General features: G+C 47.1%; 3 protein-coding genes across 4 annotated transcripts; 1 reads left to right on the top strand and 2 right to left on the bottom strand.

Annotated features, from left to right (window-relative positions):
* Positions 1-17,581: 17,581 nt before the first annotated feature.
* Positions 17,582-19,752, bottom strand: LOC123402652 (L-lactate dehydrogenase A). Its single transcript, XM_045096582.1, has 2 exons — positions 19,023-19,752; positions 17,582-18,095 (listed from the first exon to the last, which is right to left on the bottom strand). The coding sequence occupies exons 1-2, from the start codon at positions 19,647-19,649 to the stop codon at positions 17,649-17,651; spliced, it is 1,074 nt and encodes a 357-aa protein (XP_044952517.1). The 5' UTR covers positions 19,650-19,752; the 3' UTR covers positions 17,582-17,648.
* Positions 19,753-30,444: 10,692 nt separating this feature from the next.
* Positions 30,445-35,277, bottom strand: LOC123403276 (reticulon-like protein B23). Of its 2 annotated transcripts, XM_045097226.1 has the most exons (5): positions 34,984-35,277; positions 31,551-31,692; positions 31,172-31,241; positions 30,956-31,077; positions 30,445-30,725 (listed from the first exon to the last, which is right to left on the bottom strand). In XM_045097226.1, the coding sequence occupies exons 1-4, from the start codon at positions 35,154-35,156 to the stop codon at positions 30,965-30,967; spliced, it is 498 nt and encodes a 165-aa protein (XP_044953161.1). In that variant the 5' UTR covers positions 35,157-35,277; the 3' UTR covers positions 30,445-30,725; positions 30,956-30,964. The 2 variants fall into 2 exon arrangements, with proteins under 2 accessions (XP_044953161.1, XP_044953159.1); XM_045097224.1 differs by having other exon boundaries at positions 30,445-31,077.
* Positions 35,278-47,726: 12,449 nt separating this feature from the next.
* LOC123404759 (coleoptile phototropism protein 1) lies at positions 47,727-51,515 on the top strand. Its single transcript, XM_045098703.1, has 5 exons — positions 47,727-48,233; positions 48,318-48,482; positions 48,602-48,671; positions 49,005-49,635; positions 49,733-51,515. Exons 2-5 carry the CDS (start codon positions 48,364-48,366, stop codon positions 51,106-51,108), a joined length of 2,196 nt encoding a protein of 731 aa, XP_044954638.1. The 5' UTR covers positions 47,727-48,233; positions 48,318-48,363; the 3' UTR covers positions 51,109-51,515.
* The last annotated feature ends 20,073 nt before the right edge of the window (positions 51,516-71,588 follow it).

Raw genomic sequence — 71,588 nt, 5'->3', positions numbered from 1 at the left:
TCAATGGCCATACTTCCCCTGTCCTCGTAATCTTCATGACCAGTCGGAGCCAGTGGCGGCGGCGGCCATGGGGTGGGGCGGCTGGGTGAGTGAGGAGAGGGAAATAGGGCTAGGTTAGTGGGTGGGTGATGTGGCAGGCTGAATGAGCTGCTGACTTAGCAGTCAATGGTCATAACTGTTAGGTTGATCTCTCGTTCAATGGGCCCAACGGTCCATTGGAACCTTGACCCACGCCCTGATCGGGGGCGTCCAGCCCAAGCAAGGCTGGTGGGCCCCTGTCGCGCAGTGCTATAAAGAGGAGGTGGGGACCATGGCACAAGAGACGAGGTTCGCCGCCGCCACTGGTTCCCCACTCTCTAACCCTAATCCGATCTAGAGGGATGCACTGAAGCGATGGGAAGTCCACCGCCGCCGCTACCGCATCTCTCCCTCCTTCCCCACCGTCGCCACCACCTCACGACGGTAGCCGGAGGGAGCTCATCGAGCACGCTACAAGGTAATAATCTACTACCGCCATCGAACATATCTAGCCTTGACGATCCACAGGATCTATCAACGGTATCATGAGCAACAAGGCTTTAGATGTGTTACAGTTGCAAGAAGATAACGAAAGCGAAAAATGTTTCCCCTCCCCGATATGAACCCTAGATGGGCAAGTACCACCCTAGATGGGCAAGTACCGAAGATGGCCCAGGGCCTCGTCGGAAAAGAAGCGTCGCCGCAAGGCCGCGCCTGTTCCTCTCGATCCCCACACGCATCGGCATGCCGAGGTGTGGGGAAGAAGAACCTACCTCCTCGGAGGCAAAGTACGGATCAAGATCCAACACAAAAACGAAAAGAAGAAAATCGGATCGAATCCGGAAAAAAAGGGGAGAGGAACATGCAAAGAAAAACAAAGTTTCCCACGGGGGCATAGGATTTCATCACCAAATCCCTCGACGGCGGCGCGCCCACCGCAAGGCGGACGCGCCACCGGCGAGGGGAATGGCAACAAAGATGTTTTTCGCCCCGGTCATGCCGTCACGCTCTCTCTTGAGACAACAAAAGAAAAAAGGAAGGGGCGAAGGCAACCGCCAGAAGCCTCGACAACCACGGAAACAAGGCCCCTCCCTCGCTACAAGCACTGGAGAGAGGCCTGGCCGCCGTGGCCACCGAAGGCCCTGGCCTTGTGCGCGTGAGGTGCGCCGGCGGGGCATGGAAGCCACCTAGGAGGGGCTCGGCCGCCGCGCTAGGAGGGGCTTGACCGCCACGGGAAAGGAGCCCAGAGCCGGCGCACTGCGTGGGAACCCACGGCCACCACGGCCGCCGGCCAACCCCAGGGTTCTTCCCCGGCTCAGATCTAGCGAGGGAGAGGGTGCAGAGAACCCCCTCGCCTCAGATCTGGCGAGGGAAAAGGGAGAACAGGGCGACCACGGCCGCGAGGGCCTCTCGGCGGGGCATGAGTGTTGGAAATATGCCCTAGAGGCAATAATAAATTAGTTATTATTATATTTCTTAGTTCATGATAATCGTTTATTATCCATGCTATAATTGTATTGATTGGAAACACAATACTTGTGTGGATACATAGACAAAACACTGTCCCTAGTAAGCCTCTAGTTGACTAGCTCGTTGATCAAAGATGGTCAAGGTTTCCTGGCCATAGGCAAGTGTTGTCACTTGATAACGGGATCACATCATTAGGAGAATCATGTGATGGACTAGACCCAAACTAATATATGTAGCATGTTGATCGTGTCATTTTGTTGCTACTGTTCTCTGCGTGTCAAGTATTTGTTCCTATGACCATGAGATCATATAACTCACGGACACCGGAGGAATGCTTTGTGTGTATCAAACGTCGCAACGTAACTGGGTGACTATAAAGATGCTCTACAGGTATCTCCGAAGGTGTTCGTTGAGTTAGTATGGATCGAGACTGGGATTTGTCACTCCGTGTGACGGAGAGGTATCTCGGGGCCCACTCGGTAATACAACATCACACACAAGCCTTGCAAGCAATGTGACTTAGTGTAAGTTACGGGATCTTGTATTACGGAACGAGTAAAGAGACTTGCCGGTAAACGAGATTGAAATAGGTATGCGGATACTGACGATCGAATCTCGGGCAAGTAACATACCGAAGGACAAAGGGAATGACATACGGGATTATATGAATCCTTGGCACTGAGGTTCAAACAATAAGATCTTCGTAGAATATGTAGGATCCAATATGGGCATCCAGGTCCCGCTATTGGATATTGACCGAGGAGTCTCTCGGGTCATGTCTACATAGTTCTCGAACCCGCAGGGTCTGCACACTTAAGGTTCGATGTTGTTTAATGCGTATTTGAGTTATATGGTTGGTTACCGAATGTTGTTCGGAGTCCCGGATGAGATCACGGACGTCACGAGGGTTTCCGGAATGGTCCGGAAACGAAGATTGATATATAGGATGACCTCATTTGATTATCGGAAGGTTTTCGGAGTTACCGGGAATGTACCGGGAATGACGAATGGGTTCCGGGAGTTCACCGGGGGGGCCACCCACCCCGGGGAAGCCCATGGGTGTTTGGGGTGCCGCACCAGCCCTTAGTGGGCTGGTGAGACAGCCCAAGAGAGGCCTATGCGCATAGGAAAGAAAATCAAAGAGGAAAGGAAAAAAAAAAGAAGGAGGTGGGAAAGGGAAGAAGGACTCCACCTTCCAAACCAAGTGAATTTCGGTTTGGGAGGGGGAGACCTTCCCCCTTGGCTCGGCCGACTCCCTTGGGAGTCCTTGGACCCCAAGGCAAGTCTCCCCCCTCCTCCTCCTATATATAGTGGGGTTTTAGGGCTGATTTGAGACAACTTTGCCACGGCAGCCCGACCACATATCTACACGGTTTTACCTCTAGATCGCGTTTCTGCGGAGCTCGGGCTGAGCCCTGCTGAGACAAGATCATCACCAACCTCCGGAGCGCCGTCACGCTGCCGGAGAACTCTTCTACCTCTCCGTCTCTCTTGCTGGATCAAGAAGGCCGAGATCATCGTCGAGCTGTACGTGTGCTGAACGCGGAGGTGCCATCCGTTCGGCACTAGATCGTGGGACTGATCGCGGGATAGTTCGCGGGGCGGATCGAGGGACGTGAGGACGTTCCACTACATCAACCACGTTCACTAACGCTTCTGATGTACGGTCTACAAGGGTACATAGATCACACATCCCCTCTCGTAGATGGACATCACCATGATAGGTCTTTGTGCGCGTAGGAAAATTTTTGTTTCCCATGCGACGTTTCCCAACAGTGGCATCATGAGCTAGGTTCATGCGTAGATGTCTTCTCGAGTAGAACACAAAAGTTTTTGTGGGCGGTGATGTGCGTTTTGCTGCCCTCCTTAGTCTTTTCTTGATTCCGCGGTATTGTTGGATCGAAGCGGCTCGGACCGACATTACTCGTACGCTTACGAGAGACTGGTTTCATCGCTACGAGTAACTCCGTTGCTCAAAGATGACTGGCGGGTGTCAGTTTCTCCAACTTTAGTTGATTCGGATTTGACCGAGGAGGTCCTTGGATGAGGTTAAATGGCAACTCATATATCTCCGTTGTGGTGTTTGCGTAATTAAGATGCGATCCTACTAGATACCCATGGTCACCACGTAAAACATGCAGCAACAAAATTAGAGGACGTCTAACTTGTTTTTGCAGGGTATGCTTGTGATGTGATATGGCCAACGATGTGATGTGATATATTGGATGTATGAGATGATCATGTTGTAATAGAAAATATCGACTTGCACGTCGATGGTACGGCAACCGGCAGGAGCCATAGGGTTGTCTTTATACTAATGTTTGTGCTTGCAGATGCGTTTACTATTTTGCTAGGATGTAGCTTTAGTAGTAATACCATGAGTAGCACGACAACCCCGATGGCGACACGTTGATGGAGATCATGATGATGGAGATCATGGTGTGACGCCGGTGACAAGAAGATCGTGCCGGTGCTTTGGTGATGGAGATCAAGAAGCACGTGATGATGGCCATATCATGTCACTTATGAATTGCATGTGATGTTAATCCTTTTATGCACCTTATTTTGCTTAGAACGACGGTAGCATTATGAGGTGATCTCTCACTAAAATTTCAAGACGAAATTGTGTTCTCCCCTACTGTGCAGCGTTGCTACAGTTCGTCGTTTCGAGACACCACGTGATGATCGGGTGTGATAGACTCAACGTTCATATACAACGGGTGCAAAACAGTTGCGCACGCGGAACACTCGGGTTAAGCTTGACGAGCCTAGCATGTGCAGACATGGCCTCGGAACACATGAGACCGAAAGGTCGAGCATGAATCGTATAGTTGATATGATTAGCATAGAGATGCTTACCACTGAAACTATTCTCGACTCACGTGATGATCGGACTTGAGATAGTGGTTTTGGATCATGTACCACTCAAATGACTAGAGAGATGTACTTTTTGAGTGGGAGTTCTTAAGTAATATGATTAATTGAACTAATTGTCATGAACATAGTCTAATGGTCTTTGCGAATTACGATGTAGCTTGCGCTATAGCACTACTGTTTTTATATGTTCCTAGAGAAAAATTAGTTGAAAATTGATAGTAGCAAACTTTGCAGACTGAGTCTGTAAAGCCGAGGATTGTCCTCGTTGCTACGCAGAAGGCTTATGTCCTTAATGCACCACTCGGTGTGCTGCACCTCGAGCGTCGTCTGTGGATGCTGTGAACATCCGACATACACGTTTCTGATGACTACACGATAGTTCAGTGCAAAATACTTAATGGCTTAGAAGCAAGGCGCCGAAAACGTTGTAAAACGTCACGGAACATAAGTGATGTTCTAAAGAGATGAAATTGTGATTTCATGCTTGTGCCCTTGTTAAGAAGTACGAGACCTCCAACAAGATTCTTTGTCCACAAAGTAAAGGAGAAAAGCTCAATCGTTGAGCGTGTGCTCAGATTGTCTGAGTACGACAATCACTTGAATCAAGTGGGAGTTAATCTTCCAGATGAGATAGTGATGGTTCTCCAAAGTCACTGCCACCAAGCTGTGAGAGCTTCGTGATGAACTATAACATATCAAGGATAGATACAATGATCCTTGAGCAATTCGCGATGTTTGACACTGCGAAAGTAGAAATCAAGAAGGAGCGTCAATAGTTGATGGTTTGTAAAACCACTAAGTTTCAAGAAAGTCAAGGGCTAGAAGGGATACTTCGTGAAACGGCAAAACAGTTGCTGCACTAATGAAGAGACCCAAGATTAAACCCAAACCCGAGACTAAGTGCTTCTGTAATGAGGGGAACAGTCACTGAGGCGGAGCAACTCTAGATACTTGGTAGATAAGAAGGCTGGCAAAAGTCGAAAGAAGTGTATTTGATATACATGATGTTGATGTGTACTTTACTAGTACTCCTAGTAGCATGAGGGTATTGGATACCGGTTCGGTTGCTAAGTGATTAGTAACACGAAATGAAAGCTACGGCATAAACGGAGACTAGCTAAAGGCGAGGTGACGATACGTGTTGGAAGTGTTTCAAAGGTTGATATGATCAAACGTCGCACGCTCCCTCTACCATCGGGATTGGTATTAAACCTAAATAATTGTTATTTGGTGCTTGCGTTAAGCATGAACATGATTGGATCGTGTTTATTGCAATACGATTATTCATTTAAGGAGAATAATGGTTACTCTATTTTCTTGAATATTCACCTTCAATGGTTTATTGAATCTCGATCGTAGTGTTACACATGTTCATGATATTGGTGCCAAAAGATACGAGTTAATGATGATAGTACCACTTACTTGTGGCACTACCGCTTGAGTCATGTTAGTATAAATTGCATGAAGAGGCTCCATGCTGATGGATCTTTGTACTCACCTGATTTCGAATCACTAGTGACATGCAAATCATACCACATGAGCAAGGCCTTGTTTTCATTGAGATGAAATAAGATAGTAACTTGTTGGAAGTGATACATTTTGATGTATGCAGTCCAATGGGTGCTGAGGCACGCAGTGGATATCATTATGTTCTTATTTCACTGACGATTTGAGTAGATACAGGAGTATTTAGTTAATGAATCACAAGTCTGAAGTGTTGAAAAGTTCAATTCCGTTTCAGAGTGAAGTTCGTCGTAACAAGAGGATAAACTGTCTATGATATGATCATGGAAATGAATATCTGAGTTACGAGTTTTGGTACGCAGTTAAGACAATGTGGAAATTGTTTCGCAGTTCATGCCACCTGGAACATCATAGTGTGATGATGTGTCTGAACGTCATAGCCACGCACTATTTGGTATGGTGCATACTATGATGTCTCTTATCGAATTACCACTATCGTTTATGGGTTATGCATTAGAGACAACCGCACTCACTTTAAATAGGGCACCGCGTATTTCCGTTGAGATGACACTGTATAGATTGAGGTTTAGAGAAATCTAAACTGTCGTTTCTTGAAAGTTTGGGGCTTCGACACTTATGTGAAAAAGTTTCAGTCTGATAAGCTCGAACCCAAAGCGGATAAATGCATCTTCATAGGATATCCAAAACAGTTGGGTACATCTCCTATCTCAGATCCGAAAGCAAAGTGTTTGTTTCTAGAAACGGATCCTTTCTCGAGGAAAGGTTTCTCTCGAAAGAATTGAGTGGGAGGGTAGTAGAACTTGATGAGGTTATTGAACCATCACTTCAACCAGTGTGTAGCAGGGCGCAGGAAGTTGTTCGTGTGGCGCCTACACCAATTGAAGTGGAAGCTGATGATGGTGATCATCAAGCATCGGATCAAGTTACTACAAGCCTCGTAGGTTGACAATGTCGCATACTACTACAAAGTGGTACGGTAACCCTGTCTTGGAGGTCATGTTGTTGAGCAACAGTGAACCTACAAGTTATGGAGAAAGCGATGGTGGGCCCAGATTCCGACAAATGGCTGGAAGCCATGAAATCCGAGAGAGGATCCATGTATGAAAACAAAGTGTAGACTTTGAAAGAACTACTTGATGGTCATAAGACTATTGAGTAAAGATGGATCTTTAAAAGAAGACAGATGATGATGGTGATAAGTCACTATTAAGAAAAGCTCGACTTGTCGCAAAGATGTTTTCAACAAGATCAAACAGTTGACTATGATGAGACTTTCTCACTCGTAGCGATGCTAAAGGTCTGTTAGAATTATGTTAGTTGTTGATGCATTATTTATGAAATATTGCACGTAGGATGTCAAAACATTGTTTTCTCGACGGTTTCCTTGAGCAAACATTGTATGTGATACAACCAGAAGGTTTTGTCGATCCTAAAGATACTAGCAAGTATGCAAGCTCCAGTGATCCTTCAATGGACTGGTGCAAGAATCTCGGAGTTGGAATATACACTTTGATGAGATGATCAAAGATTTTGGGTTTGTACAAGGTTTATGAGAAACTTGTATTTCCAAAGAAGTGAGTGGGAGCACTATAGAATATCTGATAAGTATATGTGGTTGACATATTGTGGATCAGAAGTAATGTAGAATTTCTGTAAAGCATACAAGGTTGTTTGAAAGGAGTTTTCAAAGGAATACTTGGATTGAGCTACTTGAACGTTGAGCATCAAAGGTCTATGGAGATAGATCGAAAGCGCTTAATGGAAGTTTCAACAAGATGCATGCCTTGACAAGTTTTTGAAGGAGTTCAAAATAGATCAGCAAAGAAGGAGTTCTTGGTTGCGTTGTGAGGTGTGAATTTGAGTAAGACTCAAAACCCGACCCCGACAGAATAAAGAGAATAGACGAAGGTTGTCTTCTATGCCTTAGCCGTAGAATCTAAAGTATGCCATGCTGTGTACCGCACCTGATGTGTGCCTTGACTCAAAGTATGTTGAGAGGTACAGAGAGTGATCCATGATTGAATCACTAGCAGCGGTCAAAACTTATCCTTAGTAACTAATGGACTAAGGAATTTTTCTCGATTATGGAGGTGGTTAAAGAGTTCGTCGTAAAGGGTTACATCGATGCAAGCTTTGACACTAATCCGAATAACTATGAGTAGTGAAACGGATTCGTATAGTAGAGTAGATATTTGGAGCATTTCCGAATAGCACGTAGTAGCAGCATCTATAAGATGACATAAATATTTGTAAAGAACGCACGGATCTGAAAGTTTCAGAACCGTTGACTAAAACCTCTCTCACGAGCAAGACGTGATCAGACCCCATAACTATATGGGTGTTGGATTCGTTGGAATCACATGGTGATGTGAACTAGATTATTGACTCTAGTGCAAGTGGGAGACTGTTGGAAATATGCCCTAGAGGCAATAATAAATTAGTTATTATTATATTTCTTAGTTCATGATAATCGTTTATTATCCATGCTATAATTGTATTGATTGGAAACACAATACTTGTGTGGATACATAGACAAAACACTGTCCCTAGTAAGCCTCTAGTTGACTAGCTCGTTGATCAAAGATGGTCAAGGTTTCCTGGCCATAGGCAAGTGTTGTCACTTGATAGCGGGATCACATCATTAGGAGAATCATGTGATGGACTAGACCCAAACTAATATACGTAGCATGTTGATCGTGTCATTTTGTTGCTACTGTTCTCTGCGTGTCAAGTATTTGTTCCTATGACCATGAGATCATATAACTCACGGACACCGGAGGAATGCTTTGTGTGTATCAAACGTCGCAACGTAACTGGGTGACTATAAAGATGCTCTACAGGTATCTCCGAAGGTGTTCGTTGAGTTAGTATGGATCGAGACTGGGATTTGTCACTCCGTGTGACGGAGAGGTATCTCGGGGCCCACTCGGTAATACAACATCACACACAAGCCTTGCAAGCAATGTGACTTAGTGTAAGTTACGGGATCTTGTATTACGGAACGAGTAAAGAGACTTGCCGGTAAACGAGATTGAAATAGGTATGCGGATACTGACGATCGAATCTCGGGCAAGTAACATACCGAAGGACAAAGGGAATGACATACGGGATTATATGAATCCTTGGCACTGAGGTTCAAACGATAAGATCTTCGTAGAATATGTAGGATCCAATATGGGCATCCAGGTCCCGCTATTGGATATTGACCGAGGAGTCTCTCAGGTCATGTCTACATAGTTCTCGAACCCGCAGGGTCTGCACACTTAAGGTTCGACGTTGTTTTATGCGTATTTGAGTTATATGGTTGGTTACCGAATGTTGTTCGGAGTCCCAGATGAGATCACAGACGTAACGAGGGTTTCCGGAATGGTCTGGAAACGAAGATTGATATATAGGATGACCTCATTTGATTATCGGAAGGTTTTCGGAGTTATCGGGAATATACCGGGAATGACGAATGGGTTCCGGGAGTTCACCGGGGGGGCACCCACCCCGGGGAAGCCCATGGGTGTTTGGGGTGCCGCACCAGCCCTTAGTGGGCTGGTGAGACAGCCCAAGAGAGGCCTATGCGCATAGGAAAGAAAATCAAAGAGGAAAGGAAAAAAAAGAAGGAGGTGGGAAAGGGAAGAAGGACTCCACCTTCCAAACCAAGTGAATTTCGGTTTGGGAGGGGGAGACCTTCCCCCTTGGCTCGGCCGACTCCCTTGGGAGTCCTTGGACCCCAAGGCAAGTCTCCCCCCCTCCTCCTCCTATATATAGTGGGGTTTTAGGGCTGATTTGAGACAACTTTGCCACGGCAGCCCGACCACATATCTCCACGGTTTTACCTCTAGATCGCGTTTCTGCGGAGCTCGGGCGGAGCCTTGCTGAGACAAGATCATCACCAACCTCCGGAGCGCCGTCACGCTGCCGGAGAACTCTTCTACCTCTCCGTCTCTCTTGCTGGATCAAGAAGGCCGAGATCATCGTCGAGCTGTACGTGTGCTGAACGCGGAGGTGCCGTCCGTTCGGCACTAGATCGTGGGACTAATCGCGGGATAGTTCGCGGGGCGGATCGAGGGACGTGAGGACGTTCCACTACATCAACCACGTTCACTAACGCTTCTGCTGTACGATCTACAAGGATACGTAGATCACACATCCCCTCTCGTAGATGGACATCACCATGATAGGTCTTCGTGCGCGTAGGAAATTTTTTGTTTCCCATGCGACGTTCCCCAACAATGAGAGCCACCGCGCGAGGGAGCCAGGGCCTCTCCACGACGGGGCAAGAAAGCCGTCCTGTGAGGGAGAGCAGCCTGTAGCCCGAGCCGGCTTCCCAGGAACCTCCCCGGCGGGGCCTGGTAGCCGCCGGCGCGAGGAACAGGAGGGGCGCGCGAGAATAGAAAGGAGGAAGAGAGAACGACGGCGCGCTGGGGGAAAATGGCCATAGGGTTTCCCAACCGGTGGCTGCCTCCCCCTTTTTGTTCTGCCTATGAGCGCGGGGGGCGTCGGATCAAAAAGGGCAGCTAGGATTGAAACCCTAGCCGCCAGCAGGCCAAACTAGGCCGAAAGAAGGCATCGGGCCGCAGGGGCGCCGCTAGCCGCGCCAGGCCGGTGCGGGCCTCAAGGCCCCCCAGGCCGCCAGCCGCGCCAGGCCGGCGGGAGGCAGGCCGGCCCAGTCCAGCATGAAGGGGCGCCAGTGCCTGGCCGCAAAGGGCGCTGGCCCAGGCCGAAGCCGGCCCAAGTCGGCCATTTTCCCTTATTTAAAGGATTTTTCAATTATTGACTATTAAGGCAGATTCAAAGGTTTTTTCTAGGCATTTTTTTCTATAAAAATATGTTTAGAAAATAGCAAATAAAAATGTTCAAAGTTTCTGTCAATTTAGACAAAATTGTAATATTATTTTTATGAAAAGAAATAAAAGGCCCTTCTAGACATTTTTCTTACGAAATTATGTCTAGATAGCAGGAAATAAAAATGTTGCAATTTTTCTGTTTAAATCAACAGAAATATGATAATATTTTTCTGAAAAGAAAAATAAAAGGTTCTGAAAATAAAAGAAATATTTTCAGAAAAAGAAAAGTTCATGAATTTTTTTAAAAGGATTATAAAGTTCATGAATTTTTAATTATGACAGAATATTTTTCTGTAATAGTAACATGTCTTTTCCTGCAAAGAAAAATAAAAGGTTCTGAAAATAAAAGAAATATTTTCAGAAAAAGAAAAGTTCATGGATTTTATAGAAGGGATTATAACGTTCATGATTTTTTTAATTTTAACAGAATATTTTTCTGTAAAGGTGCATGAATTTTGTATTCACGTTTTTCCGCTGCAAAAATCCTCCAATTAAATTGGAACCAATGGGAAAATTTAATTGGAAGAACCGTTATTAGCAACGTTTTTCCCTTGTGGGTGAAATAAGATTCCAATAATTTCCGCTATGACAAAAGAAAAATGTTTGTTTTTAAAGTTAAATATGGTATTGTTATTTTCTGACCAACGTTGATGATAACAATACTATAATTGTATGAGTCATCTTATGTTCAAAGCTTAAATCTGTGATAAATTTTGTATCAAAGTGATCAATTTTCAGAGCACGGATAAAGAAATGCATATGGTTAATGATGATGATGATTATTTCTTAGCAAAGTTGTTCAATAGAAATACTATCATCACATTGTTTATGAGTTATATGCATTATTTCCATTTCTGCCCAACGGTGATATGGAATTAATGCAGAAGAATGATATTTTATTCTAATTCTGCCACAACGGTGATTTAGAATATTCCAGAAAGTTTTAAAAGGTTTAATGTGCATGATTTAATCAGACCAACGTAGGGTTATTTTTATGCTCATTACTGTTGTTTATTGGCTAAGTTTTCTCAGACTAAAAGTTATTCAAGCTTTCACTCATGAAAGCGAATGTTTTGGGTACTAGTGACCCGAAAGATGGAAAAGAAAGGTCATAACTTGAGGGAATAAATTCTCTCTAATGAATGGCTTCACAAGAAAAGAACTCTTGGATATTAATTCAAGAAAAGAAAAGAGATAGATCATTGAGAGTCTTGGTTGACGAATGTCTTTCATGTACTCTCTATGATGAAGTCTCCTTTTTTTCAGTCAACATGATTGAAATGAAACAAGCAACATGCATGTTTAATTTGACCAACGTCGGATCAAACATGTGTGTCAAAGATAATTCAGATTTATTTCTGAATTTGATGCAGTCAAAAGAGCCAATTATGGCATTTATGTCCCTTACAGGGAATTACCCGCATGACGGGAAAAGTCTGGGAAGAATGCCTGCGTAACCGGGTAAAGTTGACATTGTATTATGTTAACAATCCGTGTATGGCGGGAGAAATTTTGGCAAAGGCCTTATCCTGTATGACAGGAGAAAGTTATGATGACTCATGTGCGGTTAATGTCCCACTATGGGAGAAAAGTATGGAGTAGCTATTAAGCTTTCCTAGTATCGACCGTACACCTTATGTGTAACGGTCATTATGCAATCACTAAATCCAGAAAGGATAAAAGTAACAGACGAACCTAAAGACAAGAATGATATGCAAGTGTGACTTGCAAAAGTGACAACTACAAAGAACTCTGTTGAGTTTCTGAAATGAAATGAGGAAAATGTACTCCCATACTAGTTAACTTATAACTTTATTTTAAATGAAGTGATAAGATGAATGAGCTAGATAATCGAAGTTACCTCATTTCACAAGAACTATGAATGGGTTTCGAAATTGTGGCAAAAAAGTTCTTGCCACATTTCGAGGGGAGATAGAGACATGAAATACATTGTAGTGTATTTCATGACTCCTCTGTACTTTAGATGATGTGATGCACATTACTCCTCTGTACTTTAGATGATGTGATGCACAGTATGCATCTAAAGTGATCCATTAATGAAGAATGTGATTGTCAAGGGGAGTACGACAGTCATCTGAATACCGTCATTATGATACCCCTAAAGAAAAGAAACAGTTGTATTTTCGGATCTTTTATAGTTCCGAAAGCAGACTAAGGAATACAACAATGGTGCTTAAAGTGCCATAAAGAAGAAAGTTTAAAGATACGCCATTTCTTTAGTGAAGACGGAGTAATCTGGGGGAGCATGTTGTATGACCTATACAACACCTGTTGTTAGCTCTACAAGGGATCTTGAGATACAGGTCCCTGTAAAACCTATTGCCTTTTGGAAATGGGTGACTATAGAATTAATTTGCCTCTTGGCAATGACAGAGCAACGACAACCCCATATGAAAGGAGTGCCAGTACCTGAGATTTTGATGGTCTCTAGGAATGTGAAAATCAGACACTTGTGATTACTATAAAGTCTATGTTAGTGAAATTTCACCATTTGAATTTCACTAACATAGACTTTATGAAGGGTCTACAAGGCAAATGTGACTCCAAAGGAAATATGTAAAGGTGTAAAACATGACTTAAATCGAAAGATTTTGTGTAAAGAAAATGAGAGGACAATTGTATTCATGCAAAGTTATAGAATGGGAAATTCGTTTCCCAATTCCTGTGCATGTGGATGACGTCCTACTTGCAAGTGGTGATGTCAGTCTACTGCAGGAGGAGAGAAGAAGTTCTTGTCCTCAAAGTTCAAAAGAATAAAAAAAAGGGGTATTAGGAATGTCGCATGGACATACTAAAAAAGATCTCTAAAGTATGCATACGAGAAAACCTACGCCTGTTCTTATAGTCAAGGGTAATGGAACTGGAAACTATGGTGTTTCAAAAGTTAATAAGAAAAGATTGTAAACGAATATGGTACCATATGCTTCAGTTGTTGGAAACTCAAGATATTACCCTGACACAGTTCACGTATATATCCGGGTTGTTTTGGCAATGTCCATTCCATAGATAAATCAATGGAATGGAGTCAAAGATATCGGCCTCATGCTGAAAGAAATAAGTGCTCCCAAAAGATTGTGAGTACAAAGGCAGGACTTGTGAAATGTATAGCGAAATCCACAATTGTCGCTAACTTTCATACTCGGAGTTTGTGTGGAAAATCTCCAAATGAGTGAAACGATTGTCATCAATGTGATGCAATGATATGTTATAGCTTGATATGAGGCTGAGGGACATGAAAATTGGTTAAGGCTACCTGTACCCGGAGTTGATAATGGTTGACAACAACGATAACCGTTTTAAGATATCTCGCTCCTATCACAACGAGCCAGGTGTTGATGCCAAACACACTGACAAAGAGTTACGTGTTGTGAAGGAGAAAGTCCGGAATTATGGAAAAATGCTTGAAGCATAAAAGCAACAAACAAGTGTTTGCAGATCTGCTTATCAAAGGCTTACCGTCCAGTGTGTTCGGAGAACACACAGTCGACATGGGTTTTATGGTATAGTCTAAAATTTTCGGACAATAAAAGGCCCAAGGTTAAAGAATCTGTCTCAAAATAGAGAGTTACATTGTGGCTGTCTGATTCCATCGGCAATTGAGCTGTGACGATGAAACATGCCCTATGTATTGATTTGTTCCGAAACGAGTAAAGTTAAAAGCATATGATGAGATCAAGGGGGAGAATGTTAGGTTGATCTCTCGTTCAATGGGCCCAACGGCCCATTGGAACCTTGACCCACGCCCTGATCGGGGGCGTCCATCCCAAGCAAGGCTGGTGGGCCCCTGTCGCGCAGTGCTATAAAGAGGAGGTGGGGACCATGGCACAAGAGACGAGGTTCGCCGCCGCCACTGGTTCCCCACTCTTTAACCCTAATCCGATCTAGAGGGATGCACTGAAGCGATGGGAAGTCCATCGCCGCCGCTACCGCATCTCCCCCTCCTTCCCCACCGTCGCCACCACCTCACGACGATAGCCGGAGGGAGCTCATCGAGCACGCTACAAGGTAATAATCTACTACCGCCACCGAACACATCTAGCCTTGACGATCCACAGGATCTATCAATAACCAGTAAAAACAAAGTCATAAGTATTATTGAAGGTTGTAATATGGACTTCTCTCCATCCGCTAAAGAGAAAATTCTGGCATCTTATATGCAACTCTGACAAAAAATACGTAGCAGGCTACATGCAAAGAGTAATTGCACCATAAGGTAGCTATAACCCCCATAGATCATCAACTGGTTATTAATGACCATCAGGAGTTCCAGAACTATTGTTAGGAATGGAGATCATTATCAAAGCTGTAAAATCATTGGAGGCGCCATCATGAGCTGATTTTACTCTCTCTTTTTTTATTTGTAAGAGCTGATTTTACTTAGAAAATATCTGTGTGTACCTGAGTTTGTGTATTGAAGTATTTGTGCGTATTTCGGTATGCTGGTAACTTATATTAGTTGCTACTTTTCCATTGATCTAGATGAACGTCACGACCAGTTTGATGTATTATACATACATATGTCGGTGATATATAGTTTTTTTATGAACTATGCAGCGTCTTCGTCCGAGAGTATTTGAACTGTTGCCTCTCAAACTATCTTGTGATGTTTCCTATTGACTCTGGTTTTGCTGTTGACATATGAGGTGCTTCTCTTTTGGTTGCCTTCTTTATGCAAGTTGAAGCCATCATGGTCTGTGACCACTATTTAATTATGTTATTCTTTACAGGAAATACATGAACCTACATGTGCAGTGGAACTTGGATAGTGCTACCAGAAATCGAGCCTAGCAAAACTGGAGCAGAACCTTTACCTTCAGGTTAGATGTTTTCAGCTTCAAATGTTGGAGGATCTGATGTTTTGTGCCAAGACTGGATTTTCTTTGCTCTGAGAGCTGATTGGGGTGGCGACTGGCAAATCCATATATGTTAGCCTCCCTCATGGGCTTCTTTCAGTCAAAGAATTGCATGTCATGCTTCTCTGACAGATGGTGTTTGTGCACGAAGAACTGCAGATTACAACCAAACGGGCCTTTTGATTCCTCCAATGAGATTAGCAGCGTATTAGTCGAAATAAATTGGAGTAGCTTGTTCCAATGTTTGTGACACTGAACTCTCTAATTTATTTAGCTCTATTAGCTTGTGTTCCAGTATTTTTGACACTGAACTGTATTATTAACTTGCTTCCATGCTGGATGCACACTTGGGGTTGTTCTTCCGTCTCAGCTGCTAATCTTTGTTTGCAGGAACGCCGCGGGGGCATAAGTGAACTTCATGTTGGCCCAGACCGAGTCGTCAAGTACTTTCCGACGACACGTCAAGATCGATGACGAACGACGACGATGAAACGAAGCTGGCTGGAACTTGGTTCCTGCCCCCAAGCGGCCGAAGCAGTACGAAGCCAGCACTATATGGCGAGACGCGCACGGACAGCACCTTATAGCTAGCCAATGCCCTTGATGGATTCTCCAAGCACGTAAACCTTTTGCTTTGGCTGGAACTCACGTACGCGCTGGACCTTGGATCGGTTGATAACCAAAAGGCTCGTGTCAAGCCTTGTCTTTCTTTATTGATTCTCAACTTACAATTACAGGTTACAGGGGTACACCAGTATATATACTAGCTATCTTACGGACAACCAGCAATCCTACTCGGCAATGATTATCAAGCCAACACGGACTCGGGTACACGTGCATGATTAGGACACGGACGTATACGTATTCGTGTTTAACTCCAACACTACATAGAGTAGGAATTTTTATAGGCAAACCCCATTTTTTCATAAATGATAGCAACTTTTCTGACATCTGTAACATATGTTGCAATCACAGTGTGCACATGGCAACTATTCTGAGATCTGTAACATATGCTGCAATGGCAATATTCACACATAGCCGGGATGAAATCCATACAAAAATCAATCAGGAAAAAACACAGAAAAACCTAAGATGGTGTTGGATACATTTTAGTCCCATGACTAAAAGTAATGAGACTAAAACTTGCTAGTCTCATCCATGCTTGGATCCAAATACTAAAGGGACTAAAATCAAGTTAATGAGCATTTATTATCTTTCAAACCCTTCAATCCAGAACTTGCCTGAGGAGTTAAATGAGGAGAGAGAGGACTAATTCACATTTTAGTAAGGGTATCCCTGACTAAAAGACTTGTTTTAGCCTCTCTTTAGTCAGGGGTGCTTGGAACTTTAGCCTCTTAAAAAGACTAATTTTAGTCAGACTAGTTTTAGTCCTTTGGATCCAAGCACCCTCTAAGCTAGGGAGGGGAGGGAATGAGAGAAGAGGAAGGGAAAAGGGAGGGAAGCAGAGGGGCCAAGACTATTATATAATCTCAGATCAAAAAAATTCAAGATACATAACGTGTTCAAATATTCTAAAAAGAAGTGTTGACACGCATCAACCTTTCATATACAACCTTAAAAAATTTGAGCTCCTAATTCGACCGATAGTAATAGCAACAACAACAAAAGGACAAAATCAGATGTTAATAGTGTCAAAATACTATTTACCCAAAGCTGCCACTATTCGTATTCAAATTTTTCTTTTTCAAATCTCTAAATGTTTTGTAGATATACCCCGCAGGTATGTCAGAAACTTTCAGAATGTCTAATATGAAATTTTGTGGTTGATCTCATTGAGCATCTTCATACTTTTTTGGCTAAACTACAATGACCCCAATAGATGGTTTATTGGCTTCTGTAGAAGCCCAGATGCTCTACACCATCGAAGAACTATCATTTCGCAATGCTGGCACAAATCGCATTTTATTTCATGAAATTAAGAGGCGTTAGGCGTTACATTACTACATCATCCCTAAGAAAACACTCCCAAATTCGTGTGGGAGCAGGAACAGAACAACATATAGTACTAGAGTTCTTGCAAATGCTTCATGATTTTACAGCAAGTAGATCAACTGGCGTTCCTCGCTCAGAGGTCGAGAAGCTGGCAGTTCTCCCAGAGCGTCTTGGCGGAGCGCCGGAGCTGGGCGGCCTCAGCCTCGGTGAGGTCCATCTCGGCAACACCGAGGATGCCGCCACGGCCTAGGCGGGCAGGCAGGCTGAGGAACACCTCGTGGCCGTCTGAGATGCCATGGAAGCCCGAGGCAAGGACAGAGACAGGGTGCACGCGGCGCTGGTCGCGGAGGAGGGAAGCGGCGAGGCTAGCGACAGAGTAGCCAATGGCCCAAGAGGTGTACCCCTTGAGGCCGATCACCTCGTAGGCGCCGCCCACCACGGCGCGCCGGATGCCCTCCAGCGCCGCCTCGTCGAAGCTCCGGTGGCTGTCGCGCAGCGACTTGAACGCCGGCATCCCGCCCACGCTGATGCTCGACCAGATCGCCACCGAGCTGTCACCGTGCTCACCCACCATGTATGCCTGCAAAGGGACCCATTTACTTTGCTTTGTTAGTTAGTGATGGTTCCCAGTTCTTTACCAATGCATGCATCTCCATTCTCTAATTAGTGAAAAAATCCAGTCTTCTAAGTACAAGACTACAACCATTCGATCTCTTGTTGATTAATGTTCATTAGGTTCAGAATTCTGAGATTACACTGGTCATTCATTCCCATTACTAGGGAGATGGGTACCATACAAAAAAAAACTCAAATTCTTTGTGTAACGAGATGAATTATAGATTGATACTGATGCATTTTAAGATTGTCCCAGTTCGACACCTCGGCTTCTCCGTGATGAAATTCAGGAAGCAGTAAACAGTTAATGTTACCTGTATACATTCAGCATATAAGTTTAATCAACATAGCACTAAACTGGGCTACGCGGTGCTTCTTTGTTCACTTGTGTAGATGCAACGATTACCAATGCTGAGCAGAAGTTCTATTTAAGTAAATTCGTTATCTACTGTGTTTTCAAACGTTATTGTAATTTACAGATATTGCATCTCGTATGAAAAGATATGTATCGATCACCAAAAGTATGATCTAGGAGTAATTATGCAGCCACCAAACAAATTAAGAAAGTCTAGATTTTTGCGGGTAAAAAACAACACTGAAGGTTGCATGTTTGTTCAGTAAATCGAACATGAACCGATGATGTTTCTTAGTATCTACTAGTAGTATAAATTTCTTAGTATCTACTCCAAAAATAATCAACAAGCTTGGCCGTTCGAAAGAACAAACAATATGCTAGTAGTAATACTGAATGTCGACACTGTCGAATGGGGATACCAGTCAACGACAGGCACATGCTTCCACGGCGCCACCGCCGCGTGGCATCACCCTACTGACTCCACTGCCCACTCCGGCGACGGATTCATGGATGGATTCAGGAGTGAGTTTTATTTACCTGCACGTCCTGCGCGTTGACGTCGAGGTGCTCGGCGATGAGGAACCTGAAGCGGGAGGAGTCGAGGTTGGTGCCGGAGCCGATGACGCGGCTGGCCGGGAAGCCGGAGAGCTTCCAGGCGACGTAGGTGAGGACGTCGACGGGGTTGGAGACGACGAGCAGCAGCGCGTCCGGGGAGTGCTCGGCGACGGGCGGCACGATCTTGCGGTAGAGGGCGACGTTCCTCTGCAGCAGGTTGAGCCTGGTCTCGCCCGGGATCTGCCTGGCCCCGGCCGTGACGATGACGAGGTCGGAGTTCTTGGTGACGGCGGCGTCGGTGCCGGAGGCGATGCGGACGCGCGGGAGGAAGGCGGCGGCGTGCTGCAGGTCGAGCGCCTCGCCGCGGAGCTTGTCGGGGAGCGCATCGACGAGCGCGATCTCGTCGGCCAGGTTCTGGGTGAGGATGGTCTGCGCGATGGCCATGCCCACGTTGCCGGCCCCGACGACGGAGATCTTGGTGAGGCGGCGGTGCGGGACGGCGGACGAGGTCGGGGTGGCCGGGCAGCCGTCGGCCACCGGCCGGAAGAAGCCCGACGAGGCGCCCCCGGCGTCGAAGCCCAGCTCCGACAGCGACGACGCCTTGTGCATCCTCGACGGGGTGGGGAGGGGACGCTGGTCCGATCAAATGCGGGGCTTGGATTGGGGTTGGGATTGGATGATGAACTTGTTCTTCGTGGGGAATGGGAGCCAATGGGTTTATAAACGTATCCTGGGAAAGTGAAACCGCTTACCGGTTACCAGTTTTGACTACACATGGTTTGGGAGTTCGCTTTTGAAGGACGAGAAGAAAGGTTACAACCGGGAGTATTTTACTCGGGCAGTTGTGTCGGACAAAGCCGACCGAGAAGAAAATCCCCTAAACTAAGAGCATCTCCAGTAGATCCCCTCCCATAAAATAACCGTTAAAATACGGGTAAATACTGTCCGACCAGACCCCGCAAACGCCTTCGATCCGTAAAAGTTTTTTACAGGGTGCGATAGAATGTTCACCCTAACCCATGAAAACGCAGGTTCTCCCCTTTACCCCGTCGATACCATGTATATATCGAAAACGGTTGATGGATGGGACATCTCAGCCCACGCTTTTTCCCCACCCACCGTGGGCGGGCTGACCCCTATAATTCCGACCATACCAGCCGTCGGGATCATGCCGGCAGGCCACCACATGCCCGAGATTGACGTCCATCACTCCCTCGTGCCTCGGCTGGCCAGAAGCTACAGATCGGCGGTTGTTTGTCGCGGACACCGGATTTGGCATTTCCGGCCATCGACGGCTGCGCCAAGCCATGGATTGATTGGGGAGCACCCCGCATAGCTCCCGCAAAACGCCAGTGCCGCATGCAGGTACTGATTCGTCCTCTAGTTGTCGTCGTCGGTTTGCCGGCAAGGACTCTTCCGGCCGTCGCCCCGGCTCGGTGCTTGCGCAGCGGCTCGCCAGCTTGTCGATGCCGCTCATACAGTGCCACGTCTGCATAGAGACAGTGCTGCGGCTCATCATCTAGCACGCGGAAACACCTCGGATTGGTATTTTTCAAATGCAATAACGATGGTGTATGTTCTTCTTTCTGTTCGGCTTTGTCAACTTATTTGGTTAAATTTCGGTAGCTTATTGAGGTGTTTATGTGTGTAGGAAGATGGATGCTTATTTTGGTATTGAAAAGAAAAATACATCGATTTATTGATAGGAAAAAACTTAATAGATGTTCATGCATTTATTAGTATAACCAGTGGTGGATCTAGGATTTAAAGTTACGCGGGGCGAATTTTTAATAATAGATATAAAAAAATGGAGGCCATGATACAATTAAATAACACAATCAATATGATTAGTTCGCCAAGTGGTATCCATTTAGGCAAGACAATCAACAAGATCAAAGTAGTTTCATTCTAAATAACTAACCAGAAAATATATAACGTGAAGATTCATATAAAGTCTAATTTAGACTCCCGCTTCTAGAATGGTTCTATTTTCTTCGGATTCACAAACTCAATGTCCGGGCTGATTTACTGGAAATAAATCTACTTCATCTTTTTTGGTTCATGATAATGTCGATTTTGTAGCTGAAATTTTGGTACTCCTATTTAACTTTCAAGAATTAGTGTCACAACAAATTAAAGAATGACATAATTAAAGAGAGGAAGATTAGGGGAGAGCATACGAACCTGCTCCTTGCTGATTTTTTTTGAATGTCAGCGGTATCACTGCTAAATTTATTGAACAGAAGAAGGATTGGTCCAGTTTATAAAGAAAAACTTGACCCAAAAACCATACAAGAGTTGCCAACCGGCTTACAACGCACAACCACACGCACAACAACGAGGATAGGCCTTGCCTAAACCCTGCCAAAATGGCGAGAGGTCAGGACACAGAGCCACAAGACCGCTTCACAACCGAAGCAAACAACTCAAAGCGCAAACCAAACCCCAGGCAAGCACGTGTCAACGTACAACCTACCCATGTCACCGAAAGAGAGTGGCGGGTGGACAGCAGGACCCGACTGTGCCTGAGGAAAGGGTCGTCGAAGAGATGTCGCATCAGTGTACATTGCGACCTAGGGGCCCACGCTCTAAGTGGAGGCCAGATGTAGCATCAAGCACTTTAGTGGGACTCCGCGAGCAACCCGAACAGTGCCTCCAAGAAGGTAACGACGCCATAGCGCCGCCACTGCCTGAACCAGCTTGCTGGATCTGGGGTTTCCCCCGTTGCACGGGAGGAGGATGATAAGGGCCTAGACGACGCCTTCAACAAGGTCACGGCGTCCGCAGACGTCGCCGTCGTCCGCAACAACATCGGATTTCTCCAACCCAACATCATCCCCACAATCCACACACAGGCCACTGAGAGCCAGACCACACCACCGACGAGAGGCAAAACCATACCGCTGGCAGTGGTGACGACGGCCACCTCAAGCAACTCCCACAACAGACCGACGTGCCGCAAATCTAACATTCGCTTCCCCGCCTCGGACGGGTGGATGCAACGCCCATCAACGGCGCCATTCGTTACCCGCCGGCCACTATACCCTCACGTCACCCCCTGCCGCAGCACGCCGACCCTGCAGCAAATCCGAAGGATGCAACGCCACAAGACGGTGGCGCCATTCCTCTCCGGCACTCTCCACCACCACCTCGCAACCTCTGCTCCCTCAAGGCAGCATCACCACCACCTTCGCCGGGACCGGCAAAGCACTGTCAGCCCAGGACTAGCGGGCCCGTTGAGCCTAGATCTGGCCCAAACGGACCTAGATCCAGGGCGCCGTCGGCCTGGGGCTGCCGCCCCTCACCTGCTCGTGCCGCTGCCGTTCCGCCTGCTCGCGCCACCCCGCCAGCCGCGCGACGTGCGTCGCCCAGCCTGCTCGCGCCACCCCGCCAGCCACGCGACGTGCGCCGCCCAGCCACCCACACACGCATCGGCCGCGCGCCCCGCCTTTAGCTCGCGCCGGTCGCGCCCCCTTCGCGTGCATGCTCGCGCCGGCCACGCACCTCGGTGCCACCCCAAGCCGGCGCCGGCCCGACGCGTCACGCCGAGCCGCGCGCCTCCATAAGTACGAGCGTCCCGCGCTGCCGGACGCCTCGTGGGGAGGGATGAGCCCCGCCGCCGCCGACGCACGCACAGGCTTTGCCCGGCGGCGTCCCCTGACGGCGGCAAGGGAGGGGAGAGGCGAGGTGTGGGGTGGCGGTGGTGGGGGCTAGGGTTGCGCCCTGGCCACTCGCGGGAGTGGCACGGGGCCCTCCTGTGCTAGTGGAGTCGCACCTAATCCTTGCTCCTTGCTGATTTACTTTGCAGTTTTGAGCAGGTAGTTCTGCTCCCATGCGGATGACACCAAGAAAAGGTGGACTCCCTTCTCCTTCTCCACAGAGCACTATCGGTCGGTCCTGAACAGCGCCGCCGCGTGAATAACAGTGGAGGGCGTCAAATCAAGAGGGCGAGGCGGCCGTATGCAACGTGGTCGTGTGAAAGTGAAACCGGTCAGCTTTGAGTAGGAATTGGGAGCATCAAGGTGAGGCTGGGGTAATTTAAAAAAAAAAGGTCAGGCTGGGGTACAAAAAATAATGGGCGCATCTATCTTTCACGGGGCCTTACTTGACTGGCCCGTTTACTGGCCTATCTCCCAGCGAACCGTTTCTTTCCTTCTCTCCTCGTGGTCGATCTCAACTCACACCTCTGACTGAATCTTTCTCGCCTCCCATGGTGGCCGTTGGCCAAAGGCAGTAGGGGTACCTAGGTTTCCAAAATTTACCCGGGGCGGCCGCCCCTACATGACCGCACGGTGGCGCCGCCCCTGTACTGAGGGTAATGATGGGGCTGCATGTGCAATTAGAAAAGAAATAAGAGGAGAAGCAACGTCTAATTATTTAGAATCAAAGCCGAAGAATGAAGAATGTAAGATCAAGAATCCGCAGATCAATCATGAAGGCATGAAAAAGATGTTGGTCCAACTAGTAGAAGGAGTTATGAAAGTTGGATATCTTCTAAAATGCCTAAATGTGATTCTTATTTTCTTTGATCTTGCTATTTTAGCAAAGATTTGATGATGTATTATGTATTCAATGTCTTTAAAGAAAATAAAGAAGCAAATAAATGTGTTTTCATACTCGAAATTAAAATGCAAATAATTGATTTACGTGTTGATGGCGGACGACGGCCAAGCAAACCCCGTAAAATGGACCATTACGAGTCCGTTTTGCGGGGTTTGCTCGGCCGCCGTCCACGCCGGCACACAAAACCGTCGGGAGGATGACAAGAGGAAGCAGTAGGATGCGGGTTACGGCCTGCGTGGGGAAGGGAGTTACGGTAGGGGTTCCTGGGTGGGATTTGTTTTTCTACGGGATTCATGCGTGGTATTAGCAGAGATGAAGCAATACTTTCATTAGCATTTTGTTAGTGTTACCATTAGATTATGTAATCGGACGGCTATTTTGCTTAGTTAGATCTGGTCTTTCGTGTTTTTATAGGGGTAGTAGATGCTTTAAGCAATCATTTTTTCTTTCTTAACCTAGCTAACGAGAGAGAGAGAGAGCTTAATATCATGTTTATTTTTATTTTTTTTTGAGCTACAAAACTTTCTGAACCTAAGATGTTACTTTGAACTTTTTTAAATAATATGGCTGCATGCATCGATTGATGCAGAGGCCGGGGCTCGATTCCTCTTTCTCTAAAAAAAAAAAAGTTAACGAGAGAGAGAACATAACCGTACTCTTGCCACGCAAACCGTTTGCCGGTTACCAGTTTTTCGTTTTTGAGAAAGCTTACAACTTTGACCACTGGTGGTTTGTGACTTAGTTTCTCTTGAGGAGAAAAAAAATATAGCTCACACCTTTTCTTGGAGGAGATGCACATCTGAATTCAGTTATCCGTCAGCCAGTAGGAAAGAAAGCGATGGAAACTTTTTGTGAAGTCGTCAGACAAAAGAGACGTATGACGATCTTTACTATACTCCCTTCCACAATTTAGTTGAAGATATATATCTCCCACCATCATCTTTGGATTCTGAGTACAGTAGTACGTTTGCAGGCTGGACCGACAAGAAAGGCTTGATCTTGGGTTAACTCTGCAGCCACCAAAACCACGGCTGCAGCAGATGGAATTGGTGCATGGTTTAGCTCTTCTTCGCGGTTGGGCCATTCTGTATTTCTGTATACTCAAACTTTTTCTTGGAGAAGAGGCTCAGATCAAACCGGCTGGCCGGCCAGCTAGCCACCAAGTAGGAATCAAAGATGGCTGACTAGACAGTTGTGTTCAGAGGTCAACACATAAAAAGGCATGTATCGTCTGTTGGTGGATCTGTTCCAAATCGCCATGCAAGTTACATCATCCATGGGTGAAGTTCGTTACGTGAGATATATTTGCAAGGCATGCAGCGTAAGGACATGTACAATGCATAGCCTCAAGGTGATGGCTCGTATGTCGTGTAGGATCGGATATCAAAAAAAGTAGGTTCGGATAAGGAAACGGGATCCTTTGCATGAGGCGGGTGTTTGAAGAGAAAAAGTATGATCCGATGTAAAAAGCTGGAAATGTTATAGTGGAAAGTACAGATGCATGCGTATTAGAGTTTTTATTTTTTATTTTTTATAAGACATCCTGCCCCAAGCTACTTTTTTATCATGAGGCAACTGTATCCATATGCCATCATTGTACATGTCATAAGGATAACGACGGTTCACTTTAACAGGACAACGACTGTACCCTTTTGTTGTGTGTGTGTGGGGGTGGGGTGGGGGGGGGGGAGAGACCTTCAAGAAGGAGGTAAAAGCACTACAAGCCCAATATTTGATCCAATTATGAGGGCATCTGGCACCATGCATTTTATACAAAACACCTTGCATTCCTTACACTTGATGCGCATATCCAGATTTCAGCTGAAAGAGAGAAAGAAAAATAATGGCCCGCGGGCGATCGAACAATGGACGTTTCATAGTGTCTTAGCATCCCGCGCCCAAGCTGATGGAAAAAATATGGACTATGCATTTTATTGATTTAGGAGAAGAGAGCGGAAAACAGTGTTGATCAAGTGACCAAGTGGATGAGAGAGGGGAGGATACAATGTCCAAGGGCAGCTGCTATGGCTATTCTCTCTTAGGCCCTGCTTGGTTTAGCGTTTTCATCAACATTCCGCCGGTTTGAAATACAGACCTCCACGCATCGTTTTGTTTTTAGGCGAAAATCTGTATGTGACCGGTAATATACACTTGTAAAATAAATACATGCGTATATATTTACATCCATCCCAAGCGGGCTCTTAACGTTTTCCTCAAAGGAGAGCTCAAAACATTTTTGTCCTGCTGCCTGCCGTAGCTCGATATTTGTTTTGATTCTCCTGAGCACGTCGTCCGTGCTGGCCTCTTTCCCTCTGAAAGTGCAGCCATTTCTTTCTTGCCGAATTTTCCAACAAACGAAGATGAGCATAGATCTGATCGCCCTTTTTTTTCTCTCGCTGGCATAGCGAGCGATGCGATCTTGCGGAACATCTCTGAACTTGATGCTTGGCTAGTCCAGTTTTTCGATGTCAGGGTCTCACAGCCACGCTAGCGCGCCACTTCTGACCAGACCCCGATGGAGAAGGGGCATGCCCAGAAGAGGTGTGCCGACAACTCCAGGTTCCGAAGGCAGCACGGGCAGGGCTCCCGGAAAAGAAGGAATTCCTTATTGATATGAGTAGTCTATCATCTCTAATAAGCGAGTCCAGTACATGTACCATGCTGTGTGCCACGACGGGTCACAAACGTCATGAACAACATGATTGCGCACCTGTCCGCAAACATTCGTGTAACCGCGAGGGTCGGCTCTGATACCAAACTTGTAACGCCCCGGACACACCCGCCGGCGGTCGTTACTCTTAGCGGGATCTAGACTGGCCCCACATATCAATACTAGTCTTTTCTACGCACTTTGTGCTCACTCATGCACACCCGGGATGAACTTCTCGGTCGATCACCCATCCTAAAACTACTCCAAGCCGAGCACGCTTAACTTGGGAGTTCTGTTTGAATGGGCTTCCGAAAAAGAAGGAATTCCTTATTGATATGAGTAGTCTATCATCCCTAATAAGCCAGGCTATCACAACCATAGTCGATCATGATGTAGGAGCCAACAAAAGAGTTTCATCTTTTCCAGCGCCCAAGGCTTCCAAATAAGTGATATGTAGCCTACGTTGCATGCAGACGGGAATTGCTGCAGGTACGATGCACTGTTGGAGTACTCCCCATTTGTTATCCCAAACCACCGAATCGTGTCAGGTACCCCGGCGTTGATGATCTGCCCTTGTTCCTGAATCTTGCGCCATAGGTCGAGGAAGTCACGAGCGATGTCGCCGTGGCTCAGGTCCTTTATCTATGTGTCTTCGGACAGTGCGGACGCTACCGTTCTGCCCTTTCTCCTAGAACGAGAGTACAACGCAGGATAGGCATATCGCAACGCCTTGTCTCCCAGCCAGGAGCACTACCAAAAGCTTGTCATTGTCCCATCGCCGATCACCATCTTCATGAAGCTTACAAAGAGCGCGTGGTCACCCTCGTCACAGGGCGGGGATGCCAACCAGGGGCGGTTGGGCTGGCTTCATGCCAGCCATAGCCAACAAAGCCGGAGGGCGCGGCTGAACTTGAGCAGATTCAAGATGTCGAGGCCACCGTGCTGGAGCGGCGAGCATACCTGGTTCCATTTGATTTTATAGTGCCCGCCCGCCAACTCGTGATCTCCTCCCCATAGAAATCGTCGTCTCGCTTTGTCGATCTCCTTCAAAAGCGTGTTGATGGCGTAGAGACTCGCCCGCAACGTTAAGGTACTCTTCGGGAGCGGCGCGAGGAATGCCCTTGGCCGTGGTCGTCTCTAGGAGGCGGTGTAGCGGGTCGATGGCGAGAATGAACAGGAGCTGTGAGAGGGGGTCGCCCTGGTGAAGACCCCTTTGGTGTACGATCGTCCTGCCACACACTCCGTTTAAAATGCAGTGTGTGACGATGACAACGAAAGTAGTGCAGCAATCTAGTTTCGCCATCGGTGACTAAAACCAAGCCGTTGCACAAGCTCAAGGAGGTATTTCCAGGAAACCGAGTCCAAGGCCCTAGCAATGTCTAGTTTGATGAGCATCGCTTTTCTCCTATTTCTATGAAGGTTCTTACTCCGTTTTGCACGTACAAAAAGCTATCATGGATGCATTTCTTCTCTTGGAACGCACTCTGCGCCGCAGAGATAATCGTTTGCACCACCGCTGCAAGCCTGCAAGTCTAGTGGCCAAGACCTTGAAGGTTATATCAACACTTCCCTCATATATGGTTTTTTCTGATCTAAACATGGACCGAAAGTAGATTTTTCCTGTTTCCATCAGATCGGTGACACGGGTCATTGCGAGCCAGACATGTCATAGTTTCTGGACCGTGTACGTAATTCATTATCTATTTTTTTAGGTAATTAGCTAGCTAGGTTGATGCATGATAACCAGTGACGTGGATGGTTAATAACCAAGTAATTGAAGAAAATGAATGAATCCTAAAAAGACAAATGGGTTAACTTAGCATGGAGTACACGTATGTACATGCTCTTTTTTCATTTACTAGCAAAAAAGACCATATGCTGCAATGGAAGAAAAAAATAGCATACGTCCCTAACACGATAACCATGACTCAAAACCTCAATAAGTTCACGTCCTTTATTTCAATATAGCATCTTATCAGTCTTCCTGTTTACCCTTCTTCCCACTCGGTGGGCCTGCATGGTTATAGATAGTTTTTTTTTGTCTCCAATTTGTTTTTCTTTACGTGTTCATCTTCAATTTGGATAGGCACCGGTACGCAAAAAAGACGGATCATGCACTACTAATTACATTGCATCCTAAATAATATTTTAAAAATTATTAACATGTGAAATAACATTATATTCAAATTCTACACATTTTTCTAATAGATTTTCATATATAACATGTTAAAATTGAAGTTAGAGTTTAAAATAATATATTTTTAAAGCAATTGAATCTATTCCTAAATAAATTTTAAAATGATTAACGCATAAAGTAACATCATATTCATATTCAACACATTTTTCTAATCAGTTCTCTTATATAAAAAGTTAAAATCAAAGTTACGATTTAAAATATATGAATATTTTTAAAAACATTTGACTCTATAAAAACGTTATTTTCTTGACGTACGGTGGCTTTACTAACAGAAATCTCAAGGGGGTTTCTGCAAAAAGTAGTTTTCTGTTCTTACTTAAAACGGGTTGATTAATGGGTTTTTCAAAAATGCGAAACATTTTTCTCTTCTCACTTAATTTGAGAGTGTGGTTGATGTCAAAAAAGTACGACGACTTTTCTATGAAATTGCTGACGACGTATGGCCATAAGCGGTCCATACTTTATTATTAGGTAAATAATTGGTGAGAAAGGGTCTGCCATTTTTTTTAGTTGAAAATGTTCATACATTTGAAGTACTTAGATCTGTGCTGTGACACACATACGTGGTAAATCAATTTGTTGATCGTCCAGACTCCGCACCAAAAATGAGTCGCGCTCTGTGCTAGGGACCAATTAAGGCCCTGTTTGGAACCACTCAGATTATATAATCCAGTTTTTATAATCTATTATGTCTCCAAACAGGACATATTATGGCATAGATTATAAAAACTAGATGGATAGATTATTAAAAACTAACAATCTACACTATCCCAGCTAAAATCAGATTATGGATTGCTAATGGCTCATTACCCTTGTAAAGTTGGAGATAATTACATTTCTGTCACCGCCACCCTCCTCTTTTAAAAAATCACAGAGGACAGACAGGTCATTATGCAATGTAAAACCTGGACTACAGTTTATATAATCTCGCATCCAAACATGTCCACCTAGATTATTTTTATAAATCAGATTATATAATCTATCTTCATAATCCAGATTATCATAATCTATTATGGTTCCAAACAGGGCCTAATTCTCGTTGCCGGATCTTGTCTTCGGCTGGATATAAACAAGAAAGGCAGTACGCACTTTGTCGTGCTGCTTATGATCTTGGGATTGTACATGTTTTTATGATCTTGGGATATAAACATGTTTTTTAGAAGTTGTAGAATTATTTACGTGTTAGTTGGTTAGACGTGTGGGGATACAATGAAGTGTGTTTTTATCAGATATGATAGTCCTATGAATAGACCTTACGAAATCATAATCACGAATGGATGAGTCAATTTGTGGATTAGAAGAAGAGACGGCCAACGGTGATAGTGATTGGTGGGAAAATATTTGGTATGACCAATCCATAGTTAATCGTTCGTGAGTGTATCGTTTTTCTTTTTTATTGTGGTGTTTGCGTGAATCTTTTTGACCGTGTGATTGGAGGACGTGTTTTAGTTAATAGAAATATATGAAAAAATCATTTATGTTATTCGACGCATGTGTTATCAGATATGCACGTTTTTTTTCTGCAGAAGCACGTTTTCTGCTGGAACTTGCTAGATTCCAGTACTAAACCGTAATTGTGCACAGCAGCCTTCTTTTTTCTTTTTTTTGCATCAGCTGCACGTGGATTGCAGTTGTGTTAGCAACTTTGATTATGCCATCGGTCTAATTACAGGTTCAAAAAACCCGCATATACTCCTTCATCTTTTGTCTATTTCGTATGGCACGCGGAAAACCATATGAAATGGGGCTGAACAGAAAGGTTACATGCTGAACCTCACTAGTTCACATGTTTTTCTTGCTAATCTTAGAAGCAAACATTCCAGTCATATTGTTCTTGCCGGTGGGCATTGGCTCCTCTCCTCACCCATGCGTTTTTCTTTCCTGGTTTCTGGTTTATTCATGTCTTGCTTCCTATTGATTTGAGTATACATGCGGAAGTAGAAAGAAAGATAATACTCCCTCCGTAAACTAATATAAGAGATTTAGGACACTACTTTAATAATCTAAACGTTTTTATATTAATTTACAGAGGGAGTGCTCGTTGGTCCCGGGAGGATTGGGTAAACAAAACCTCTGAATACATTGGTTGTTACAGGTGATGAAGATGACGACACGGAAAAAGTAAGCAAGCATGGATACTCTTCTTCGTGACTAGATAAAGCAAATGGTGACAAACTAACAAAGGTTTAAGTCTCAAAGCAACTCGGCTTTTCGCCTCGCTCCTTCCTATGACTTCTCGGATCATTGTCTCGTAGATGACAACCATCTCCATTATCTGAAGCCATAGAAGTATTAGATTTAGATACTGCAGTGACAGAATAGATTAAAGCCCCAGGTGAAGTCATGAACGTCCTTCCTTGTTTGTTCTTTCCATACGGCTGCACAGGTGGCACACCAGTGTTCATCTTAAAACAACACTGGCTACGGTTCAAGCTTATTGTCCTCCATGACCATATACAGAATACGAAGAATGAAGGGGGGAAAAAGGATCAGCAAGATATGTACATGCAGGAATCATGCGGTATCCTGGGCGCCGCCCAGCGAGTCTCTTCCTGTAGGAACCCAAGGGAGCTGATCAAACTGGTCGGTGCTTTGCACGAACATGTAGAGGGAGAAGATACATAGAGCTGGTAAAGATAACACATGGAAATACAGAAGGTGTTACGCCAGCAGATCTGAAACATATACAAGTAATAGTATCAAGCAGTGTGGTCGAATTACCAGCATAAGCAACAGCAGCGCCTGAGACGACCCTTCCCAAAGCTGCTAGGAAATACAGAGTAAAAACCACCTGCAATGCAAGGATGCACATCTTACCGCAAGCTAAACAACATGTATGAAAGCGCTATAGCACATAGCTGATGGGCCGAACATCAGAAGCTGCATTAAAATGAGAGGAGAAATTTGATCTCTTTTCTCCGTGCGCTTTGTATCGCAATAACACATTTTGGAAACGTGCAAAACTGTAATTTTGATAGAGAGTCTCGACAAGATATTAACAAGCAAGAGCTGTTAACATTAAAACCTGACAGAAGATGATCATATCTCTGCCTCAATAGTTCCTCCAGAGAGAACATATGAAGCCGAGTTCTGATAATACCTTGAACAAGAGTTTCTTGTCATGTCCAGTTGCAGCCACCCTCAATACAGACTCCGCAGCTCCAATTGTGTTAGCCAAGGACGCAACTATACTATTTGCCATCTCCTGAGAAATCTGCCACTCAAGAGGATCCACAGGCACCCTACATGCAGAACCATTTGCAGCAAAATGAGTTACTTTGAAACAACTGGAATAACAATAACGATATGCACATCAGCAGTCATCACTAACTGAAGAATATGGTTGCCATCACCGGTGTCATATCCGTTATTTAAAAAACAGATAATGAAGGTGTACAAGAAAAGAGCAAAACAGAAACATGATCTTTACCATCCAAAATAGACATGTATTTTCCCCTAATAAAACCATTTCCTTATCTGTATTGTTAGTGTGAACAAATTGCCAACTACAACTGTCCATACAATTCGTTTGTTAAGAAGCCATTAGTGAATAGATAATAAAAAAAGGTAGTACTTCCAAAAAATTCCATAATTAACCCAACTTGCTACAAGAAGCCTCGGAAATGTGGACGAGCTTACTGAATAGGGACTATTGTTGCTTGGACCTTGCAGACTGGTATCTAACAAAGTAAAGTAGTACGAAATTCATCCTTCCAGGGAGGAGCACCATCAGACACTGCAGGGCGCTATTGCTAAATCTCCAGCTGCCAGCTTCTCCAATTCTGGGTCCGGAGCTGGGCCGAAACCGCCTAAGACCTGGTGTTGATAATGAGAAGCTGGCGATCGTTTTACTGCAAAATTTGAGGAGTTGGGGAAGACGGGAAAACCGAACTCCTCCAAAACAGTGAAGCAAGAGTTGGTGGAAATTACAGTGTCATGCCACCGGCAAGTGAAAACTCATATCCATTCTCTCCACCCCCACCGCCCTTTCTCTCCCGTTCAGGTAAAAATGTATTCTCGCTCATCCCCTCTTCTCCAACTCCCCCCCCCCCACCACCACCCCCCCCCCCCCACACACACACCACGATCCCCAGCAGCGACAAGCCCCTGCTCGAGCTCCACCACCCCCGCCCACCGCACTGCCGTCCTTGCACGGTCACATCAGCCCGCTCGCCTTTTTCTACGGCCCAGCTCGCCTTTGTCCTCGCCCTCAATCAACCTGGCGCGGCCCAGCCTGCTCCTCCCGCGCGTGCAGGTCACGGGCACGACATGCTCCGCGTGCACGGGCGGCGTCAAGGCTGACCTCTCCACCGTGCATCACTGGATCAATTGGAGGTGAGCTCCTCCAGCCGATTCTACACTGCACATGTTGTCCAACCTCATCATCCTCTCTCTGCTCCGTCGTCATCTACATGATAGCTGGGATCAGCCGCCCGTTTCCTTGATTGTTGGGCTGAAAGCTCGTCTACATGATAGCTGGGATCAGCCGCCCGTTTCCTTGATTGTTGGGCTGAAAGCCCAGGTTGATATCCTTCCGAGCCGGACCACAACCAAGACAAATGGGCTGCCAACCCAGGCCAGTGCTAACGATGGAGAAGCTGTGCTTCCGAATGTGTGGATGTGTCCTCAGCTCTGGTTTTTGGACGGGAAGCTGGGCTGGAGAGTTGGACAGAAGAGTTGAGGAGTTGGAGGGTTACCGAACACACACTTAAGCTGCATTGGTTTGACATGATGATATAAATGGTTTGGTAGGACAGTTTAATTTTCACAAATTATAATATCAGGAAACAGAATCTCATGAAGCAGGGACGGATCATAGGCGCATTCTTCTTACTGCCCTTGGATAATTGGTTTGGATCATAGGCGCATTCTTCTTACTGCCCTTGCAAAATGGTAGTGGGTTTGGATGGGATGACAAGAGGAAGATGATAACTGGAGATAGAGAGACATATATGGGTTGGGCAAAGGTAAAATATGTACAGCAAGCTGCTCTGTTTCATATTTTTCATTACAATTTAGTTTCTAATGGAATTTTATGCTCTTTTTTGTAGTCCTGTGAGGGAGCAGGTCCTCTGTACATGAAGCTTATGGTTAATTTTGACAAGCTATGTGAGGTCTATGCTAGTGATTTGGCTAAAGGAGGGAGTGCTAAAGGTCCTGGAGAAGAAGGAATTGTAGAAGGTGGCAACGGTAGATGCAGAACCTACTAGCCAACCAGCCAAGGAGGATCCTCCTGAAACACATGAAAACACAAACCCATGCATTGATTCTAGGCCTGGTCGCAAGATAACATACCCTAATGATGATGCACTTGAGTAGGGTCTTATAAGCATGTCCAATACAATTGCTAAGTTCTTGGAGGCGGAGCAGGAGAATGCAAAAACCATTTATGGTTTACAGAGGGCATTTATGCATGGAGCTGAACTGCTGAAGTTCATGAGCAAACATCAGCCAATAGAACCAAATTAAATGATATTCTCCCAAATCTTAAAGATCTCAGTACGGAAGAAGTTGTTATTGTTGCTCGTGTCTTTGGGGGTGATGCTGGAAAGACAGAACTTCTCATCAAATTGCATGATGATTAGAAAGTGGCGTTTGTTCGCCAGGAGCTCGAGGCGGCCAAAAAATAAGCGGATGTCCAGATTTAAAAGTCTACACTCGCAGTTTTGATGTTTAGTTCAGGAACACTAGTTGTTTGCTTCTAAACACATTGTTCGCAACTTTTGATGCATGTCAATTTATTATTTATATGTGACATAAATTGTCTTGTTTTATACGGTGCGCCAGTAGTTCGGCCTTGGAGACATGTTGCATTTTCAGTCCATGTTAATACTCTTGGAAAATGATATTTTCTTATGTTTCAGCAAGCAGTGGATTGCCTGATACTTTGCTCCATGTCTTGCTTCGTTTCCTACTACACGGGCCTGTGTTTGGATGATCCATGCCTTGCTTCAATTCCTACTACCTGGGACTCCAATTCCTAGACCCACCAACCAAACAAAGGAAACTAAGAGGGTGCTTGGATACGTTTTAGTCCCATGACTAAAAGTAACGAGACTAAAACTTGCTAGCCTCACTCATGCTTGGATCCAAGTACTAAAAAGACTAAAATCAAGTTAATGAGCATTTATTATCCTCCAAACCCTCCAATCCAGAACTTGCATGAAGAGTTAAATGAGGAGAGAGAGGACTAATGCACATTTTAGTAGGGTACCCCTGACTAAAAGATTTTAGCCTCAAGGATAGTTTTAGCCTCTCTTTAGTCAGGGATACTTGAAACTTTATCCTCTTAAAGAGAATAGTTTTAGTCACTTGGATCCAAGCACCCTATAATTCCCTGTCAAATTCCCAAACAAAAAGTGGGATTGGGACTAATAAACCACTTCCAAATCTAATCCCCCAATCAAATCCCTCGCATAAACTCCCATTTTCCCCTTAAACTACCAAACACGCCGTATAAGAAAGGAAAAAAAAAAGGCGGAGCAGAAGCACGGAAGAGGGCGAGCCGCGGGAGGGGCGAGGGAGGCACTCACGAGATGTGTAGGTGGCGGAAGAGGAGGCCGAGGATGGAGAGGGAGCAGAGGAGGACGAGGAGCACGTCGGCGGCGAGGGACACCGCGCTCGCCCGCCGCACCGCGCAGTGGTAGTAGACCAGCCCCCCGCAGACCGCGCCCACGGCCCAGCGCCCGGATCCTCCCGCCCCCATCGCGGGCGTGGCGTGCCGGCGTCGACGAAGCTGCCCCCGCCGCCGGCTCTGGTGGTGGCGACCGTCGGTCGTTCTCTTCTCTCTCTATCTATCACACTCTTTTTTTCTTTTTGGACAAACCTGTCTGTCGCTCTCTCTATCACACGCACAGGCCAAGTATCTTCGACTTGGTTGTCATGGGCCCTGGGCTTAATTCGGTTGGGCGGCATAGCCGAGATCACTAATTAGGAAGTATTTCTTAAAGAAATCACTTCCACCTTCTTAATTTGCAATAAGTAGTGTACTGTATGCGTGTCACCCGTTATAACATGAATTATTTTTCTTTTTTCGTAGAATCATATTTTTAAAACGTTTTATCTCCTAAACCGTGCATTCAAATCTTAAACCGTTTTCACCTTTGAATTTCTCACGTTAAGACCTTTAAAATTAAATGCCATGTTGATAGTATATTATGAACCATTTTTTTAGGGAAAAAAACCAGACCAAAAAAACCGTTCCTCTCACGATAGGAAAAAACTAGAAAACGCGTTCTTTTCCTTTTCGACAAGCACGGTCGTGCCTCTCATGAAGGCAAAACTGTGTCTCTCGTGAAAACAAAATCATGCCTCTCGCAAAAACCCGTTATTTTTCCTTTCCGAGAGGCACGAATGTGCCTCTCACGAAGGCGAAACTATGCCTCTTACAGAAACAAAACCATGTCTTTCATGAAAAAAAATGTGTTATTTTTTTCCCTTTCTGAGAGGTTTCGATGTGTCTCTCGTGAAGGCAAAACCGTGCTTTTCGAGGAAGCAAAATTGTGTTTCTCGCAAAAAAAGTGTTTTTCGTTTCCGACTGCCTCTCGCGAAGGCAAAACTGTGTCTCTTATGGAAGCAAAACCACGTCTCTTGCGAAAAAACAGAAAAAAAAACATATTTTTGCGAATTGTTTTTTAATTTTTTCCTGTCAAAAAACTAAGAAAGACTAGTGAAAAAATGAAATACCAAAAAAATCAAAATAATAATAATCTAAAAAGCCGAAAACGCATGCGAAAAAGTAAAAAAAAAATGAATTCAAAGGAAGCGCTCAGAGCGCGACATGTGGCAGCGGTGTGTGGGAGCGCTCGCTACGAATCTCTGAAGGAACCCTTGCTAACTAGTGACTCCCCGTCGTAGCTCACACAGGTACAACAACACGGGCCGGCTCGATAACTTGCTTCCTTAACGGTGTCGAGCCAGCCCATTCGTTCGCCCCCACATTTGTCAAAAATAAAAATCATTCGCCCACACACTGCATTCGATGTGGTTTTCTTTTTTTCTCTATTTCTTCAATGGTCGTCTTTGATTTTCCGATTTTTACTTAGGCTATAATGTTTTTCATCGATATTCTTTGTTTTTTTATCAATTATCAGTGGGTTTTTTCTTTGGGAAATGATTAGAATCATTTGGCCGATTCTATGCCTCGCGTTCATCGCATCAAGAACCAACCACATGTCGGATAGTCCCTCACATCGCAAGTCCTATGATTTTGCAACATCCTTCATGTTTCTGAAACATGAGAAATGTTAGAGTGGCAATATGACGGCGCAATATCCTCCAAGATTCTGACACATGGGGAATTTTACAGTGGCAATATGACGATGTGGCGCTGTGGGCAAAAATTTCTGTAGCATAAATTGTGTTGCAAAAAAATCTGCAACATTACCTTTTTTGTAAAAAAAATGCGGCAGAAGCTTCATTACAAATATTTTTTGCAACATTATGTTGCAAACAAAGTTATGCAACATAACCTATGTTGTAAAAGTAGTAAAAGTTAAAAAAAAAACTCGATGCTGAATTATACCAGATCTGACGGCTTGCAACATGGCGGACCGTGTAGCACGCCCCCTTTTTCTTTTCTTTATTTTTTCTTTGTATTCTTTTAGTTCTCTTTTTTTTCTTGGTTTTTTTATACTGTTTTTTTCCATCAGTTTTCTGTCATTTTCTTTGTTTCCTTTTATTTTGTACACTTGTTGTTCTTCGGTTTGTTGTTGTCTTTCTTTTCTTCGGTTTTCTTTATTTCTTATTTCAATTTTACTTTTTTTTTCTTTGTTATACTTTGGGTTCCTTTTTTGTTTTGTTTTTTCTGCTATCTATTTCCTCCGTCCGGAATTACTAATCGTAAAAATTGATAAAAAGAATATATCTATAACTAAAATACATTAAAATGCATCCAATTTTATGATAAGTATTTCTGGACGGAGGGAGTATATGTTTGTTTGCTGATTTACATCATTTATTTATTTTTGTTCAGCAAATATTTAATATTTTTAGTGCACTATGTACATTTTTGGTGTACATGTGAAACATTTTATTGATACAGGTTTTACATTTCCCATATATATGATCTATATTTTGTTTTAAACATGTTACAAGCACTTGTGAGAATACATGGTCAATATTTTTGCCAATAAATATTTAAAATTTCAATATAATTTGTTTGACTGTGTGAACATTTTTTAATACATAATTAACATCATGATAGTATATCTTTTTTAAGTCGAATTTTCAATACATATTCGTACATTTACACCAGGAACATATTTTATATACACGTTTAATATATTACAAAAACGTGACTAACATTTTTACAGCTTATATTTTCTTATATCTACTTTTTCTGTACACAATAAACATTTTCCTTATCCAACAGGAACATTTTTTATATACTACTTGAACATTATGGAGAAAATGATTAACATTTTCGAAAACATATATTTTTAATTTTAGTTTTTTCATACGCATTCCATATATTTTATACGTCAGGTGCATTTTTTACATAAAAGTTTAACATTTTCCAAATACACGATTAACAGTTTTTTAAAACTTACAACCTTTTAATGTCTTCTTTATTCACACTTTTTTTGTATGTTTACTTTTTGGATACATTGCAAACATTGTTTTTCTATAAATTTAATATTTTTAAATGCATGATTAGCATTTTTACACGCATACAATGTATATTAAGACTATTTCAAAATACTAGAAAAACTAAAAAAGAATGAAATGTAAAAATCAAAAACTAAAATGGAAGAGATAAAAGGGTTAAAGGATTGTGGCCGCACCGGGCCGGTCCAATCGGGGAGCAATATGCTAATAGGCCGAGGGCCATGTGTGTAATGTGCAAGCCTTATATGCAGATCCGAGGAGCTGCCAACCGGGGTGGGCAGTTTGGTCATGATTTTACCGAAATCATTAATTAAGGGATACTCCTTATAAAGGCACCCACACCTTCTCAAGCGCTAACAAGTGTCACATTGTATGTGCGTCAGGTGTTGCAACCTGGGAATTATACTTTTTTTTTATAGATTCATTTACTGAAAACATTTATAGTTTTTAACCATGTGTCCAAATTATGAACCATCTTAAATCTTGGATTTCTCACGTCAAGACCTTTGAAACTGGATCCATGGTAATATATTTATACAAAATATTTTTAATAAAAAACCCAGAAAAATTGAAAGAAAAAAATCGAAGCCAGAAGCAAGGTTTTTTCTACACCTTGACTAGTTCCGTTCCCGATGAAGAGTAACGTAGATCAAAACAATCCAACCTGGACACGCACGAACATAAACGAACGACGAACAGTTTCAAGCAAATCCATCAAAGACAGATCCGCCGGAGACACACATCCATACGCCCACTGACGATGTTAAATGCAACACCAAAACAGGGGCTTGACGGGGAGAACCTTATTCCATCTTCAAGGACACAAACTCTAACAAAATTCGAAAGCATGTCCAAGAACGTAGTCCTCCCACTGACAAGGGTCGGGATCCATACCGTCTTCATGGTCCTAAGACCAAGGGAGGCGCGCGGACCGACGCCGACGTCGACGAAAGGTGAAGAAATCCTAATTTTTTTAGGGGAGGCGGCGGCGGCTGCGCAATAGACCAGGAAAAATGTCATATGTTTCTTTTAAAAATGAATACAAAAGAAAATGTAAATGAAAAACAGAAAAGGGGAAAAGAAAAAGGGAAGGAAAAAAGGAGAAGAAAAATGCATGCTATCCTCAACAGCCTAGTTCTTCCTATTTTATAGGCAGATGGGTTATCTCCACGCGTCCACTTGCATGCAAAACCAAGCACTCAACCATGAAGGGCATTGCACTGTTGCTTGTTGTGAGCCTTTACAAGGGGGATGCAACCTGAATTCATGGAGGCAGCAGCTCTGCGCCGTGCGGTATTTTTGGCTCGTGAGGAGAACTATGACAACTCCGGATTGTCTGTCACTGATTTAACGCCTCCATTCTTCAGTTTAGGACAGGTCGTCCGTCAGTTGGTTTGGTTGTGGCTGATATCAAACATGTGTCAACCGGCCTCATCTCAATGGTCTTCAAGCATGTTCTTGGGCATTGTAATGTAATGTTTTAGCTGAGTCGTGTATGAACTTCTCTGGTCTTTGTATTTTTTATTTTGCTTCGGATTGCATCTGGAAGACTTTACGTAACTTTTATGCTCAATAAATAAAATGCCGACGTTTTCTCAAAAAAAGAAAAACAAGCATGGTGTGTCCACACGAGATTTTTCTATTGATGCGTTCTTGAAAACAAGCTTTGCATCCCTCCAATAAAAGGAAAAAAAAGGTTTGCCAAAACCAATTGCTATGCGTATGATGAGCGTATCGGAACAACGGATACGCCAAATCTCCAGTCCAGGGTTCCAGGCCAGTCGAGGCCCGTCCTAGGAAACGGAACTAGTCAAGGCCTAGGCCTCGGACATGGCGAACGTTTTGTTCCCATCCTCGCGCGATCTTCGCTCCAGGCGGCACCACGTTCGGGGCGACGGATCCGAGAGATCGCCGGCATCGCCGGGCGCGGCGCCGGAACGAGGCGATCGGCCCCCGCATTCCGAGGAGAGGGATGACAGGCGTCTTCGATCGGGCGAAGCCGTGATTCCGACGGAGACGACAGCCGTCGCGCGTTCGCGCTCTGATCCAACGCAACCATGGATGGAAGGAAGGACCGACGTCCTCGATCAAATTTTCTATGGGTTTCTAACCAAGTTGCAGGCAGGCTTTCAGTCGAAATTAATCTTGAAACAGAGGTTGCTCAGGGAGGAATGGCCGGGAGCGCCATTGGTGGAGGCTTTTGCAAGAGTACACAGCCGGACCTCAAATCCTACTCAAACGTCGTCCGGTCCTGTTCAATGACAAAAAATCGATCCACAAGGACCTTTTAAACCGACCTCAAACGTCCGGGCTGACTGACACCCTATTTTCAACCCAAATATGATGCGGATACGGGGAGCCTCGGCGCGCTCAGACATGCCTACCACGTCGAACGAGATAGTCCGGTCCTACCTTAAATTACACCAAATTTCCCAAACCCTTCCTCCTCCTCCCACCGCCCGCCAACATTTCCCGCGCCCGACCCCTCATCGTCTGGCACCCTTGCTCTCCATCGTCACCACCTGTCCTGATCCGTCGTCGTGATGTCTTTCACCCCGACAGCCGCGACGGAGACGCATTCTGCTTCGTTCGTCGGCGGGCCTTCCTCCGCTTCGTCTTGCAAGCCGGAGAACATTGTCCGTAAGTTGCGTCATCACCAGCAGCGACAGAGGGAGTTGGCCGCACAACTACATGTGGGCGTCGTCGACGAGATGTCTCCTCCGGCATGCCGGGCTTCCCTTACCCCATCCATGCAAACGCCAACGCAGATTGTGTCGTCCGGCACCGTCGAGACCGTGGAGGAGGAGGATGAGACAGCCGAGTGGGACCTTCCGAAGAGCTTTCCGGGTCCAAGAGTGTGGGTCCCCGCAGCTCGTTCAGGAGCGGGTGAGCACGGGCAATCCCACCGCCCGGGCTGCACACAACATGTTCGACGAAATGTCTCAACAAGACTGTATACGTTTGCTCGTGTCCGACCAAATGATTAATATTTCGTATAGTTCACTAGTTTGCACAAGATGACTGCTTGCAAACCTTTAACGTGTAGGAGAATGAAGATCTGGCCCATGTGAAATATGAAATGGAGGAGACCGGCGTATTTGTGATTATGGCAACATTCGATCCCAATCCTACCAAAAAGAAGAAGAAGGGCAAGACGCCGAAGGCAAGAGGGCTTGCTTTCTCAAGATATGAGGACATCTTGTTGGTTCATTCTTGGTTGAACACAACATTGGATCCAATAAGTGGCATGGAGCAAAAGGGGAGCACGTATTGGGAGAAGATTTGGAAGGACTTGTTGGAAATATGCCCTAGAGGACCCACGATTTGACCGTGAGAACTTCGGGGTCTGAAAGGCCCTGATGGAGTGTGGTCTCCGCGCCAACGTGTTGCGGGATGCAGTCGATCCAGGAGACGACGCTTTCAAGAAGGAGGGAGCTGAGCATCGGAAGGATCGGCAGGCGGTGTCGGCGATTTATTCGGTGATGCCGATGGATGTCCTTCAACACGTGATCGTCAAAGAAACGACGAAGGAGGTGTGGGATACCTTGATGCTCATGTTTGAGGGACACACCCGCGTCAAGCAAGCCAATCTCCAAACTCTCTTAAGGAACTACGAGACTTTGGTCATGGGCGACAATGAGTCCGTGGACGCGTTCTCTTCACGGGTTGCTACTCTCGTCAATCGGATCCGCGCACTTGGAGAAAACCTCACGGAGGCATCGCTAGTCCGTCGGTTCTTGCGCGCGGCTCCTCCCCGGTACCTGCAAATTGTCACGGCGATCGAGCAGTGCGTCGATCTCGAGACCCTCTCCATGGATGATCTCGTGAGACGCTACAAGGCTCATGACGAGCGCATGCGGTACAGTCTCGAAGATAGGAGGAACGATTAGCTTGTCATGCTCACGCGGGCTCAGTGGCAGGCGCTAGACTCAAGGAGAGAAGGTGAGGGCTCTAGCAGTTACGCTCGCCAAGATCATGTGCCAAACGAGCAAAGTCAGAAGGACGCCAGTGATGGCATTCCGAAAAAGAAGAAGAAGTTCGACAAGCGCATGATCAAGTGTCACAATTACGGCATCATGGGGCACTTCAAGTCGAAGTGCAAGAATCCTCCGAAGGAGAAGGCGCTCATGGTTCAGCAAGGAGATGAAGGTGACATGATGTTGATGTGTGAACTCGTGGACGAGGAGGGTCCAATTCTTCAAGTGTCGGCTAAAGAAATTGCCGCACTCCGTGAAGGAAAAGTTTGCTCTCAAGATCATGGTTTGGAAACCCGTATCGATGCTACGGATGCGGAGGGTGATTTCGAAACATACATCAATGCTACGGGTGTAAGTGATATCTTTGCTGGAGCCAAGGAAGCGTTCATTGCGTGCGCTCGGCCGTGAAGAAGCGACCATGTTACAAGCATGAAGGGTGATTCCAAAACTCGTGTCGAAGCTACTGACGCGAGAGATAATTTTAAAATTTATGCCGGTGCTATGGACACGAATGTCACTTCGACGTACGTGGCGTTTAAAGACCAGGAATCCAAGTATGCTCAAACATCGGGAAGGAAGAGACGCTCGGCCTGAAGCAGCCGTGTCACCCGTGCGTGGTAGCGCAGCGAGCGTTATATCTATCCGAGGGTGCATTCCAGAGTGTAGCTCAATGAACGTGGCTGAAGCAAGCCGAGGTAGCCACAAACAGGACGCCTCACATGGCAGCTCCTCTCAAGGCAGCACACCACCACGTGAACGGCCAGAAGTTTGCCTAGTGTCTGGTGGGCAGGAAAGGGGCAGCCCAAGCGTTGCAGGTTCTTCTCTAGAGAGCACTTTGGAAGGGCAAGAAGTGCCAGAAATTGGAGTTTTGGCATCTCCTGAAGTAATTTGGTTTTCTCTGATGGTAATGAAGGAAAGGACAACATCACCTACACCCGTACAGCTACAACCGGTGTTAATTGATCCGGTAAAAGTGAAAGAGAGTGGGCGACAATGTCTAGCAAACGCCAAGGAACCGGCGGAATTCGAAGACGCAAATACGAAGGAGTGTTGGCGTCATGCTATGGCAGAAAAGTTAGGGTCGATCTGCGACAGCAATGTATGGGATCTTCTGGATCTTCCCAAGGATGATGAAAAAGTCATAGACCTCAAGTGGGAATTTAAGATCAAGCAGGATGCTGAAGGGTGTGTGAAGCACAAAGCGAAGCAAGTAGTCACAAAGTACATACAAGAGGAAGGTGTCGATTTTGAAGAAGTGTTCGTTCCCGTTGCACGGATGGAATCAATGAGATTACTCATCGCTCTCGCGGCTCAAGAACCATGGAAGATACATCACATGGATGTAAAATCCACGATTTTGAACGAAGGAGATGTGTATGTGAATCAACCACCGAGTTTCATCAAAAAGGGAGAAGGACACGAGGTATTGAAGCTACACAAAGTTTTGTATGGGCGACAACAAGATCTTCGGGCGTTGAACATCAAACTTGATCGGACTTTGATTTCTCTTGGATTTGAGAAAGCCCCACTAGAGCATGCAATGTACAAGATAGGTGAAGGAAGGGATCATCTACTAGTTGGCATCCATGACGACGATCTATTGATTATTGGAGCAGATGAAGAGGTGATTACAAAGTTCAAGCTACAAATGAAGGAGCTTTTTAAGATGGATGATCTAGGTCTTTTGAGTTGCTACCTCGGACCAGAGGTACATCATAAGCCGAAAGAGATCACATTATGCCAGGAGGCATACACAAGGAAGGTACTTGAAAACTATGGCATGAAAGGTTGCAATCCAATTGATGCTTCAATGGAACCTCATCTTGAGCTGAGCAAGAAGGAGATGGTGAAACTACTCGGCTACTGAGGTAGTGACAAGGAAGGAATTGCTGACGGCCGTAAGAGTACCTCGGACGTGGCATATTTTCTTGGTGAAAGCATAGTAAGCTAGCTATCACGAAAGCAGAAAATGATGACATCGACTTCAAGTGAAGCAGAGTGTCAAGGTGTGTGTGTGTGGCTAGAAAGGCTACACGGTGATCTCATGAATCGAGATCCGGAACAAGTGGTGCTCAATGTTGACAGCGAGTCTATATTTTTTCTACGCGAGGATCCATTGCGGCATGACAGGAGCAATCACATTGATACGATGTATCACTACATGAAGGACTGTGTGGAAGAAGAGAAGACGGAAGTCAACTACAATCGCACCGATGATGAGCTGACAGACTTGCTGACCAAGGCTTTGGATCGAGAGAAGTTCTTCGAGATGCGAAGAAGGATCGACGTCGGAGCTGTGACATAACGACGTCGTGTTTAAGGGGTGATTGTTAGGAATAACCACGACGTGTATCTGTCCGTGTTTGTAGTATACGTGCATATACGTGTCCGTGTAAGTTTCCAGTTCAATCATGAGTAGAACTACGATTAGTTGGCAGGCTAGCTATCTAATATATATACTCATGTATACCCCTGTACTAAGAACCAGATCATGAGATTGAGGAAGCAATAAAGTTATTCATCGGGCACGATACGTGCCCGTGGCAAACTATTGTTTCGAGTGTTTCGCGTACGTGAGGTACTAGCAAGAATCGATCAACCTGATCGTTTACCTAGACTAGCTTCAGTCGTAATCTAGTTAGTACTAGTACGTCTCTGTATCAAAAGAATCTATCAGGGCTGTGTGGTGCTAGCTTGCTTGGGGCAGGAGCCAAGTTCAACCAGCTTTGTATTGCGGTGCGTCTCGGCGTAAAAGAAATTCGCCGAGTTAGCCGGCGTTGTTTGATCGTCGTTCGTCGTCGGTCGTCGCGGGTCGTCGGAAAGTACTCGACGGTGCGGTCTGAGCCAACAAGAGAGTATATGATAATTTGAAGCGCATGAAGAATAAGGAAGCTAAGATGTGCAGTAATACTACATGATCAACTTACTATCAATATAAGTACAATTATACAGTACCACGGGTAATAATAAGAGCAACGCAGTGCACAACATAGTTACGAGATTCCTTGTGTCCCTTGAAAATGTTTTTTTTTCTTCAACTACTTTTTCTCCATGAGAGATCAATACGGCACATGCAAAAATGCAGAGGAGTTCAAACTGTGATGTGATTTTTGTAGACATTGTACGCACTTCAGTATAAAGCAAAAGGGACCGTGCGTTGCAACAGAAGAAAAAAAATACCACACGTTTTTAATCTTTTTATAATTATTTTAATTTAATAAAATAATAAGCTAACTAACTAATGTAGTCAGTCCTATCCTATTTTGTTGAGAAATCAACCCATCCATTGTTAATTCCACCATGATGAGAAATTGAGTGGGACAAGCAAAGCAAAACAAAGAGGCTACGTGAATTGATCAATGGACTGTTATCTTATTTCACTCATGGGGTAGAGAATGTGGGATCAGATGACAAACTGAAGGTGGTGTTCCATTCTCTGTCTCTACAACAATACAATCTTACATTCAATACATTCATTCATCAGCAAACAAATCCCATAAAACAAAATTTCTTGTCGGTGCTTGGCACACGGTTGGAGGCATGGGGAGGGGATCTCACCAGATGATGAGTTCCTGCCGGAGGAGGGGATACGATGAGGGGAGCAAGGGTTAGGCGCCTCTATCTGGCCATAAGGAGTCGCCGTTGCCGCGCCATAACCTTGGAGTTCCCCATGTCAGCCATGGAGGCCCGCCTCCACCTGCAAGTACTTCGCTCCGCCGCGCCGCCGCCATTCTACATCGAGCAGACGCATCATCCCCAGTCACTGTAGCTGTCGCGTTGATTTGATCCACAAGCTGCGCTCGAGCGCCAAAACGGGGGCAGCAAGCGGGTAGAGGTACGGCCGCGGAGGCGGGTGGGTTGAGATCGACAACAGTGGTAGTTGAGGTCGGCCGCGGCGGTGAGTGGTGTGGCAGCAGCCTGGGCACATGCCAGGGTGGACCAGGGTCGACGCGATGCGCTCGAGCGCCGCAATGGGGGCAGTGAGCGGGGAGAGGTACGGCCGCGGAGGTGGGTGGGTTGAGATCGGCAGCGGTGGCGGTTGAGGTCGGCCGCGACGGCGAGTGGTGTGGCGGCGGCCTGGGCACAGGTCAGGGTGGCCCAGGGTCGACGGGAGGAGGCGATGCGTACGTGTATAATTTTTGCAGCGAATCATTTTTTCCTTTTACGTTGCAGATAAATGATGGAGCGTGGGTTGAATAACAAAAATTACAGAGGTTTTTTTATAAAAATGCCGCGGTGGGTTTACAACGAAAACAATAGCCTCTTTATTACTAGGTATAGATGCTCATTGGGTCATAACAATGGATGTAAGGTAGTCAAAATTGAAGATTGACCCTAGATGTAAGTTGAGGAAAGGTTTTCACCCTGCATAATAGTGGCATAGTCTTCAAATTACTCCACCATCATCTTAAAGCATCTAAAATCAAACTGAGTAAATCTGATCCCCTAAACATTCACATGATGTCCGTATGCATCCGTCGACAAAGTTGGCTTTCCTATCATTTATCCGTCACTTCAATCGCATTCCATGTTTTCATCATATGTACATCATATTACATGAAACAAACAAATAGACTACCCTAATTTTACTTGTCATCGTCGAAGATGTAGATGCTCCCTTGCCGGACATACCAGTCTCATGGTCACTGACGGAGGGCGAAGCTCTGGCTTCTCTTCCTCATTTCCAATGTTTGTGAAGAGTTGCTCCTACCTCACACCAGCAAGGTGGGCGATGACGATTTGACGCCACCTCCTATTTAGATTCGATTGAGTCTAGGATGACCGCTTGCTTCACCTCAAACTGTGTTGCCGCCTCCACGGCTTGGGTGTGTTGGAACTCCGTCTCCGCGTCCTTCACGCAAATCCGTCGAGCTCAACCTTCATGTTTGATGCCTCCTATGCATCCTCTTCCTCCGCGACGTGAGGAGCCCAGTGTGGTGGATACGTCCGGGCTTTCTTATCTTCACCGGACATATGAGCTAGATATAAGGGATGCCGAACAACCAAGACGTTTCGGTTCGATTTGAGGTGTCCGGTTGAGTGATGATTTTGTGACCAGACCCTGTCCAGAAGTTACTAATTCCTCCGTACAAAATTAATTCTTTTACGTCTGCGTAGATACGGATGTATATCTAACACTAAAACGTGTTAAAATACGTCTAAATCTAAGCTCATATGTATAACAAATTTGGAAGGGGGGTAATATAATGTAAGACGATGGACCACCGCCAAAAGAAAAGGGATGGTGGTGTGCGTAAGCCCAGCCTTCTCCGGAGCGGACTAGAAGAAACAATGTCGCTATAGTCATGTGACAGTGTGGCATGGACGTACATATGGGCGCACGAGCGGCAGCGCGATGAGCTACGTCGTCGTCTCTTGTTGACGATGCCGACCGGTGTGGCGCATCCGGCACCAGCGGGGGCACACGATTTCCCCCATGAAAACGAAGGATGCTACACCCAAACCGTTCGTCCTTCCCATTTACCAGCCACCCCCGACGCACCGCGCTAGCTTCGGGCGCATCATTGCTCTCCAGCAGCATCAATCACCACACCAGCACTGCTGCTGAGAGCTACGTAGGTGACCATGCGTGCTCCTGTTTCCGGGTGACCTGAACCGTCAGCTGCCTGAAAGAAGATGACCGGCCGGCCGGCGGTACCTGCCGACAGCAAAAGGGACGCCTGTGGAGCGTCGCCCGTGCCCAAACAGGGCCAAATTAAGACACTCCTGCACACGAGGAGAGGGATGGCACTGGCAGACCCCATTAATCAGTTAATTACTACTCTACTGACTGCTACTCCTGCGTGGTACTAGTAGAAAGGTTACAGTGATCGAGCTTGACAAGCTCCTGCAGGGAGACGATGGTGGACGGGACGGGGAGAGAGGCCGGCTGGCTGGGCGCGCGACACATGCGCAGCTAGGGGGGCATGCAGAGCAAACAAACACGCCATGTGGTCTCTCGATCTCACCCCATAAACCCCATCCATCGATCGGGACCAATCTTCGACGTTCTTCTCCTCCTCCTCCTCCTTCTCCCATCACACACACACCCTTGCTTTCACCCCACAGATCCACACGTCACCACGCTCACGCTCGTCATCAGCTGTCTTCTTCTTCATCTCAAGTCGTCCTGCTCCAGCTGCAAGACCAGATCGATCAAACGGGAGAATTTCGAGCTAGCTAGCTATACGCATCACGTATGTCGTCCAGTAATTAACTTCCGTGGCATATTTGAGCATACATGCATATTTACACGTTCTTTGGTCTTGCATGCTCTGCAGAAGCAGCGAAGCCCCACGTAGAGGAGAGGAGAGGAGGAGGAGAAGCATGTGGGAGTCGGAGAGCGACGCCGGCGAGCGGGGGCTCGTCCCCGTCCTCGGCGGCGGCTCCGGCCGCCACGACGACGGGCTCAAGAACGACGGCTTCGTTCGCAGAGATCAGTCCTGGTATGTGCTCGGAAGCAGAACCAAATATGCATGTAGGCTGATTTCCATTTCCTTGTGTGCGCTTCGTTCACCTGATCGTCGATCGTCTTGTTCTTTCTCCTGCGATTTAATCCGAGCAGGTATGTCAACAGCGACATCCCCAGCGATTTGCTCGTCAAAGTGGGCGATGTGAGCTTCCATCTTCACAAGGTACGTACGTGCATGACCCTTTTTTCCTCTCCAACAGAGCAGAATCATCGTCCACAATTCCGTAGCAGTATCAGTACTAGCTAGACTACCAGTGGTACTGGTACCCGGCCACCAGCTCAATCATTAGACATTTGTGCCGCTTATAGAAGACTTTGAGTTTCTTATTAAATCCGCTCTTGCGTCTCAAAAGGACAACAATTTTGGCGCGCGTCCTTGTAATCTACACACAAGTTGATTCAATTGAATTCAATTCAACAGTATCCAACCAAAATTTTAAACTGTTTATTAACTTGATGATCGGTGCACGTACGTACGGCTACCGACGGCGAGCAGTACCCCATGATCTCCCGGAGCGGCAAGATGGGCCGCGTCATCTACGAGTGCGCCTCGGCGGCGGTGGACCAGGACGCGGCCGTGGCGGAGCTGGACGAGCTGCCGGGCGGAGCGGACTCGTTCGAGCTGGCGGCCAGGTTCTGCTACGGCATGGCGGTGGACCTGACGGCGTCCAACATCTCCGGGCTGCGCTGCGCCGCCGAGTACCTGGAGATGACGGAGGACCTGGAGGAGGGCAACCTCATCTTCAAGACGGAGGCGTTCCTCAGCTACGTGGTGCTCTCCTCCTGGCGCGACTCCATCGTGGTGCTTAAGAGCTGCGAGGGCCTCTCGCCGTGGGCCGAGAACCTGCAGATCGTGCGCCGCTGCAGCGAGTCCATCGCATGGAAGGCCTGCGCCAACCCCAGGGGCGTCCGCTGGGCCTACACCGGCGCCACCGGCGGCCGCCCGCCCAGGAGCGGCGCCGGCACGGCCAGCCCCCGCTGGAACAACGTCGGCGGCGGCGGCGGCGGCTCCAAGGAGTCCAGCCCCGGCCGGCAGCCCGTGCCGCCCGCCGACTGGTGGTTCGAGGACGTGTCCGTGCTCCGGATCGACCACTTCGTGCGCGTCGTCACCGCCATCAAGGTCAAAGGTAACAGCGTACGTTAGATTTGATTCAGATTTCTTTTTACTTGGGACGAACAAATTTGTCTTTTCTAAAGTCTGGACTTTTTTGTGCCGGCGGACAGGCATGCGGTTCGACCTCATCGGCGCGGCGATCACCCACTACGCGTCGAAATGGCTGCCGGGGCTCACCAAGGACGCGCCCCACGCCGTCGGCGGCGGCGTGGACGAGCAGTGGGCGCAGGTCTCGGCGGCCGGCGGTCTGCACATGATCATCGCCGGCCCGGGTGGCAAGGACGACGTGGCCACCAGCGCGCCGGCGCGCGAGCAGCGCATGGTGGTGGAGAGCCTCATCAGCATCATCCCGCCGCAGCGGGACAGCGTCTCCTGCGGCTTCCTCCTCCGCCTGCTCCGGCTCGCCATCATGCTCAAGGCCGCCCCGGCGCTCGTCACGGAGCTGGAGAAGCGGGTCGGCATGCAGCTCGAGCAGGCGGCGCTGCCCGACCTCCTCATCCCCTCCGTCGGCCGCGCCGACACCGCCTACGACGTCGACCTCGTGCAGCGGCTCGTCGAGCACTTCCTGGTGCAGGAGCAGACGGAGCAGGTGTCGTACAGCCCGGGGCGCGGGGAGGCGCACGCGCAGCCGGAGAGAGAGTACTACGGCTCCGCCGCCGGCGCAAGGATGCCCCCGGCCAGCGCGGCGGCGGCGGCATCGTCGTCGTCGGCGTCGTTGGGGCTGAACGCCAAGGCGCGCGTGGCCCGGCTGCTGGACAGCTACCTCTCGGAGGTGTCCCGCGACCGCAACCTCTCCCTGACCAAGTTCCAGGTGCTGGCCGAGTCGCTGCCGGAGTCGGCGCGCACCTGCGACGACGGGCTGTACCGCGCCGTGGACTCGTACCTGAAGGCGCACCCGGCGCTGACGGAGCACGAGCGGAAGCGGCTGTGCCGGGTGATGGACTGCCAGAAGCTGTCGTTCGACGCGTGCATGCACGCGGCGCAGAACGAGCGGCTGCCGCTGCGGGTGGTGGTGCAGGTGCTCTTCTCGGAGCAGGTGAAGATCAGCAACGCGCTGGCGGGGTCGTCGGCGGCGATCAAGGCGGCGCCGGACGGGGGCGCGGCGCCGACGCGGCGGCAGCTGCTGGACGCCACGCCGCAGTCGTTCCAGGAGGGATGGGCGGCGGCAAAGAAGGACATCAACACGCTCAAGTTCGAGCTGGAGAGCATGAAGGCCAAGTACCTGGAGCTGCAGCACGACATGGACGCGCTGCAGAAGCAGGTGACGCAGTCCCCGGGGGGAGGCGAGCCCGGCGGCAAGGTCGGCGGCGGCGGCGGCAAGGCGCAGCAGGGGCCCTCGGCGTGGAGCAACGGGTGGAAGAAGCTGGGGAGGCTGGCCAAGATGACGGGCGCCGAGGCGGCGGGGCCCGGCGGGCACGGGCACGCGGCGGCGCAGAGCGAGGCGGCCAGGAAGGCGCAGAGGAGGTGGAGGAACTCCATCTCGTGATGGACCAATCGATCGAGCTTCCTTCCTTCATTCATGGTGAGCGGAGCAGAGCAGAGCAGACGGACCAGGATTAGATGCAGTTCATGGAGTTTTGCTTGTGATTTCCATTTGTGCAGCGTGCTACTCGATCTAGGAGAAGGGTGCTTGTTGTGGGATTTGCATTTGTGATGGCTCGTGAGGAACTGAGGATTAATCACGTTGGGATCTCGACTGTGTGTTGGCTTGCCACTTGATTTGCTTGTGTGCAGTTGCAGCAATTGGTTTGTTTGAATGTTTTTGAATCTGGCGGGAATCCGGTTTCTACCTCTGTGGTTCCATAATCATGGACATCACTGCTAGTCTTCTAGTAGCTTCAAGGTGTAATTCTCTATAACGATATTCTCCATAACTTTTAAGAGCATTTTCAGCCATGACTTGTAAATTCAGATCCGTAAACGCCTGTAGACGCGTCCGCTTAGTGACCTGTCCCTTATTTATCCGTCCACGCAGCCATACTTTTTTTTTTCTCATATGTCCGGTCACTTGCACGTGATTAATGGAGAAAAAGAGAGATAAAAAATAGAAATAAATAAGGAAGGATGGTTTGGGGTGAGGTCGCATCCATGAGCCTTCATATCCTCACTATATTTGAGATGGATATGAGGGTTCGTGGACATCCTTGACATAAAGGGACGATATGATGTGTTCGATTGGGTTATTTTTTTTCTTTCTCTCGTCCGTCCGGTTACTCATTGGACGTGTCCGCGGACATATGAGGGATCATTTCAGGGGTCCGCCTGTAGATGCTCTAAGGTCTTACAATTACTTGATGTCTCTAATTTAAAATCATGTCATCGAATTCTGATTGGGTAAGTAATTTTTACAAGTATAATGAAAGGCCAAGTTTATTTCAAAATATTTTCAGGAATTTTAAACTTTTTACTTAATTACTAAATAATGTTCATATAGGATGTATGTACATCCATAGACTAAAGGTTCATGTCCCATACCAATATGAGTTCATCAGTATTTTTTTATAATTGTATGAGTTCATTAGTAGATAGCACAGAATCACACTGCAAGAGGCCCACCTAAATAGTGTATTACTCCCCCACGCGCAACACCAAATAATTCCTTGGTTCCAAAACATATATCTGACTTTTTCAAAATCATTTTTTAACTTGGATCAAGTTCAGAGCCAAAAAAATGGACATCCACCATACTAAAATAATAAGATATGAATATCTTTTTTCATGATGAATCCATGATAACAATCTGATATTGTGAATGTTGACACATATCTCGATAAATTGGGTCAAACTTATTAAGGTTTTACTTTTCTAAAAACTAATGCACCTTATATTTTGACTTAGAGGGAGTATTTTTTAAATAAAAATCCAACAACACCAATAAAGCAGCAAAGCGTGCAAACCCTTCTAGTAAGGTTGGTAGCTAACGGTGGGGATGAGTTTTGAAGAAACAAAGTACTCCTATGATTCGAAAGTCCTCTTCTTAGCTTGAGTTCATGTGGTATATGACGAACAGTAAAATGAAAAAAAAAGAATAAAAACCTAGAAAATTCTAGATTTTCGTTGACAAACATTGATGTGTGTTTTACATGTATGTAAATTTGCGCACCGTTGATGTCTGAGAGAAAAAAAAAATCAGCATTCCAAAATGCTTTGAGAAACAACGTTTGAGAGGATCATTTTTATTTCTGCTCAGACCTCCACGCACGTGATTTCATCGTGGAAATTCGTACTTACGAGAAACACACATCAATCAACTTTTCGATGAAAAGAAATTTAACATGTTTGAATATTTTTCCCATCTCTTGGATTTTTGGTGTTCTCCGTGTTCAGCATGAGTTGTGCACCTATGTTTGTGTTTCCACGGAGGGATGGAGATCCATGCGCGCTCAGATGCGCCATGGATGGCATGGGCGCACATCCAGGAAATTATGGGGCCTCGTCACTGAGCTGGATTACATGGCCCCGTCATCTCCCTTATCTGGCCACGACGTGACACCACCGGAAGCACTGTGCCTGCCTTGCCTGGTACAGTACACATCTCTCCTCCTAAGTCCTAGGGTTTTTTTTACTGTCTTGACCTTTTTTAAACATCAGGACAAAATGAATCAGATTTGAAAAGATTTCGCAATCTGATCTTTTTAAAAACGCCACAAGCCATGGCGTTGCTGTCCCACTATGCAACGCCAGTCTACCATGGCGTTGCTGCCCTACTGTGAAACGCATGTCTATCGTGCGTTTTTTTCTTTCTTGCAACGCCATTCTAATGTGGCGTTGCAGACCCACTGTAAAACGCAAATAACACTGGCGTTGCAGACCCACTGTGGAACGCCAACAACACGACATCCAGCCAACCCATGACATGCTGCATTCTGGTCAGTAACATGTGCAGTGCTGAAACGCCATGGACCATGGCGTTTCGCGCGTGGCCAGCAACGTCCAGTATCCCTGGCGTTTTTATGTGGGACTGAAACGTAAGGTAGACTGGCGTTTGAATGTGGCTCTGCAACGCCATGGTAGACTGACGTATTTGGCGTTTCTAAAAAAGGATCGGATCGTGAAATATTTTTAATCAAAGTTCATTCCGTGTAATATTTTCATCTCATAGATCAAAACAGTGAAAAAATCATAAGTCCTAAACCCTACAGGGCAAGCAAAGCAAGTGACAGCGATTTCGAACTCATTACTCCTGCCCTGCGGCTACTAGTCCCGTCTCGACATCTCCTGCTCGCTGGTACCATTTTGTCTGTCTTGGAAGCACGACACCGTTGAGTGTGCTTCGATAATTCAAAATTCAATTATTTTTTGGCATATTCAATATCATTAGGCTTCTTTTGGGGATATCGTCGAAAGGAGGACACATGTTGAAACGGATTATTTGTTCAATATTTATTTCAACGTATATCGTTGTCCCAAGTTGCAAGATGTAAGAGAGAGAGGGAAGTGGGATGTGAGAGACAATCGGACAGGCGCGCAACCGCGCTGCACGGTAAATTATTTTTACAGCGTCAAAATAGTCTTTCTTTACGTGCAGCAGGGTGCTTGCTTCAGCAAACTCTATAGAATATGACGCGACGTTAGAGCTCCAGCGGGCGCTTTAAATTTACAGCACGCGTGTTCACTACAAACAACATTTTTCGGTCGGTAGCGGGCAGGAGCGGGCACAGCAAATACACCGCGTGCGGGAGCGGACACAGTAAAAGCATCTCCAACAGCCGCGCTATACAAGCGCCGCGCCGTAAAAAAAGCTGTATTTAGCGCGCGCGAGACGCGGCGGCAGCTCCAGCGGGCGCGCAAAAACTGCGCGCGTCCCATTTCTAATTGAGCGCGCTGGCCGAAACGCAATCCCGCGCCCATTATTTGTTGCGCCGGCTCACGCGCGCGCGACACTCCTGCGCTCGCTCCTTCTTTCTTCTGCGCTCTCTCCTGCTATCTCCTGCGCTGTGCACTCTCTGCGCTCGCTGTACACTCTCGCGACCGGCCCATCCGACCGCGCCGCCGCCCCCATCCGAGGGTTGCCCGTTTTGTTGCCTCGTATCATGCCATTCGGCGTCCCGCAACACACAATGATCTTCAGAAGGATCAGTTTGAAGAGTGGTGGGCATGTCATATACGACAAAGAGCATGATTTGATTGCTTTATTTGTATTGTATTGTTCATGAACTATTGGTTGTGTTTATTGCATTATTTGTTGTACTGAATGAGAAACTATTTGTTTGAGTTGTAATAACTATTATTGTTGATTTATTTTGTTTGTTTGATCGTTTTTTTCATTATTTTTTAAAATGTATATGTGGTTTGTGTCTGCTGCGCGCTGCATTTTTGGGCACTGCTGGAGCCAGCACCTATCCCTACGCTAAACCAGCCGACGCGCGCGCTGTAAAAATATTTTTTAAGCGCGGTGTGAAGCGCGGCTGTTGGAGATGCTCTAAATAAACCTCGCGCGATGTAGTTTTTCTCCTCGCGCTCAACAAAATTTACCGTGTGTGCGATTATTACGCAACTGGTAGAGCATATGTAGGCTCCCCACGCGTAAAAAACGTTTTTTTTCAGCGTGTGGATGAGATAGTGTCTCTGTTGGGATACTATTCAGCGCATATGAGGTGGTGTGGGGAAAATGGGCAAAAATGGTCTAAACAGATCTGGCGTAATAGAGGAATACAATCAATACTTGAATATTCACTAGTACCTGGTGCCCACTGGGCTAGCCCAAGAACAGTGCCCCTTTATTAGTTTTGTTAATTAATTCAGTTTGCTCGTCTTGTCAATGTGTTTGAGGGTTCAAAAGAATTCCAAAAAAAGATAAAATTTGGGTAGCTTTTTCAAAAACAAGGCCACACAAAATAACCAATAGTTTTTTAAATTAAGTTTATATTTTTATAAGGAAATAAATCTAGGCCGCTGCTACGCGTAAGCCGGCTGATCCGCGGCTACTCGATCGCGCCTCAGGACGCGTCATCAGTCGTGGGATACACGGAGCTAGCCACTCAACTTTTTCCTTCTCATGGATGCTTTTAGGCCGCGGTGACATCACATTTCACACGGAAATACATAGGCCCGTCGGCTTGGTTTTTGCCATGGCGTTGTTTCTTTCTTTTCCTAGAAAAAGCCATGACTTTTTTTATAAATAAGGCTAGGAGCCTAGGATGTTGTTATATAATAACTGGTAGCATTTCATAGAAACTAGTATACCTACTTTGCTTGGCTTTAGCAAGTGTATGGGTGCAGCAAGCTGTCTAGCTATTTCAAGATAATACTTCCTTCGTCCCAAAATAAGTGACTAAACTTCATACTAATTTTAATACAAAATTAACACAGAGTTGGATGACTTACTTTAGAACAAAGGGAGTAAGTATCAAGCTATCTATAACGGGAAATGCTTCAGCAGACAGATCACACGCGAGCGATCCATCGCCTCCTCTATGTAACGTGAGTACACTTGTCCATTGCATATATCTTTTTGTGACATCATGTGCGTTGCAAACTTGCGTTCCCCAACAACATGCATGTTGCGAAAAGATGAAGACAAAACAAAAAATGTAAATATTTTTTGTAATATTGTCTGTGTTGCAATTTTTCCCGCGACAAAAGGCATATTGCAAAAATAGTGAAGAAAACTAATATCAACATCACCTATGTTGCAAAACGTTTCTGCAACATAAACTTTGTTGCAAAGTATTCTACAACACTACACTTGTCTGCAATAATGAGAACGACATTGCATGCTAGATGGTTGTACATCTGACGACTGTCGAGGCGGCGGATCTTTTAAAAAGAACCGCCGGCTCACGCATAGTGTGGCACAATCTATAATCTGTGTCGCTGCATCATGACTCGTGCAAAACAAAGGACAATGCTTTGTGATAGTTATCCGATCCAACTTACGAAGTTCATAACATGGGGCCATGTTACGTTGAGAGGTTTGTAACATGAATCATGATGTGCTTTGCCGATGATGAGATTAGCAACATGGGTCATGTTGCGATTTGCAACATGGCTCATGTTGTGGCTAGAGGTTTGCACCACAAGTGTTTTGGAACATGAGCCATATTACATTCGAGGGGTTTGCAACATGGCCCATGTTGCGCTTAAATATTTTACAACTTGGGGATTGCGACTGCAACATGAGACATGTTGCAACAGTCGTAACATTGGCGATGTTGCGACTGCAACATTGGCGATGTTGCGACTACAACATGGACGATGTTGCGACAACAACATGGGTGATGTTGCAACTACAACATGGACGGTGTTGTGTGGTGACGGATGCATCTTGTTAGATGTTGCGGCTGCATCATGGTACATATTGCGACGATCATAATGTTGATGTTGCCAAAAATAATATCGATGGCCCAACTTGCCACATTGTTTGTACAGTTTGCAGTAGGGCAAACCGTCCTCGCAGCATCACACGCCTGCCTTTACAATCGACCGGTCTTATAATATCGTGTGGCAATGCGCCAGTTGTCCCCTGTAGCATACGCACAACCAACTTCCTATGCAACAAATATTCTACAACCTCCGTGCAAGATAAGTTAACTAAAAACATATCTAGATAAGCACGTATGTAACACTAAAACATATTTAAATGCGTTCGTACGTAGACAAATCTTAGTCAAATAATTCGGAACGGAGGGAGTATTTGGTCACAGAAAAAAAACTTAAGTAAAAGCTAGTACGATAATTATGTTACATGAAAAAACACTTTCCATGACGGACTTGTTGGATCAAACACTGACCATCTCAAAAGCATGAGTCAACTCAATGAAAAATAAGAACGCATGAAGTTAGACTCGTGAAGAGCAGACACGTCTCGATGCGGCCTTACCTAGGAATGCACATGCGCAAACAAAAAAGCAACAACATGGGCGAGCTGGCGCATGCGGGAGGGCATGGACACGTGTTTGGCCGTGAAGGCGGCGGATCGCTAGGCGTAATCAGACAGCTTAAAACCAGGTTTTTTCATAAATATATTTAAATTAATAGCTTCCTAATAATACTAGAAGGCTAAATCTAGGTTTTCATCATAATTCATTATAGGAAATACCTAAATTTAAATAGTACAAAAAGATATTAAATTTACTGAATATTGCATTTTAATTAGGGTTCAATTATTCAAACCATCTCAACAATCTATCATTTTGGGTTGAGACCGTATAAATATATATGAAGTCCAGGCCAAAATCTTAGGGGGCTGCTACCAATCCACCGGTGGATATTTACTAAAAATCCATCATCTCCACAGCCGTTCGATCTCGCCCATAGCCGTCCGATCCGCTCCTAATTTAATTCTTGAAACGACGTTCGAGTTGCAGAAACAATCGCTTTGTTGCAAAAAATAAACTTTGGATCTATTAAATCCTGAAACAACGGTCGAGTTTCAGAAACAATTGCTTGTTTCAGGAAAAAAATGTTCGTCTTTCTGCAAACATGGATGCTGTTGCGGAAGAATTTTTTGCAACAAAGGTCATGTTTCAGGAATTTTTTGCAGCGGGCTCGGATGGGGCCGCGCTACGGCGGTGCGGGGCGACGGGCGGCGAGGCGTCTAGCCCCCTGGTTGCGGGAGCTCGCCGGCGTGGCCGAGGGGCTACGGCGGAGCCGAGAGCGGGCTGGGACGCCGCAGCACTCCGGCGGTGTGGGCGACGGCGGCTGCCCCGTGGTCGCGGGAGCTCGCCGACGGGGCCGGGAGCAGGGCGGGGAAGGCCATGGCAACGGCGGCAGCTCCGGCGAGGCTGAGTGGCAACAAGCAGGCGGCGGGCGAGGTCGCTGGAGCCGAGGCGGAGCCGAGGCAGGGCGACGACGGAGGGCACGCGAGGCCGCGGGCAGGCCGACGCCGGAGGCCGACGGCGGAGGGCGGCGAGCCGTAGCAGGCCGGCGGCGGCGAGGGTTGTCGGGCCGAGGCGGAGGCGGAGACATGGACTTGGTAGTTTTCCGAAACAACGCTCTAGTTGCGGAAACAACGCTCCAGTTTCAGAAAAAGTCAAGACGATTACGGGATCGAACGGACGAGCAGGTGGTGGATGGATCGCGCAGATCCGCCAGTTGAAGGATAGAGTTTTCCAAAATCTTAGGGTTGATAATGACATGTTGGGCTCATCGAGAAAATATGTTAGGGTTCAGCCCTTTAAAATAATGCGAGATGGAATTATCCTCATTTTAAATAAAAATAAAATGAAATATGATGATCACAAAATGATTATGATGCATAATCAATTCCTGAGGGAAGTGCTAATCATGGGTTCACTACAGGAATCCGCTACTTTGCCATCTGCCATAGCGGACAGCAAAGGATCAGTCCACAAACGGCAAAGGTCTTTGTCGTCCGCTGGCAGAGGACAAATTTTTTGACACTGAAAGTCATGGTAAAGACCTTCTTTGCCGTGTGCCGGGAGAAAGCGGATGATAAATATCTTTGTCGTCAGTCTATCTAGACCAGCACACGGCAAAGGGGCTAGACGGCATCGGATGGCTGCCAGCCCCGTTAGGTGGCTAACGACGGCCTTTGTCGTCCGCCAGCTGACGACAGCCTTTGCCGTCTGTCAGCTGATGTCACCCTACCTCTGCCAGCCAGGTGCGTGCGATGCCCTTTGTCGTCTGCCTTCGAGGTCCTTTGTCGTCTGCCTTTAAGGTCCTTTGTTGTCTGCGTGCGAATCCCTTTGTCGTCTACCTGGCGACAAGTAGATGGCAAAGTGACCGAATGGGTCAGCCCTCGTGCTCCCAGGTTGCACAGGTAGCTGCCACATGGCACCTTTGCCATCGGTTGGTGAACGACAAAGGCATTTGTTGTCGGCTGGCAGACAACAAAGTGTCTATATTACCCCTGTTTTATTTGTTTTCCGTTATTTCCCTGAATTTTCACAGCACATATATAATATATATAGTTCACAACACATATATGGTATATAATGAGCTAGGCCAGATCGAAAGAACCAATACATATTAAAATACCTTCACCATATAAAGTTTAAAATTGTTCATCCATATATACATACATATAGTTCTACACTGTTCATCAACACAAAACTAAACTAAACTAAAGCACTCCATCAATGCCGGCTTCCATGTAGTAAATCAAATCTGCAAAATGGGAAGTAAGAAAGTTAGAAGAAGAAGAATAAAAATACTAGAAGAAGCAGAAAAACAGTATATGACATTTTTGAGCTTATTATGTCATTTTGATGAAAAATTAGCTAAGTATATGTCATTTTTCACCTAACCAAGGTTATTATGCCATTTTTGACCTAACTAAGCTAATTATATAATTTTGGAGGAAAATAAGATAAGTATAAGATATTTATGAGGTATCCAAGGTTATTATGGACGTAACTAAGCTAATTACGTTATTTTAGATGAATACAAACTAAGTATATAAAATTTATGAGCTAACCAAGGTTCACATGCCATTCCTGACCTAACTAAGCTAATTATGTCATAATTGAACTACATAAGCTAATTGGACAATTAGCTAAGAAGAAGAAGAAGAAGACTAGAATAAGAAGAAGAAGAAGAAGAAGAAGAAGAAGACTAGAATAAGAATAAGAAGAAGAAGAAGAAGAAGAAGAAGAAGAAGAAGAAGAAGAAGACTAGAATAATAATAATAATAATAATAATAATAATAATAATAATAATAATAATAATAATAATAATAATAATAATAATAATAAGAAGAAGAAGAAGAAGCCTAAGAAGAAGAAGAAGAAGAAGGAGGAGGAGGAGGAGGAGAAGAAGAAGAAGAAGAAGAAGAAGAAGACTAAGAAGACTAAGAAGAAGAAGAAGAAGAAGAAGAAGAAGAAGAAGAAGAATTGTGGGCCTTCAAGATTTGTGCATCAAATAAAAGAACCGTGAACCATTTCAAACGAGCAAAAAATATTATCCATCTAAAATTCCATTGGGGGCACTACTTTTTTTGGTAAAGATGGTAGATCACTTCCTCGAGCTTAAGGACTCAAATTTTAACATGGTGTGTCCATGGATTTCGGAACGATAAGTGAACCTAACACACCGAAACGACTGCATTGGTGCAATAGATGCGAGTCAAAGTAGGGCTTCAGTCGGAGAGTCCCTACAAGAGGTACATAGGAAGAACATGTGCAAAAGTCAAAATGCATTTCAGTTATGCTTCAATTGGACAACCTAGTTGTATGCATAACACAAGTGTGATATATCATGCAATGCGCATGGACAAGGACATGTTCCCCCATCCTTGGAGAGGGGAAGCATTTCTATTTAGTACAACTAATCTCTTATATCCTGCTGTTGGGTAACGTAGCATAAATTCAAAAAAATTCCTACGCATATTCAGATCTTCCTATGGAGAGACCAACAACGAGAGAGGGGTGAGTGAATCTTCATACCTTTGAAGATCGCTAAGCGGAAGCATTACTAGAACGCGGTTGATGGAGTCGTACTCGCGGCGATTCAGATCGCGGTGTGATTCTGATCTAGTGCCGAACTACGACACCTCCGCATTCAACACACGTGCAGCCCGGTGACGTCTCTCGCACCTTGATCCAGCAAGGAGGAGGGAGAGGTTGGGGAAGATCTCCAGCAGCACGACGGCGTGGTGTCGATGGAGAGACGAGGTCTCCCGGCAGGGCTTCGCCAAGCACCGATAGAGAGGAGGAGAAAGAAGAGCAGGGCTGCGCCGAGGGAGAGGGAAAATTGTGTCTCCAAAAGCCCAAAAGTGCCCACTATATATAGGAGGAGGGGAGGGGGGTGCCACCCCTAGGGTTCCTGATGGGGTTATAGTCCTAGGGTAGGGTCATAGGCCTGCCCTGTAGGTCCTACCCAAGGACTGCCCCTCACAAAGGACAAGGCCCTTAGTCAGCTCCGACTGAATTAAGGAGTCCCCATCATCCAGTCGGTAATAGGTCCTCGATCATCCAGTCGGAGACTAGCATTCGGAGGATATCAAGCTAACCGACTGGATAACACTCGGTACATCGTAACCCCCCTGGAGGGAAACGTTCATACGTTTCCAGGTGCATTTATTAGCATTTAGGGCGTACGTTACCTGTAACGTACACATTCAATCGCCACTACTCCACCCCTGTACCGGAACCGTCGTGGAGGGCAGCGCACTCTATATAAGCCACCCCCCCGCTGGTAGAGGGATTAGCAACTTATTTGTATTCCATATTCCACTCGACAACAAGCTCCCAGAGCACTGAGACGTAGGGCTATTACCTCCACCGTAGAGGGGCCTGAACTCATACAACCTCGCCGTAGCTGGGACTCTGCCCATCCTTTTCGTACCCTACACATCTACTGTCAGGCTTATACCCACGACAGTTGGCGCCCACCTTGGATCTGTAATGTCTCCTCGACCAGTTCGGTCGGAATGTGGAGGCGTATATGGATGATATCGTAGTCAAGTCACGCAAAGGTTCCGACCTGCTGACTGACTTGGCAGAAACATTCGCCAACCTTCGTAGGTACGATATCAAGCTCAACCCCGCCAAATGTTCATTCGGCGTTCCCAGCGGAAAGTTACTCGGTTTCTTCGTTTCCGAACGAGGGATCGATGTCAACCCCGAAAAGATCGGGACCATCGTCCGAATGGAGAGGCCGGTCAGAATACACGATGTTCAACAGCTCACAGGTTGCCTAGCGGCTTTGAGCAGGTTCATCAGTCGACTCGGCGAGAAAGCACTTCCTCTGTACCGACTCATGAAGAAATCAGATTCTTTCGAGTGGACAGACGAAGCCCAAGTCTCTTTCGACAACCTCAAAGTCCTACTTTCCACCCAGCCGGTTCTTACTGCTCCGCTCAGTAAAGAGCCCCTTCTTTTGTATATCGCGGCTACAAATCAAGTCGTCGGTACTGTTCTTACAGTCGAACGAGAAGAAGAAGGCAAAGCATACAAAGTTCAGCGGCCAGTGTACTACGTCTCCGAAGTCCTGACTCCTTCCAAGCAGAGGTATCCCCACTATCAAAAGCTTATCTACGGGATTTACATGACTGCGAAGAAGGTGACCCATTATTTCCAAGACCACTCGGTGTCTGTCGTTTCTGATGCTCCGTTGTCGGAAATCCTCCACAATCGAGACGCGTCAGGCCGAGTGGCGAAGTGGGCAATGGAGATGTTGTACTGCGATATCAAGTTCGAGGCCAAGAAAGCTATTAAGTCTCAAGCTCTGGCTGACTTCATAGCAGAATGGGTAGAACAACAGCAACCGACCCACATCTACTCGGCCCATTGGACAATGTTCTTCGATGGGTCCAAGATGTTGAATGGCTCCGGCGCTGGCATTGTGATCATATCACGAAAGGGCGACAAGCTCAAGTACGTGCTACAGATACACTTCGATTCCTCCAACAACGAGGCAGAGTATGAGGCTCTCCTCTACGGGTTGCGTATGGCCATCTCACTCGGCGTCCGTCGCCTGATGGTCTACGGCGATTCGGATTTGGTGGTCAATCAAGTGATGAAAGAGTGGGACGTCAGGAACCCCACCATGACCACATACTGCAATGCAGTGAGGAAGCTTGAGAAGAAGTTTGAAGGTCTAGAACTTCACCATGTTCCGAGACTGAAGAACCAAGCAGCAGATGAGTTGGCAAAACTCGGATCCACTCGGAGACCAGTCCCGAGTGACGTCTGCCTCGAGCACCTCCACCTTCCCTCAGTCAAAGAAGATCCTTTTACAAAGGAACCAGTACAACCAAAGAGTTCAACAGATCCGACTGAAGTCGATGTACCTGCTGTGGTTGATCTGGTCATGGAGATTCTTGCTGTCATCCCCGATTGGACTGTGCCGATCATTGCATATATCCTGAGACATGAACTACTAGAAGACGAAGTCCAGGCCAGGCAGATAGTCCGCAGGTCGAAGTCATTCACTGTCATTGATGGCCAATTGTACAGGGAGAGCGTTTCAGGCGTTCTCCAAAGATGCATCTCCCCAGAGGAGGGGCAGCTGATCCTCGAAGATATTCACTCGGGGACCTGCGGTCATCACGCCTCTTCGAGAGCAGTCGTCGCCAAGGCATCCAGGGCTGGTTTTTTCTGGCTGCAGGCAAACGAGATGGCTAAAGATATGGTCGACCGATGTGAGGGCTGTCAGTTCTACTCCAACAAGTCCCACAAGCCGACATCTGCGTTGAAGACAATCCCTCTTGTGTGGCCGTTTGCAGTTTGGGGATTAGATACAGTCGGACCATTCAAGACAGGCCAAGGGGGATACATACATGTGTTGGTGGCAATCGGCAAGTTCACGAAATGGATCGAAGCCAAGCCCATCAAGAAACTCGACGCCTCAACAGCCGTCAAGTTTATCAGGGACATCATCTCCAGATTCGGTGTACCTCACAGCATAATCACGGACAACGGGACAAACTTTGACTCGGACAGATTCAAAGGTTTCTGTGCAAGCCAAGATACCCGAGTGGATTTTGCTTCCGTAGCACATCCTCAATCCAATGGACAAGCAGAGCGAGCGAATGGACTTATTCTGCAAGGTTTGAAGCCCCGACTCCTGCGAGAGGTGGGACACGCCGCTGGCGCATGGGTCACCGAGTTACCTTCAGTACTTTGGGGTCTCCGCACAACCCCGAACAGATCTACAGGGCGATCACCATTCTTCCTCGTTTATGGAGCAGAAGCAGTCCTTCCGAGTGACTTGCTTCACAATGCGCCACGAGTCGAACTCTTCTCCGAAGCTGAAGCAGAACAAGCAAGGCAAGATGGAGTGGACCTTCTAGAGGAAGAGCGCGAGATGGCATTGACTCGCTCAACCATTTATCAACAAGATCTGCGGCGTTTTCACGCGCGACACGTTAGGAGTCGTACGTTCCAAGCAGGCGACCTGGTGCTCCGAGTGGATCAGCAAAGACCTCACAAGTTGGCTCCTGCCTGGGAAGGACCCTTCATCATCTCAAAGGTGCTGAACAATGGAGCATACAGACTCTACAACGTTGACAGGGAGATAGACGAGCCGCGAGCATGGAACGGAGATCTCCTGAAGCGCTTCTACACGTGACCGTCGACTGAAGCAATGTAAAGAACAAGTATTGGTGAAATAATATAAAGCAGATTGAGTTTTTTGCAGGTTCAAAGTTCTTCCGCGGTCGCAGACTCCGGTCTCAAAAAAAAAACTTAGCTGCGATCCAGAATCGCCTAAATATTAACTTTCTCCGAGTGTGCACTTAACGTCACACTCGGGGACTTAGCTGCGATCCAGAATCGCCTCAGTATGAACTTTCTCCGAGTGTGCACTTAACGTCACACTCGGGGGCTTAGCTGCGATCCAGAATCGCCTAAGTGTTAACTTTCTCCGAGTGTGCACTTAACGTCACACTCGGGGACTTAGCTGCGGTCCAAAATCGCCTAAGTATGAACTTTCTTCGAGTGTGCACTTAACATCACACTCCGGGGCTTAGCTCCGATCCAGAATCGCCTAAGTATTAACTTTCTCCGAGTGTACACTTAACGTCACACTCGGGGGGCTTAGCTGCGATCCAGAATCGCCTAAGTGTTAACTTTCTCCGAGTGTGCACTTAACGTCACACTCGGAGGCTTAGCTGCGATCCAGAATCGCCTAAGTCTTAACTTTCTCCGAGTGTGCACTTAATGTCACACTCGGGGACTTAGGTGCGATCCAGAATCGCCTAAGTATTAACTTTCTCTGAGTGTGCACTTAACGTCACACTCGGGGGCTTAGCTGCGATCCAGAATCGCCTAAGTGTTAACTTTCTCCGAGTGTGCACTTAACGTCACAGTCGGGGGCTTAGCTGCGATCCAGAATCGCCTAACTACATGAGTGGCAGACCTTCCTTGAGGCTCATGTGGATGTCAAAACAACTGACAACTACATGAGTTGCAGACCCTCATTGAGGCTCATGTGGAGGTCAAAACAACTGACAACTACATGAGTTGCAGACCCTCATTGAGGCTCATGTGGATGTCAAAACAACTGACAACTACATTAGTACCAACTCGCCCCGAGTGCGACCTGATAGTCACACTCGACAACCTAGCGGCGATCCTACCGATCCACTCGGTGACAATACAGATCCAATCGGAAATTCCTCGGACCCTCAATGAGGTTCATGCAGATGTCAAGACAACTGACATGTTCCGAATGTTTGCCCCTGGCTTCACCAAGAAACGCCAAACAAAAACTCGAGTCAAAATTGCAACAGAAGAGCAAAGGATTTGATGTCAAGTTCAACCACAGATAATGGCTCGGTGTGGATCAAGCTTACCCACACCGAAATGAGAATGTAACGGCCAACAGCAGTGGCCAAAGTTCCTTACAGATCAACACTCGGCATACCGAGGATAAAAGTGTTCTTACGCATCATCTGGATTAACGCCAGGACTAGAGGGCTCTACGAACGTGTCCAGATCAATACCGTCGGCGATGCGGGTAGCACTCTCAAGGAAAGTTTCCATGAAGTCTTCGAATCGAAGTTTCTTCGTGTTGGCAACCTTCAATGTCTTCAGCTTCTCCTCGCGCACCTCCTTGCAATGGACTCGGACCAGGGACAGAGCAACATCTGCACCACAACGAGCTGCAAATTTCTTCCACGACTGCACTCGGTTCGGAATCTCCTCCAGTCGAGCCATCAGGTTCTCCATCTCCTGCCGCGCCTCATCTTCTGGCCAAAGCTCCGTGTCGATTCGGCCGACGACTTCTTTCAGTTGACCGATGAAAGGGCCAACTTTGCCCACGCGGATGTGCGCCCGGAGCAAATCCTGATTGGCGTCCTCGCCGAGTGGCACGTTATCGAGAATCGACCGCTCCACGTCAGCTGCTTCAGCTTCGGCATCAATGCAAAATTCTGCGACAACAGGACAAGCAAACAATAAGCGCCGAGTGTGACGCACATACCACAAGCACTCGGAAAGAAGCACGACTTACCAGCCAGACGCGTCATCATCTGCCGAGCCCAGTCACTGACGTATTTCTCCTGCGCTCTGCACCGTTTGTTGAACACGTCCATTTGTCCCATCAGAGCGGTCCTTTGTTTCCCCATCTTCTCAACTTCCTCAGTCAGCACTTTGTTCGCTTCACGAGCTTCCTCCTACGACTTCTCTCGCTCCGCCAGAACCACCTTCATACCATCCATTGCTAGCAGTGCCGCATCCCGCTCACCAGCAAACTAAATCTTCTCCGCCCTCAGAGTCTCATATGCTGTCCCCATTTCACAAGTTTTCTGCTAGCAAACACCAAGGGACAATCAAAAAATTCAACAATAAAAGTCTAAGTTCTTCAGACCCCTGCCGACGCAAGCAGTCGACAGCGGTCTCGGGGACTACACCCAGTGGGTTCACTAAGAGTGACCCCACTGGCATGCAACTCAAGCAGGCCCGCCTTATTGAGATGCATGTTACCACCTACGCCTACGAGGCCAATACTACCCGACCTGAGTACAAATTTCTCTCGGAGACTCTTACAGTAAGTGCACTCCGAGTGCCACAACTGCTCGCAGTCGGTCATATTATTTACAAACCTGACCAAAGCAAAGACAATATGTTTAAAGACAACTGCCGGTGCAAGCACTCGGCAGAAGTCTCGGGGACTACACCCACTAGGTTCACTCAGAGTGAACCCATTGCAAACAACAGATGCTATCCAAGAACACCCAACGGGTTACAAGAGAAAAGTAAATACTTACTAGCCCACTTACTCGGATATCATCCCGCAGCTCCAAGCTCCGCCGGTACAAGGATGCGACGGAGTCGTAGGCCCTCTTGGCTTCTCCAGCCATCAGCTCCGCCTGCACCATGGCTCCCTTGGCCGCTCCCACCTGCTCCTCCGGGAGACGCTGGATGTTGAACTCGACATTCGACGAGACTGGCATCGTCGGAAGTTCCTGAGGCATCCCAAGGTCCGCTCCAGTCGGCTCTTCAACCACCAGCGCCGACTCAGTCGGCGGCACGTCGGCGGCGAGAGCAGCAACAGGCGGAGCAGCCTCAAGAACAGGCTCCGCAGCTTGTTCAGCTCTCCCCTGATCACCCTCGTCCACACAAATCGCCCATGATAGACCGAACGACGCAAGATCTCAGAAAAAGAAAGAGGCAGGACCTATGATAGAATTCGAGACGCGATAGTTTAAAACACTCGGAGTCACTACAACGCACCTGGCTGGGACGAGACGACGTTGTCCGTGTCCATGGGGTCATCCTCCTGGCGCGCCGGAGAGGTGGCAGAAGTAGCGACTCTGTCGAGTGAAATCCATTCGACCAATAAACAGGAGTTCACTCGGATATCAGAAGAAATTAGAAGATCGATGCACTTACGTGGAGGTGACGGGGACAACAACCCTCATCCGCGGCAGAGCCTTCCGAGGTTTGGGCCCACTCGGTTTGGCCGCCTTGGAAGACTGACCCGCGGGCTCAGCGGCAGCATCCCTGGCCCTCTTGGTGCTCCGAGCACTCGGGGCCACTGGGGCAGTGGGCGGAGCACTCGAAGATGCCGGAGGGACCGAGGGAACGGTAGGCTCGTGTCGGCGCTTGGTCCAATGCTCTAACTGCGGAGGAGGCGAGTCCTGCTCTTCGTCTTCCTCCTCTTCCTCGCTAGTCTCTTCCTCCGACTCCCCGCTGTCGGAGACATACTCAGCGCTCTCCACGCTGCCTTCCTGGCTGCCTTCCTCCTCCTCCTCGGCCGGGTTCCCGTTCGAGACGGGAGAAAACCAGTTGGTCCACTTCTGCGTGAAATACAATCGGTGACATCAAGCGACAAGTAGAGATTCAAGAAAGCGATAAAACTAAAATAGATACGTGCACTCGACACATGGTACTCACCTGATTCGGAGGAGGATTGTCCGCGCTGAAAGCCCTCACTCGCCGAGACCCTCTGGGGTTCTCGCAGGCGCCTGCGATCTGGAGCACCCACGACGCCACCTTCTCCTCGGTCACGCTTAAGACGTTAGTCCGAATGGAGTCCTCGGTCCCCGAGTAGTGCCACATGACGTGGTCGCGAGCCTGCAGTGGTTGTATGCGCCGACCAAGGAAAGTCTCCAGCAAATCTATGCCGGTGACTCCCCTCCTGACGACTTCTACGAGTGCGTCGACCAAGGGCTGGATGTCGAGCTTCTCCGCCTTCGTGAGCGCAAGCTGCTTAGGTGGAGCGGGACGATCAAGGCTAAAAGGGGGCAACCCTGAAGAGGCGTTCGGACAGGCAACGTCTTGGCAGTAGAACCACGTCGACTGCCAGTTCCTGACCGACTCGCTCAGCTTAAGAGCAGGATAACTACTCCGACTCTTTTTCTGGAAACCTAAGCCCCCGCAGAGCTGGAGAAGATGTGTCTTATCATCCGACTGGCTGAGTCGTTTGATGGTTTGGGATCTAGCAGAAAATATGTGCTTGAACAACCCCCAATGGGGGGGGCAGCCGATGAAACACTCGCACATAACGATGAAAGCAGAGAGATGGGCAATAGCATTCGGAGGAAAGTGGTGAAGCTGTGCCCCAAAGTGGTTCATGATGCCCTTAAAGAAAGGATGCGGGGGCAGGGGGAAACCTCGGTAGACATGGCTGAGCAGCAAGACGCGCTCCCCTCCCGGGGTGCCGGCTCGACCTCGTTCTCAGCTGGCAGCCTCCAAGACTTGTGGACGATCATCCTGTCCTCCACCAGCTGCAGCAGATCCCCCTCCGTCACAGTAGAAGGGAGGAAGTCGCCTTGAATCCACCCCGCCGGCAACGGCCGCTGCCGCCGCTGAGCAGGAGCCGCCGCCTTCCCCTTCTTCTTCCTCGCCTCCATCTTGCTGGTTTGACCCTTGGTCATGGCGGAAGTTGCGAGTTCGCGGAGAGAGAGGAGGAGTGGGGAGGTTAGGTGCGCTAGGGGAGGTGAGGAGGACGAAGCAACGGCAAAGGATCCGGCGGGCGTAACGAAAAACCCTTGCCGCCGGGATTTAAGTAAGGTTCCGACTGGGTCGCTGGCAGGTGGCCCCGAAACCTTATCCCCCGACCGGCCGCGGCGATATCAGTGGAGGAGTTGAAAGCACGAGAATCGAGGCGTCAGGCGCTACTCGAGCGCGATGGTGTCATCCCCGCTGAGCGCGCGGAAATCGAAACTTGAGGATCCTGGAAAATCCGCTGCTGTGAGTTGACCGGTCGCGTCAGAAGATGCCGCAGAAGCATTCGGCTTCCGACAGTCTGTTTCGCGAGTACTTCCACTCGGATCGTCGATCGGAAAAGATAAAATGGACCGAGGCAAGCAACGCCAAAGTCACGTCCGCGCCAGTCGGATCCAAACCACAAGCATCACTTCGTCGTTTCAACCTCAATCCATTCGGGGACTAATGATGGGGTTATAGTCCTAGGGTAGGGTCATAGGCCTGCCCTGTAGGTCCTACCCAAGGACTGCCCCTCACAAAGGACAAGGGCCTTAGTCAACTCCGACTGAATTAAGGAGTCCCCATCATCCAGTCGGTAACAGGTCCTCGATCATCCAGTCGGAGACTAGCATTCGGAGGATATCAAGCTAACCGACTGGATAACACTCGGTACATCGTAACCCCCCTGGAGGGAAACGGTCGTACGTTTCCAGGTGCATTTATTAGCATTTAGGGCGTACGTTACCTGTAACGTACGCATTCAATCGCCACTACTCCACCCCTGTACCGGAACCGTTGTGGAGGGCAGCGCACTCTATATAAGCCACCCTCCCCCGTTGGTAGAGGGGTTAGCAACTTATTTGTATTCCATATTCCACTCGACAACAAGCTCCCAGAGCACTGAGACGTAGGGCTATTACCTCCACCGTAGAGGGGCCTGAACTCATACAACCTCGCCGTAGCTGGGACTCTGCCCATACTTTTCGTACCCTACACATCTACTGTCAGGCTTATACCCACGACAGTTCCCACCCTAGGTGGTGCGGCAGCCCCCCCAGATGGGAGGTGCGTCGGCCAGGGCAAGGGGGAGGGGTGGCACATCCCTAGGTGGGCCTTAGGCCCACCAGCGCCTAGGGTTTCCCCCCTCTCCACCTCCTGCGCCTTGGGCTGAGTGTGGGGGCGCACCAGCCCACCTAGGGGCTGGTTCCCTCCCGCACTTGGCCCATCTAGCCTCCCGGGGGTGTTGCCCCCTTCTCGTGGACCCCCGGGGCCACCTCCGGTGGTCCCGGTGGTCCCGGTACGTTACCGGTGACGCCCGAAACACTTCCGGTGTCCGAAACCATCCGTACTATATATCAATCTTTACCTCCGGACCAGTCCGGAGCTCCTCGTGACGTCCGGGATCTCATTCGGGACTCCGAACAACTTTCTATAACCTCGTATAACAATTCCCTATAACCCTAGGGTCATCGAACCTTAAGTGTGTAGACCCTAAGGGTTCGGGAGACAGGTAGACATGACCGAGACACCTCTCTGGCCAATAACCATCAGCGGGGTCTGGATACCCATGGTGGCTCCCACTTGCTCCACGATGATCTCATCGGATGAACCACGATGTCAAGGATTCAATTAATCTCGTATACAATTCCCTTAGTATGTCGGTATAGAACTTGCCCGAGATTCGATCGTCGATATTGTTGGGGAACGTCGCATGGGAAAGAAAAAATTTCCTACGCGCACGAAGACCTATCATGGTGATGTCTATCTACGAGAGGGGATTTCCGATCTATGTACCCTTGTAGATCACACAGCAGAAGCGTTAGTGAACGCGGTTGATGTAGTGGAACGTCCTCACGTCCCTCGATCCGCCCCGCGAACCGTCCCATGAACCGTCCCGCGATCCGTCCCACGATCCGCTCCGATCTAGTGCCGAACGGACGGCACCTCCGCGTTCAGCACACGTACAACTCGACAATGATCTCGGCCTTCTTGATCCAGCAAGAGAGGCAGAGAGGTAGATGAGTTCTCTGGCAGCGTGACGGCACTCCGGAGGTTGGTGGTGATCTAATCTCAGCAGGGCTCTGCCCGAGCTCCGTAGAAACGCGATCTAGAGGTAAAACCATGGAGGTATGTGGTCGGGCTGCCGTGGCAAAAGTTGTCTCAAATCAGCCCTAAAACCCCACTA

Source organism: Hordeum vulgare, chromosome 6H (genome assembly GCF_904849725.1).
Source record: "Hordeum vulgare subsp. vulgare chromosome 6H, MorexV3_pseudomolecules_assembly, whole genome shotgun sequence".
In the NCBI taxonomy this organism is placed as follows: Eukaryota; Viridiplantae; Streptophyta; class Magnoliopsida; order Poales; family Poaceae; genus Hordeum; species Hordeum vulgare.
Note: the sequence above shows the minus strand (reverse complement) of the source record. Positions and strands in the feature narration are given on the sequence as shown.

Bases quoted from the DNA above. Each gene is read 5' to 3' on its own strand.
- LOC123402652 (XM_045096582.1), bottom strand. From the start codon at position 19,649: ATGCACAAGGCGTCGTCGCTGTCGGAGCTGGGCTTCGACGCCGGGGGC. The intron at 18,096-19,022 runs GTAAATAAAACT...GTCCCTTTGCAG, and splicing joins TCAACGCGCAGGACGTGCAG to GCATACATGGTGGGTGAGCA.
- LOC123403276 (XM_045097224.1), bottom strand. From the start codon at position 35,156: ATGGGGGCGGGAGGATCCGGGCGCTGGGCCGTGGGCGCGGTCTGCGGG. The intron at 31,693-34,983 runs GTGAGTGCCTCC...TTCTGCATGTAG, and splicing joins TTCCGCCACCTACACATCTC to GGTGCCTGTGGATCCTCTTG. The intron at 31,242-31,550 runs GTATTATCAGAA...CTTGCATTGCAG, and splicing joins ACAAGAAACTCTTGTTCAAG to GTGGTTTTTACTCTGTATTT.
- LOC123404759 (XM_045098703.1), top strand. From the start codon at position 48,364: ATGTGGGAGTCGGAGAGCGACGCCGGCGAGCGGGGGCTCGTCCCCGTC. The intron at 48,483-48,601 runs GTATGTGCTCGG...TAATCCGAGCAG, and splicing joins GTTCGCAGAGATCAGTCCTG to GTATGTCAACAGCGACATCC. The intron at 48,672-49,004 runs GTACGTACGTGC...GACGGCGAGCAG, and splicing joins TGAGCTTCCATCTTCACAAG to TACCCCATGATCTCCCGGAG.